At 47.6% G+C, this 66,518-nt stretch overlaps 11 protein-coding genes and 1 non-coding gene across 15 annotated transcripts; 7 read left to right on the top strand and 5 right to left on the bottom strand.

Annotated features, from left to right (window-relative positions):
• Nucleotides 1-10,209: 10,209 nt before the first annotated feature.
• Nucleotides 10,210-13,414, top strand: LOC131206480 (pre-mRNA-processing factor 6). Its single transcript, XM_058199047.1, has 5 exons — nt 10,210-10,307; nt 10,393-10,452; nt 10,545-12,846; nt 12,948-13,058; nt 13,137-13,414. Exons 1-5 carry the CDS (start codon nt 10,210-10,212, stop codon nt 13,359-13,361), a joined length of 2,796 nt encoding a protein of 931 aa, XP_058055030.1. The 3' UTR covers nt 13,362-13,414.
• An 84-nt stretch (nt 13,415-13,498) lies between these two features.
• On the bottom strand, nt 13,499-15,076 carry LOC131206489 (HMG box-containing protein 4). 2 transcript variants are annotated; one of them, XM_058199057.1, is made up of 5 exons: nt 14,993-15,076; nt 14,779-14,924; nt 14,496-14,714; nt 14,199-14,426; nt 13,499-14,131 (listed from the first exon to the last, which is right to left on the bottom strand). In XM_058199057.1, exons 1-5 carry the CDS (start codon nt 15,015-15,017, stop codon nt 13,955-13,957), a joined length of 795 nt encoding a protein of 264 aa, XP_058055040.1. In that variant the 5' UTR covers nt 15,018-15,076; the 3' UTR covers nt 13,499-13,954. The 2 variants fall into 2 exon arrangements, with proteins under 2 accessions (XP_058055040.1, XP_058055048.1); XM_058199065.1 differs by having other exon boundaries at nt 13,499-14,125.
• Nucleotides 15,077-15,497: 421 nt separating this feature from the next.
• On the top strand, nt 15,498-16,726 carry LOC131215691 (uncharacterized). The gene is made up of 2 exons (XM_058210083.1): nt 15,498-15,600; nt 15,668-16,726. The coding sequence occupies exon 2, from the start codon at nt 15,686-15,688 to the stop codon at nt 16,724-16,726; it is 1,041 nt and encodes a 346-aa protein (XP_058066066.1). The 5' UTR covers nt 15,498-15,600; nt 15,668-15,685.
• A 345-nt stretch (nt 16,727-17,071) lies between these two features.
• LOC131216438 (ADP-dependent glucokinase) lies at nt 17,072-18,857 on the bottom strand. Its single transcript, XM_058210931.1, has 3 exons — nt 18,514-18,857; nt 18,279-18,443; nt 17,072-18,214 (listed from the first exon to the last, which is right to left on the bottom strand). The coding sequence occupies exons 1-3, from the start codon at nt 18,855-18,857 to the stop codon at nt 17,236-17,238; spliced, it is 1,488 nt and encodes a 495-aa protein (XP_058066914.1). The 3' UTR covers nt 17,072-17,235.
• A 302-nt stretch (nt 18,858-19,159) lies between these two features.
• Nucleotides 19,160-20,835, bottom strand: LOC131216743 (phospholipase B1, membrane-associated-like). Its single transcript, XM_058211309.1, has 5 exons — nt 20,766-20,835; nt 20,465-20,670; nt 20,070-20,398; nt 19,740-20,014; nt 19,160-19,672 (listed from the first exon to the last, which is right to left on the bottom strand). The coding sequence occupies exons 2-5, from the start codon at nt 20,663-20,665 to the stop codon at nt 19,179-19,181; spliced, it is 1,299 nt and encodes a 432-aa protein (XP_058067292.1). The 5' UTR covers nt 20,666-20,670; nt 20,766-20,835; the 3' UTR covers nt 19,160-19,178.
• Nucleotides 20,836-21,437: 602 nt separating this feature from the next.
• LOC131216405 (phospholipase B1, membrane-associated-like) lies at nt 21,438-31,528 on the bottom strand. Of its 2 annotated transcripts, none has more exons than XM_058210888.1 (6): nt 31,194-31,528; nt 22,839-23,131; nt 22,433-22,761; nt 22,089-22,363; nt 21,563-22,010; nt 21,438-21,502 (listed from the first exon to the last, which is right to left on the bottom strand). In XM_058210888.1, the coding sequence occupies exons 2-6, from the start codon at nt 23,079-23,081 to the stop codon at nt 21,472-21,474; spliced, it is 1,326 nt and encodes a 441-aa protein (XP_058066871.1). In that variant the 5' UTR covers nt 23,082-23,131; nt 31,194-31,528; the 3' UTR covers nt 21,438-21,471. The 2 variants fall into 2 exon arrangements, with proteins under 2 accessions (XP_058066871.1, XP_058066872.1); XM_058210889.1 differs by having other exon boundaries at nt 22,089-22,368; nt 22,438-22,761.
• A 4,063-nt stretch (nt 31,529-35,591) lies between these two features.
• Nucleotides 35,592-36,419, top strand: LOC131215006 (uncharacterized). Its single transcript, XM_058209374.1, has 2 exons — nt 35,592-35,696; nt 35,759-36,419. The coding sequence occupies exons 1-2, from the start codon at nt 35,687-35,689 to the stop codon at nt 36,205-36,207; spliced, it is 459 nt and encodes a 152-aa protein (XP_058065357.1). The 5' UTR covers nt 35,592-35,686; the 3' UTR covers nt 36,208-36,419.
• Nucleotides 36,420-37,473: 1,054 nt separating this feature from the next.
• Nucleotides 37,474-38,050, top strand: LOC131215007 (natterin-3-like). Its single transcript, XM_058209375.1, has 2 exons — nt 37,474-37,552; nt 37,623-38,050. The coding sequence occupies exons 1-2, from the start codon at nt 37,531-37,533 to the stop codon at nt 38,048-38,050; spliced, it is 450 nt and encodes a 149-aa protein (XP_058065358.1). The 5' UTR covers nt 37,474-37,530.
• A 1,806-nt stretch (nt 38,051-39,856) lies between these two features.
• Nucleotides 39,857-41,459, top strand: LOC131216452 (uncharacterized). Of its 2 annotated transcripts, none has more exons than XM_058210948.1 (3): nt 39,857-39,983; nt 40,227-40,658; nt 40,727-41,459. In XM_058210948.1, the coding sequence occupies exons 1-3, from the start codon at nt 39,974-39,976 to the stop codon at nt 41,152-41,154; spliced, it is 870 nt and encodes a 289-aa protein (XP_058066931.1). In that variant the 5' UTR covers nt 39,857-39,973; the 3' UTR covers nt 41,155-41,459. The 2 variants fall into 2 exon arrangements, with proteins under 2 accessions (XP_058066931.1, XP_058066930.1); XM_058210947.1 differs by having other exon boundaries at nt 40,227-40,661.
• LOC131215690 (gustatory receptor for sugar taste 64a-like) lies at nt 41,357-43,251 on the bottom strand. Its single transcript, XM_058210082.1, has 4 exons — nt 42,909-43,251; nt 42,205-42,877; nt 41,864-42,116; nt 41,357-41,443 (listed from the first exon to the last, which is right to left on the bottom strand). The coding sequence occupies exons 1-4, from the start codon at nt 43,249-43,251 to the stop codon at nt 41,357-41,359; spliced, it is 1,356 nt and encodes a 451-aa protein (XP_058066065.1).
• A 4,525-nt stretch (nt 43,252-47,776) lies between these two features.
• Nucleotides 47,777-60,600, top strand: LOC131212355 (membrane-bound alkaline phosphatase-like). The gene is made up of 6 exons (XM_058206198.1): nt 47,777-47,990; nt 49,113-49,247; nt 50,332-50,518; nt 51,660-51,832; nt 51,936-52,088; nt 59,617-60,600. Exons 1-6 carry the CDS (start codon nt 47,832-47,834, stop codon nt 60,385-60,387), a joined length of 1,578 nt encoding a protein of 525 aa, XP_058062181.1. The 5' UTR covers nt 47,777-47,831; the 3' UTR covers nt 60,388-60,600.
• Trnae-cuc (transfer RNA glutamic acid (anticodon CUC)) lies at nt 51,022-51,106 on the top strand. Its single transcript has one exon. It is a non-coding gene; the product is annotated as a tRNA-Glu (tRNA).
• Nucleotides 60,601-66,518: the final 5,918 nt, after the last annotated feature.

The raw sequence follows: 66,518 nt of genomic DNA, 5'->3' as shown, positions 1-66,518 counted from the left end.
TTACGCGGGGTTGGCCAGTTGGCGGGAGGCAAGCCACTTACACGTCCAGAATATCCTTCGTGCTTTTATGGCTGACCATCGTGTCGGTGCTGGCACCATTCTTGAGATTCACCGTCTGCAGCGAACCATTCCCTTGAGGATACTCTTTGATCGTCATCGTGGCGCTTCTACTAGAGAGCTTCAACTACCGCTTCACAGCTTCACAGAATGGCCCTTCTGGGAATGACACAGAAATGGGAGGGATTTAAGATACACATCTCGGGCGTTTGTTGCCACCACCAACACCACGAGCTGGCCAAGCCCTGGCGGGCTGCGCGCGCTAAATATTAATTACAAATTATTGCACTGCCCGCCAATTGTGGCGGTTAAACGGTTAAAGTATCAAGTGCACTTGAACTTCGCGGTTCGCGCCGCTGTTGATCGCGCGAAAAGGCAGCAACTGTGCCTCCGAGAACGCACGCAACATCTCGCGGATTGTTTTGCTTCCTTTCGCGCGTTGGTTATCGCGTTACGAACGCCAACACCTCAGCCCACCCCAATAAATAGGTCGATACCGGGCGAGGAAGCAGGCACACGATCGGCCACGATTGGGCGGCGGGCTCCAATCGACGGGAAAGATCGCTCCGATCGCAATCTCCTGCGCTGCCTTCATTACCCGCCGGAGACGCTGCTCGCCACTGGCGTAAGGTTTTGTGAGCTTCGTAGTTGCATCTGACGATGATCCGAGCCCCAAGCTAACGAAATGACACGCCCGTGAATCGTTTGCGCCAAACTTTCATTAATAAATTAAAGGCTTGGCCATACAGTGTGCAGTGTGATCTTCAAAAAGTGGCACAAAGTGTCAGAAAGTCTGCTGCTAACGAGTGCCAAGAAGGAACATTCCAACCAAGAGCCCTGTGGGCTGCCGGGAATCAAATCAATTCAAAGCAATCGATTGAATCAACGATCCAATTGATCCGCACAGGCGTTGATTCAATTCCCGATGTGTCGCCAATATTCAATCTCAGGACCTGGCCAACGATCCGGAAGCCAACGACAGGTTCGCAGATCAGTTGCAATGGCTACCGTGTCCGCTTATGGCCCTACTGATAACGTTGGTCGTCTAGCGACTTCGATTTGAGGCAATCTGCTCCAATGGACTGATAAACGGAGACGGACAATGCTCAACGGGGCACGACGAGTGTTATTGGCCGAGTGGACACGGTACGTTTGGTACTATTTTTAATCCTCGAATACCATCTAATGAGTCACAGCTCTTGTCGGTAATTATACGGATTAGGTTTGGGGTTCGAGTGTGCTCAACCGGAAGGACCAACCGGATGGTAAGTTTTCTACCCCGGTGAGAATGTTACATCAGATTCTGGTTCAGAACCTTCGGTGTATCGGTTCGATGTTATTTAATCTCATCCACCGTGGCTCTTGGAGTCAAGAATAAATAATGGAGTCACTCAGTCATTCCGATCGGAACGCTTCACTGGTTCACAAGCCTTTACCGATTCGCGTGCGCACTTCTCTACATCACGCCCAGCAAATATTGACCATCACACATCTTGACCCCAGACCGCAGACCGCTGAGTCGAGCATGACCAGCTCGATTCCCAACTACCAGGCGTCCGTAGCAAAGTGGTTTAACTGCTCCCTGACGTCGGTGGCCACCAATTTAAAGTGCATAAATCAATCACTGACACCGAATGGTTCAAAACGGAATGAGATCGTCCATTCGGGAAGGATCAATAATCAATTTCACGCGATCCTCAACGCGTGGCGTTGGCAACTGTTTCGCAGGTCCGCGGATCTCGCGGAACACATTTGTCCTTAACGGGTCTGGAAGCACTCCTTCTCCGTGCGTTGCTTTCCCCCAGAGAGTTCACTGAGATGCGCGTAATTAAGAGATCGTTTTCCACCACTGTTTATGCCCCCCAGCAGGTCTCTCGTGGAGTGTGCGTAGATCGCACAGGTGTGGTTTGCGCACTTCAAGTCAAGAATGTTGCTAACGCCATCGAAATTCACGTGGCCAATGGTTGCGTTGTGCAGCAAATGCCAAAGCAATCAGTGCACGGGCTATTCACTTCACTCGACACCGAGAGACAGAGTCCAGGATTCTCTACGACCAACTCTTCAAGTCCATCACCACTAGGGCAATTTTGTTCCCGGCCACATCCACAGGAAACTAGCACTACACTTGTCCACTACCTTCGGGAGCCCCGTTCGAATCCGCTAGCAGCGCCTGGAAAGGTCCGCGATAGAAGTTGGTAGCTCTGCTTCCGCCCAGCGGGTGTACATCCGATCTAAGCCGCGATCTGCCAACGACTGAGCTGCTCGGCGTGACGACGGCCGACTAGTATCATGCTCCCCGCGCACCGTGAGGAGCGTTCTGTTTGCTATCATCTTAAATCATTGCGCGATTGTGTTTGTTTTGCGTGTCTCTCTCGCGTAGCCGCCCTCCGGCGGGCGTTGTCGGTGCGTTTCGTCGGATGGCGCACGCAACGGCACGTCTCCGCGGCACCGGAAACACGCGGAACAGCATCCGCCGAAGGCCCGGAAGTTTTGGGCCTCGCCCGACCCCCGGCAAGGCAACCCGGCCGTAGTTGGCTGTAATTCCTTCGACCGCGGCCCATCGAGGGGATTTTCAGGTGGCTGGAATGTTTGGATGCGCGACGGCCAGCCAGCCAGTCCGGGGAATCCTGACCGGTTTCGCCGAGTCTACCGCAACCGGTGGAGATCCCGCGTGCGTGCGACGAATGCAGCCTTTGTGAGGCGAGTGAACCATATCGTCCCCAAAACGACATGCAAATAAAGGGGGGTTTTTAGGACACCGTTGTTGTTCGGCGTTGCAACATTATGTGAAAAATTTCGTCACGAAGAACGTTAAAATAAAGAGAGAGTAAAACGAAACAGTTACGTGCAATTATTTATGTTCCTATCCACATTTCAAATTAATCCGTTAGGAGAGGATTTGGCGGCTTGTGTATTCAGGTGCGCCACAAGGAAATTCAAAATCTGAAGTGCTGATTTTGTTTGATCCATATTGGTTCTGTGTGCTAGAAGTAGAGGAAATCCATATGTTACAGCAACTTCTGTTGAAAGATTGAGTTCATTCTTAATGTCAACATTCCCGTATGGCAACATACCTTAAGTAATAAAAAACAAGAACTACTCATAGTAGATGCCTAATGTTGAATACAACATGAGATTCTAAGGTTCTAAAGGTTCTTAAAGAATGATCAGAAACGTTGAATGGAGGCTATAATAATAGCATTTGCTCTGGAAAAATCTTGTGAGATGGAATTAAATTCTCCCTTGATTCTACTCTCTTCTTTTCTACAATGTGCAGTAAAAACACTACACAAAACGGGACGATAAATCATGTTACAAGCATCATGCAGTACGTATTGAACGTTCGGGAACCGGCATTTAAATTGCATCTCCATAGTGAACCGCTTGATCCTTGCGCGGGAATCGCACGCAGCCCCTGACGCCGAAGGGTGCACACAACTGGGCACAATGGTGAGAACGTGTTACTTAACTTCTAACGCTCGCCCAGGGTTCGTGCCAGATTCACAGCCTCATTGGAGCAGCACTTAGTCACACACGTCTGTTGGTGGCGCGCGCTGGTAGCTAATCGTTGGCGAAGGGTCTCGATCGTGTCCGCGGATAGGAAGGTTTGAATGCACAAACCTCCACGGGCCTCTGCCTCTGGTCCGCGGCTACCGCAGGCTTTCGATTAGAAAAAGGCGATATTCTGACCAAATCGGAGTACTTTTCCTTAATTAGATTAGCGGGCGGGCTCCGTCGGGCGATCGGTGCGATCAAGAACCGCTCGATCGATCAAAGATGCGGCCAGTTCCCGTGCTGGCTTGCGTCTACAGCATGGCATTATCCTACCATATCTTTTTACCGTTATCACTTGAAGTTAAGTAATCTTACGTGCATCACCGGTAAGCTATGCACCAGACGAAGGACCTCCGAGGTTTGGACTCTTTGATGTAAATTGAGAGGTGATAGTAAATCTACAATGACCCCGAGTAAATGTTTGAATTTTCTGTACTAATAGAATTACTCTCGTACATTGCCTCGAACAGCATCGCCAATTTGTTTAACGACTTGCCCGGAGTTAGCCAGGAGTGAAATGGCTTCACCCCACAGCCATTTGGTTGCAAAATTAGATCTCAACCAACACGATCGCCGTGGTTGAGATTTTATCGAAAGTGCATTCAGTTATCAGCTAACCATGGGAGCCTCTTTCGACTTCCACAGCTTCCATATGACACTAATTGGCCATTACGGGTGCCACCGTTTTGTGGGTGGAAGTCGTGGTGCTGCTGCCATGAGTATTGGACAGTGTTAGAACCCCTTCAACGGCGGGAGGTCCGAAGGCGAAGGTCTGGCTTGGGAGAGCATCGACTCGATCGTGTAGACTAATCACTGCACGCACGTCCACCTGACGCAAACGCCTGTTTCTGGGAAGAACGCCTCGCCTCTGTGGCTGGCGCATTGCGTTTTTGGTGCCCACCGCGCCTCTGGCACACCCCTAGACTTCACACCGGTTAGTGGCAGCAGTGGCCGGAAGTGCCGGAGAGTGTGAAAGCCCGGAACAATAGCATCCGAGTGACCGACGGGGTCAGACGAGCGCCGACCAGAGAACAGAGGGCATCGGCGCCGGGCGATCATAAACGGCGATCATCATCGACACGATCTGTCAAGATCACTCGGCTGGCCAGCTTCAGCCAGTCGCAATGCTTTGTTTATGTTTCGTTCCGTTCCGTCTGGGTGTCGGTACTTCCGCTACAGAATTCCGCCACAGGGCTCGACTAGGAAGAACAAGCCCTTCGGACCTTCGTTCCGGAACATCTGTTCCCCGGAGTTCATTTGCTCGGCTTTCCGACCTTGTCTGGCTTCCACGCCGTCCCTCGGATAATCGATGTTCTGTTGATCGTGATAACGATTCAAAGTTATTAGTGGAACCTTTTGCCAGTCCGGAGAAAGATCATCCGGCGGTGTGGAATCTCCCAGGGCCAGTTTAAAGCAGAAACTTGTCGCTGTAATGAGACTCCTGAGCCGTAGCGTAAGTTGTCGCTGCGGTTACCATCGCTTACATCATCCGTCGACGGATTCCACGTGTGTTGTGCAGCGACGTGGCCAGTGAGTCAGTAGAATGCCAGCTCTAACTGGCGGACCGACTGCGGACTTCGACGGATAGCGCCAGGTGGTAATCCCCCGCGATGGTAAAAGAACTACTTTATGACTCCTTCTAAACTTTCCCAACGAGTGTAGCCGAAGGGATGGAATTGTTCCTATTGCACGTGTGTCTCGAATAACAACATTTACATTCCCCTTTCGAGTGTCATAACGCAAGCAAAGAATTTATTTCATATTTCTTTGGCGATTCCGTAGAACACATTGGTAAAGCTGATCAAAATCCTAGTTGTCTATCGGCACGGTTCTATTCAAAAGTCTCACTGCTCACTGGAACAGGACTCGGGAATCGAGCATATGATTTTCTAAAACCACAAAATTATCTACTTCGATTCATAATGTTGCAATTTCACCACTCAACTGCCGACAGGTGATAACTATTGGTGATCCGATTGTATCTTCCCACGGTTCAGCGGAAGATTCCGCTTTGTGGTGCCAATTTGACTAACAACAACCAGTCTACCCGTCGCTCCCCTGCCACCCTGCAACCCTTCAGTCTCATTATGAGTCTAATATTTACTTCCCATAGAACCATAGAAGCTTCGCGGTCTCTCAGAGTGATCTGCTTTTTTGCGTACGGGCTAATCGAAAGCGATTAATGGGCGAAAACAAATCATTGGCTGCGGACTCGAGTAGGCGACGGGTGGCAACAACAACTCCCGGTACCGCGCAGCATGGTTGCTTCGATGTGTGCGGCGGCGAGCAACCGCCAGTTCAATTATGCAAATCACATTCGCTTCGCACCTCGCATGAAAGTGAGGTTAGGGGAAATCGAAGCTGGTGGGAACTCAACGGGCAGGGAAAAATGATGATTCCCAACACATACCCCGGGAGGAGATGCTTCCTGAAAGCCTTAACCTCGAAACACACACTAGCGCCGGTCCAGAGGTGGCTGAACAATGGCGATTTGGCGCGTCGCCCTGTGGCTGTGTCTCACCAGGAACAGAGCAATAGAGGGAAACCAGGTGCCAGTTCCCTGGCTGGCGACTGGCTGGTGCTTTACATACGATAAGGTGAGTTGGCGTGACGCCGATCACTGATCAAGATCGAGAGTAGTGTAATTTATGGCCAATTTGTTGCTCGAGAAGCAGCTGGTGAACTCGTGAGACTTTCCTCAACTGTGCTACTTGGCGCTGGCTTGGCTTGGCCTTTTTCCTCTATCAATACTAACTGTATTAAACGGAGAAATATTTGAAGTATTAATTAGATTTAGAATCAGCGCTATCAACAAAATACTGACGAAATAAAACCAGACTCAGACTCATTGAGCTGCAAAAAGCGCAATGACACTTTACTTTTTGCCCCGGCCAGTAAACGGACTGGCTGACTCTGCCGGAGCATTACACTCGTCGTACAATGGCATAATTAAAGTTTGCAGAAAAAAGCATCCGGTTGTAGTGGCAAGTGGCGGTGGAAACATTAGTTCCTCCTGCACTGGAACAAATATTTTGCCTGGCCAAACACTTCCTCGTCGAGCCCGTTAGTAGCCCCGACACACCACTATACACAACTGCCATCATCTTGAAGCAACTCTTTTTATCTTATCAACCCGTACCCCGGCCGTAACGACACCGAGAGTTGCCGCGCCACCACAGGCAAGAAGATCGTTAATCACGGGCCAGCCTGCCAGCTGGAGAGGGCTGCTTTTTCGTTCTTATGTCGTTGCCACCGAACGGGCGACAGGTGAACCGGTGGGGGGTGGGCATGATGCAACGATGCACTCCGTATCGGACGTAAAAACAATGATAGTGGCCACTCGTTAGTGGGTCCCGACTAGTGCCAGACAAAGCTCGATCTAGCTACTAGTACTCGTGTGCCAATCGTGTGATCTTTAATCTCGTACGAACACTCCAGGCATCAGTCCCTCAGTGGTGGCCGTAAATCGCGCACGACATTCTGAACGGTTTGGCGCAATTAAACGAAATTTACGACCGCAGAGCAGCGGCACATTATTTGATTAATATCGAAAGATGCATCTCGCTGCAGATGCATCGATACGGTGGGCGGCCATTTTTTGTACTTTGTTCGACGTCGTGGTAGCCACACACGTGGGTTGTTGATTGGCGCGCGAAAGTGAATGTGCTGGCGAAGCGCATTCATTCATGCGCAGTTATTATTACTCTTTTCTAGCGGAATGGGAATGGATCCTGTAGGAACCGTGAAATGTTTAGCAGCATGTTCGCGGGAGAGCGTCGGATTTGAATGCTGCAATTCAGCTGCCCGCAGGCGTGTGGCACGCGCAGCGCAGTAATCTACCGTTTAATTGCAGTGAAGGGCGATTCGGTGGTCAATTTGCTTGAAATTGCTTGAGGTTTTGCATCCCATCAACGGGTGCTGGTGGCAAACTTCGCCAGTCGACCGGGGGGTAAATTAGATGCAACGATCTATACCGCCGAGAAGTGGGTAAATTTAACGCAATCGAATTCGAATCGAAACAATGCCTGACTCCGGCCTGGCGACTGGACACCGCGCACGTTGGATGAAACATTAGCAACGATATGGCGTTCGGAAAAGGTGACTACAAATCATCGGTCAATCGTGCCACTCGCCCATTGCATGCTTGGCTAGTTCCAGGTGCGAAGACCATACTTAGGTGGGAAAAATGATAGATAATATTGTACATCAGCGCACTAGTCTGTGACGAGTTGTGGTGAATAATTTTAGTACCGACCGATAATTGTAGTTGGCCGACCCCACACGCTTCAAAGGATATTTTGAGAAGCATTTCTTTGCGTTAATATGTTGAAAATATTTTTTTCAATAAATGCGTCCATTTGGTATTCGTCCACCTGTCGGGAATGGGCCGCCGAGATCTCTAGTTGCTATCAGCGATGCAAAACTTAGAAAACCGCACCGAGGTGTATCGAACCACGGGGTCCGTCGGAATGATGTGAAGGTATTAAAAATAGCTCAGCCCTGCACGCCAAAAACGCGAGTAGAATTTGTCGGCACACGACGGTCCCAAGCGTGGCCCGAGGTGGTCGTCCATAACTGCCTATGTTGCGAGAAGAAAACTCTTCTCCGTTTGGTGAAACAGAAAAAAAACGCTACGAGCTACTTACCTTGCTGTATTCAAACTATCCACGTCCTTTGTGTACGTTAAACGATTTCCGACTTTCTGTAGCCGCCGGATGTTTCGAGGCGTGTTGTGGAGTATGTTTCGAACAGGGGATTTCAGGCCGGATGTATCGTGTAGAACGCGCTTAGAGACTGCCTCCTAAATAACATGCATTGGAAATTGTTCCGTCCCAGTCTTGACTACCACTTGCGATGGGTTCTAGGGCAGGAGCACGGAGCACTGAGGCCGGTGTAGATTTGAACACGGAACACAGGGGTCAAGTTCATGGCCAAAACGTGACCTGTGTTGCGGTGATATAGAAACATAAGAGACCGACATAATTTTCTTTAAAATTTTCACCTCAATATTTGTACACTAAAACTCAGTACTGCATTTCACTCACAAGACACCGCGAAAAGGATAGTATAATAAAGCGAAATGCGAGTAAACAAATCCACTGAGGGAAGGCAACACAACTATCGCGCGGTATATGCAAATTCGTCGCCAGCAGCTGACCGTCAGTGGAAGAACGAATTGCCCAGGATTGGCAAGTTCCGTGAAATGCCGCATTAGACTAACTTCGCTTCGTTGTCTCGGCAACACCTTTATACACCATGACGATTGCATTTGCATCAGACACACTCACCCGAACTGCAGGAATCGGAAAACCGGCGCGCCGGGAAACACGGCGACCTGCAGACCTGCGGAAAATGAGTGCCTCGGCGGCACGAACACGAAGGCACTCGCGAGTGAGCCAACCGAAGATTTGGACCACGAGATTGGCCCAACCAAAACGAAAACAAACCCGAAAACGAAACAGCAACGCTTTTCGTGCTAAGCATCGCCTGCTAAAAAACATGGTCGAACGTCAAGCGCCCGATGCAGTTGCATTCGGTCGAAAACCGAGCGCTGCAGGTGGAAACTCTTTCTCTGCCTTCCGGCGGAAAATCATTCGCTCGGCGGTCCACCGCAGACGATGGGGCGGAGGGTTCAAAGCGAACCATTAGTAGCGCCAAGTGCAAGGTCAATGAATCAAGTGTAGCCCGCAAGGTGAAGGGAGTCCGTGTCGCACCGTTTGTTGGGGTTTTTTACTGGATTGGACTTGGCGTGTGCCTGTGGTCGCACCAGTCACTTTTCTGTCTAATTCATCGTCGTCTTTTCGTGTTTCACAGAGAGAGAGAGAGACAGAAAGGTGGAGTCATAAAAATTGATCAACCTTTAATTGGACGCGTTTGTGACCGAGTCACGATCGCAACGCGTCGACGATTTTTCGTTTGGCCATTACATTTGAATCGTAAGCGGCAAAAACCACCGAAAGCTAAAATTAAAAGGTTTGGCTCATGAACATTTATTGCAAAAATGCTACATTGAATATTCTTCAAGGTACGTCGAAGAAGAAAAAACAATAAGGCGATTACCCTAGTGAATAATTTTGCGATTGTTATCAAAATGATTGATTTAAAAAAAGTTAAGTTGCAATTTGGGCTAAATTCAGTAGCCCATTGTGAGGGTATAATCTGACCACTGCAGGAACTATGTAAAGACTATAGCTACACATAACGATTCACCATTCATATACATAATTAAAAAAATATTAATTATAGAAGATAAAACAACCGTGTAACTAAAATAAATTTATACAATTTATTGCAGGAAATTACCGTTGGAATGTAAACAAAAGAAAAAGAAATAACGTGCTTTTGTATTTTCTAAACTGAATCATTGTAAATCATGTTCTGAAACACGTGGGGCAACCGCAGTTCAATTTAAATATTATAACATCGAAATCATCGCAACATTTGTGCGATGTTTCAGTTCCCGCGTTGAACTGTCAAACGTTGACAGCTCTTCGGAAGCTGTGACAAACTAAATAAACAAACAAAAGTTCGTAAAAACTCAATACGAAACTTAGTAACTCAATATTTTCACAAGTAATTATTGATTAGTACACAATAATGGCGCATATACCGGCGACATCACTCGGAAATAAGAACAAAAAGCATTTTCTCGGCGTTCCGGCTCCGCTCGGCTACGTAGCAGGCGTTGGACGAGGGTAAGTATGCGACAACCGGTTACCCGGAAAAGCGACCAACAATCATGAAACAAAAAGATTAATCATCGGTTTCTCCCGTTTTCAGTGCCACCGGTTTCACCACACGATCTGATATTGGTCCTGCCCGTGATGCAAATGATGTTTCGTAAGTTCTCCACTTGTTCCTTGTCATTTGATTGTATTTCCAGATCATTCGGTGCTCACCTTGCGGTTTTGTTTTTGCCCTCTGCGTTTCAGGGATGACCGACATGCGCCACCAGCAGCCAAGCGCAAAAAGAAGGAAGAGGAAGAGGAGGATGATGAAGATTTGAACGATTCCAACTACGACGAGTTTAGCGGGTACAGTGGTTCACTGTTCTCGAAAGACCCGTACGATAAAGATGATGCTGAAGCGGACGCCATCTACGAGAGCATCGACAAGCGAATGGACGAGAAGCGAAAGGAGTACCGCGAGAAACGTTTGAAGGAAGATTTGGAACGCTACCGCCAGGAGCGCCCAAAGATCCAGCAGCAGTTTTCCGATTTGAAGCGAAATCTGATCGCTGTCTCGGAAGAGGAGTGGTCCAATCTCCCGGAGGTTGGCGACAGCCGCAACAAAAAGCAGCGTAATCCGCGGGCTGAAAAATTCACGCCACTTCCGGATAGCGTGTTGTCACGCAATCTTGGCGGTGAGTCGACGACGGCGATCGATGGGCGGTCCGGGTTAGCTTCCATGATACCGGGAGTGGCCACCCCGGGCATGCTGACTCCCAGCGGTGATCTTGATCTGCGTAAAATCGGTCAAGCGCGTAATACGTTGATGAACGTGAAGCTATCGCAGGTATCGGATTCTGTAACCGGTCAGACGGTGGTCGATCCAAAGGGCTATCTAACGGATCTACAAAGCATGATTCCCACGTACGGTGGTGACATCAACGACATCAAGAAGGCGCGTATGCTGCTGAAGAGTGTGCGCGAAACCAATCCGTACCATCCGCCGGCGTGGATCGCCTCGGCCCGCTTGGAGGAGGTAACCGGAAAGCTGCAAATGGCTCGCAATCTTATCATGCGCGGTTGTGAGCAAAATCCACAGAGCGAAGATCTGTGGCTGGAGGCGGCCCGACTACAGCCCCCGGACACGGCCAAGGGTGTGATCGCGCAGGCCGCCCGACGTATTCCGACTTCGGTGCGTATCTGGATTAAGGCGGCCGATCTTGAGACCGAACCTAAGGCCAAACGTCGTGTATTCCGCAAAGCCCTTGAGCACATTCCAAACTCGGTGCGTCTGTGGAAAGCAGCTGTCGAAATGGAAAATCCGGAAGATGCTAAAATTTTGCTGTCGCGTGCCGTTGAGTGTTGTGGCACGAGCGTCGAACTGTGGCTGGCTCTGGCTCGGCTGGAAACGTACGAAAATGCCCGTAAGGTATTGAACAAGGCGCGCGAAAAGATCCCCACTGATCGTCAGATTTGGACAACGGCTGCTAAGCTTGAGGAAGCAAACGGTAATATCCATATGGTGGAGAAGATCATCGATCGAGCACTGTCTTCGTTGGGTGCAAACGGTGTAGAGATTAATCGCGACCAGTGGCTGCAGGAAGCGATCGAGGCGGAGAAATCGGGAGCGATTCGGTGCTGCCAGGCAATCGTTCGTGCCGTCATTGCGATCGGCATCGATGATGAAGATCGCAAACAAACGTGGATTGACGATGCGGAGAATTGCGCCAAAGAGGGCGCATTCGAATGCGCTCGAGCGGTGTATGGTTTCGCATTGACCGAGTTCCCATCCAAGAAGAGCATCTGGCTGCGTGCGGCGTACTTTGAAAAGAATCACGGAACGCGTGAAAGTCTTGAGGCATTGCTGCAAAATGCCGTGGCCCACTGTCCGCAGTCGGAGGTCCTGTGGTTGATGGGAGCCAAATCGAAGTGGTTGGCCGGAGATGTACCGGCGGCTCGGGGTATTCTCTCGTTCGCTTTCCAGGCCAATCCCAACTCCGAGGACATTTGGTTGGCGGCGGTGAAGCTCGAGTCGGAGAACGCCGAATATGAGCGTGCTCGGCGACTGTTGGCAAAGGCACGGGCTTCCGCACCGACACCGCGGGTCATGATGAAATCGGCCAAGCTTGAGTGGGCTCTCAATGATCTCGAGGAGGCACTTGGGCTGCTAGAGGATGCCGTCAAGGTATTTCCTGACTTTGCCAAGTTGTGGATGATGAAAGGACAGATCGAGGAGCAAAAGCAGTTGCTGGAACGCGCAGCTGAATCGTACAATACTGGACTGAAGAAGTGTCCCAATTCTATACCACTCTGGTTGCTGCTGGCTGCGCTCGAAGAGAAGCGCCAACTGCTGACGAAGGCGCGTTCGGTCCTCGAACGCGGTCGATTGAAGAACCCAAAAAACCCACTACTCTGGTTGGCTGCCATACGCATCGAAATTCGCGCCGGCATGAAAGATATGGCCCACACACTGATGGCTCGTGCGCTCCAGGATTGCCCGAATGCTGGTGAACTGTGGGCAGAATCGATCTTTCTCGAAGCGCGCCCACAAAGGAAAACCAAATCGGTGAGTGAAGATGCCTTTCAGTCGACAATGGACATGACATGATCATAAGCTGACGGCTTATGATTTATTTTTACTTAATTTAAATTTTTCGGCTCGTACAGGTTGATGCGTTGAAGAAGTGTGAACACGATCCACATGTGCTGTTGGCCGTTTCGAAGCTCTTCTGGAGTGAACGTAAGCTTCAAAAATGTCGTGACTGGTTCAACCGAACGGTAAGTGTACAAAATACATCCCTTCGTCCGTTCGAAGTTTACTGAATATTTATATCAACCTGTTTCTCACATTTTCAGATAAAAATTGATCCTGATTTTGGTGATGCTTGGGCATACTTTTACAAGTTCGAACAACAGCACGGAACAGAACAGCAGCAGAACGAGCTGATCGAGCGATGTAACGTGGCGGAACCGAAGCATGGCGAAGAGTGGTGCAAGGTCAGCAAGGACATCGCTAACTGGTGTTTCAAGACCGATGATGTGCTGAAAGCGGTCGTCCGTGATCTACCCACACCGATTTAAACAGGGAATGATGATAGGAGAACTTTGCACTTTATAACTAGACGAGACTTAGTTTTCACGCGTTCATATTACGAATAAAAATTGCACGATTTCGCTTCTCATCGATATTTGTGAACCAAAGCTCAGTCCTGCTTGTTTCATTCTTTATTGAATTTTTTTATAACTATTCAAATTTCTTAAGAGTTATTTGTGAAGCTTGAAACTTAAATTTTCGCAAGATTCCATTTTCATTTGCAAATTCCTGTGAGCTTCACATTGTTACGATTACAGTAAATGTTTCCGGTATATATGTTATTCTTCCATTAACACTCCACGAACTTTGATAGGAATTAGTTTCCAAGAAAACTGTACAAGAACGCTCAAACTATTAGGAACACAAGCCATAAGACATTTAAAACAACAAATATTGGTGAACAATATTTCAAAGATAAAAATACTATAATAAAAATAAACAATCTAACAAGATTTTAATCTGAAACAAGAGCCTTAAGCTGTATGCTTCCAAAGCTCCCACTTACGTAAGTATGATTGCAAAACATTCTTCTCTTCGCGTAATATACAAACTCTTGCGAACTATTAGGAAAAATCGTAACCTAGAGGCCTGGCATTACGTAGGCAATGTTGTCCAGCGTGTTTTGAAACAGATGTCTCAGGTGGTCCGAGTTCCGGTCCATTCCTGGTATTTGCAGCGTGAGGCACATTAGCGGTCCCAGTGAGCAGATCAAACTGTCCAATAACACCGATAAACTGCCGGACACTGCAATCTGTCCCTAGAACACCAGAATGCATTAAATACGCCTGGAATACAATAAACTTTCCAGAAGTGTTTTTCCTTACTTCATGTTCTTTCAGGCGTTCTCCGATGAGCATCAAACTGTCGCCGAGCAGGGTTAGATGTGCCGCTACATCCGTTGGCTGATAATCGGGTGGCTTGAATACTCCTAACTTGTCCTTCTTACGGTACGAGTTACTCCTCGGTCGTTTTTTCCCTTTCCGACGCTTCGTTCGATTTCCGTCACTTCGAGAATGCTTTCGGCGAGTTTTGTCCTCTTTACTTTTTAACCCCTTAAAGTGTGATGCAAACAAAAGCAAAGTTAGCTTCACTACTCACCAGCTTTCGCGCAAAGCTGTTACCTTTTTCACCTTCTCCGCCGGATGGTGGTCTAGTTTGAACGGAGCATCAATCATCAGCTCGCCCTCGCTTCTATCCCCGTCTTCCTGCGTCCCGAATCCTTCTTCGTGTTCCATCGCTTCGTCTTCATCGCTACTGAAGGATTCGCTACCGCTCGGATCGGATTCACCATTTCCATCGGATTCTGTGTGTGCCTCGTCATGCACTCCGTGCGCGGCATCCTGGTCATGAAAGTGTTTTACGCAACATTTTTGGAAATTACCACTTTTCCATAAATATTCCTACCTGGGAGTTGAACAGCTTTATTGTGGTACGGGCCGGCTTTTTCTGCTTCGCCTCAATGTCGTCCGGAGATTGAAAGTCCATCAACTTGGACGGTTTTTTGCAAACTCGACCACTTCGCGACACACCAGACACATGAGGTGGTTCGTCTTTCCAAGAAAATAGAATTGGAAAGATAAATAACGGTGTAAAGAAAAGCTAGTAAAGGGATTCTTACGGTGGATTTTAGGAGTTTGATCCATGATTTTGGGTGTTTCGGAATGAGCAAGTGAATGGCTGAACTAAAGAAACAGAAATTATCAGAATTTTTGTTTGTTTACCAAATTTGACACTAGCCGTGAAATGTTTACATCGTTTAGTTGGTTGCTTGGATTTGGTATGACGATGATTTTTACGGCTCTTTCTACAAAGAAAAGAGTTCGAAACAATAGAAAATGTTGATTCTTTGATATCTGTTCATTTCTCGATAGCTGTTCATTGTTCATCTAGCAATAAAAAGAACAACATCATGAATTAAGCATGGTGAAATATTTCACTAGACCTTCTTATCTAGACAAACCCTTTGAGAGGTACGTAACGGAAAATTGTTGGTTAAGGCGGGAAAACGTGATTGTTGATTGTATGGAAACAGTTGCTGTGTCCTTGTTGTTGGAGTTGTTTCGCAGCGTAGATTGTTTGTGTTTCGTGCCTATCCTCTTACAAAAATCTTGCCGCTTTCGTTGTGAAATGTGAATCTTGCCTTGTTTACGTTTGTTAAGTTGTTGTTAGAACCAAATTAAGGTGTTTTCGACAGATAAAAGTTTGTAAAGTGCGCGTTTTCGTTCTGTGAGTGAAACTGATCGCGTCGATTTTTTCTGATGAAATACTGATTTGTGTTTGTTGCTTTGAACAGCCGCTAACAGCGAAAGCGATGGCTCAGCATGATACACCGCGAGTGCCTCTTGCCGAAATTACACCCCCCCACCGTGTAACGCCGGAACGAGGAATAGCACCCGTCACGACGCGCCGAACTGCTCTGATCCCGAGAATCATCGATAGCCCGACGGACAATATTCCGGATAGCATTCTCAGCCCGACACTATCGCCAGAGGAGGCTCTCATCCAACAGCGTGGCCGGCGCCGTAATGCCGTCATGTGGTCTCCCGACAATCGATCACTCTTTCCGTCACCAATGAGAACACCTACCAAAAGCATGACTTCGATGACTCTTCGAAGCTCGCCGCGCAAACGTTCTCTTATACAGGAATTATCTGATGTGTCTGGTCAATCGATTGGGTCACCCGCGAAGCGACTTTTGTCCCCTCGAACATCCGCCGGTTGCAGCACGACCGCCGCTAAGAAAATGAAGCTGGAAGAATCGGCCATGAATCGCCAGAACGATGGGATCCCATTGGAAACCATTCTCAATGGCTATAGCAAAGAGCAGCTGATCAAGATCATTAGCTCGTTGGTTGATGGTAACGAGCAGACGGAGAAATCCGTACGCAACGAGTTACCTCTCCCGGACATTGGGCCACTCGAGGCCGAACTGTCCAAGTTGAAGAAGAACATCTTTGCCAGCGTTCCCCAGCAGAAGCTTTACAGCCGTACCGATGGCCACGGCTTTCTCCGCGCGGCAACCCATCTTACCACCTTCAAGCAAACGATCCACAGTCAATCGCAAACGCTATACGCATCCCGTCACTGGGATGCCCTGCTCGATTACGTGCTGGTCGCTTGGCCTTACGTGCGCGACACGCCAGTTTACGAGAACGCCAAGCACAACGCTATCCGGCGATACTGCTTTAAATTGCTTTCGCACCATGCCACCAACGCACTGAAGCACGGATCGAGGGGACTGGGACAGGAGCGTATCGTTCGCTTGCAGCAGAAGCTCCCGGCCATGGTGACGGACTGGTCAGAGATTGGCGATTGCAATCGATGCCTTGATTATATTTTGAAAAACTTCTAAAGGGCGTACGCTCACGCTCAGTTCTACCGAGAAAGAGGTAGCCGCGTCTAGTTTAATCTGTCTTGCATGTTTTGTGCTTGTAATTTCCACCGCATGATAATCATTAATAAAGCCATTTTTTACCTATAAATTCGTTTTTCACAAATGCTTACCGCCAGCTCGTTTCTCTTATTCCCTGCGTTTACTGGTGTGCCTTTAGCAAGCAGGATTACGTTAAGCTTCAATGACAAAAGATCATGTGATAGGATTCGTTCCACCATTTGAACTATTGGCTTATGAGTGAGGTAAGCAAACCTTTATTTAAAACCTTACATATAGTGGCCCCTCCCCAAAATAGGAATGTAACGTTTCGCCGGAAATAATCCATTTTAAAATCTCACCAATATGACAATCTCGTGCTCGACCAAACTATTGCTCGTGTTAAAAAGCATTGCCGCACGGAACCTAAGCTCCATTACGCTGATGATGCTAACAGTCTTCTAGTGTAAAGGAAAGGGTTCGGCTTGCGATCAGATTTGCAGCACTAACCCGGCCCCGGAAATGTTATCGCCAGCACCGACCGTTTGTATCGCATTCTTGCAGATCAAAACAGGAGCGACACAAATTTCTACGTCAATCGACTGCCGCTGCTGCGATGCGGATTCATGTGCTAACGGAATGATCTCCTCCCAGCACGATACCGGATTGCGGTTCTCGAAATGAATCCGCCGAGCACTTGGTTTGGCTGATACAGCGAAGCTGCCATCCATTTGAAGATAGGCCGCATCCGGGTTGACGATGTTGGTTGCACACACGTGCCGATGTGCGGTAAGCGAAGCTTTGGCCGCTGCCTGTTTCGTATGACGCCAGCTACTTCCTTTTGCCACAATGAACGCCTGATAAGCTAGAGTGTGAAGATGCATTCGAGACAGTGGCCTTCGGCCAACAATATCGCTCGGTTGGTTCAATAGGGCGAACACTGATCGTGCTTGATCGAGCGAGTGAGCAACGCGTGGATTACAATCGGCCACGAGGCTGATGCGGCCCGTTTCCAACACCTGCTGCAGATTGTCCAGTTCCTGTTCGTTCATGCCGATCGAGTCGCTAAACGGCAAAACGTTGCGCATTAGTAGCTGCAACAATTGTAGCTCCACAAAGCTGGCCATTTCGAAGTGGATGCGCGTGTGGGGTGATTGCGCTTGCAACTGTTGCCGTACTTTGTCGAGACGCGCTTCACGCACTCCCTCCCGGTACACGTAGTTGTCCATCATTTGGAGACCACTGACGATGAACAAATCAGGGTCGAAGCCTTCGAGGGCTGCTTCAAACTCCTCCAGCGAACTGACTAGTGGATTGTGATGATCGTTGTGTAGAATGTAGCGGTTGGCCCGCGGGGAAACTAGACCTCCCCACGTGTCGCCGGTATTGTATTCCAGGATAAGATGTATATCATCGTCCTCGACGAGGCTCCCGGTGAGACGCACCTCTGGCAGCAGGTGCGTTTTTAATCTGGTTGTTGGAGAATGAATGAGAGGATTATGGATTCTTAAACAAAATTGGCCGGCCAACTCACTTGGAAGACATTTTTGCACCAAGCACTACGTTCGCACCTTCTATAGCCATTCGTGTGCCTATTACTGGTGCATTGCCACCCAGCGCCCAGTGGTGCTCGGCGGTGGAAGATTTTTTCGCCCTTTCTACCAAGTTGAGGAACATCTCCCGATTGGCAGTGAAACGTCTACGTGAAAAAGGAAACAAAACCTTAATTGTAAGAATCGTGCCTTCCGACCGCTGGATTTGACCCTTACTCGGCAGCAGCGCCACGTTGAAAGTAATACGCAAAGTTGAGCAGAAACTCCTGTTCGCTGGCAATGTCGCCGAACGTATACTCGCTGGTGTTCAGGGCTCTCCCAATGTTTTCGTCGTACCGTAGAAAATCTACTGCCCGCACGTGAAGATCACCGCACGAACCGTAACCGATGGCCACCCGTACCTGGTCCGTGACCGAGTACTCGACTTCGAGATCTCGTAAATGCTGTAGAATAACCGTCAGCCGGACCAGTTCGTTCGATGATAGATACGCTTGGAAGACGATGGCCAGAAGTGCGGTAAACGCACCCAGCAAACTCGCTGTGCTGAGCAAGGAGAACATCGTGGCGGGTTTGCCGCTTCACTGTAAAGGCACGAATCTTACATACAGGAACCCAATTATTACTTTTAGTGAGGAATTTTAAAACACCGCAGTGTAAGCAACGACCGAACCGGTCGAATCGATATTATTGTTTAGGCCGATTTGTTTACGTTGCAATTCCGGTTTGTTTGGTTGTAAACTTCATTTTGTATTTGACAGCTTGGCTGAAATATGTCATCGAGCGCTCGTGAAATATATCCACATTATTTGAATGCGCAGAACGTTAAGTTTATTTAAAAAAAAAATCTGCAACATAGCCCCAGATAAATTAAACTAGTGTTTTTACCCCTTAGTTACCCCATTTATCCACTCTTTACTGTTTCCATTGCTTGGTAAACTATTTCGAAGCGTCGCTAGATAAGGACGGTCTAACGTGGGACAACTGAAACGCTCAAATTCCCTCTGCACTAGTTCTGATTTATTGCCCAATGGTTCTAGCATGTTGTTCCAGTAGCTATTGGCCGCAATTGCGTGGCCCCGTTGACTAAAGTGGAAGCAATCAACCGAAGCAAAACTCGCATCCGTATCACCGTTTGGCAGCGAGGGCAAGCGAATCCGTTCCGGAAACGATTGATAGTTGACCGTAAAATCTGTGACATTTTGAAACTCGACAAGACTCGCCACGCGCTCCTCTACACGGTTCCATTCGTTCATGATACGGTTCAAGCCTGGCTGCAGGTCCTTAAACGTGGAACCGAAAATGCAGGAACACTCAGCCAGGTGTGTGGTAACGCATTGTGAAGGCCGAGGGCGGAAGGTCCTTAAAACGTTGACATCTGAGAGGGAACGGTAAATGAGTGTGAGCATTTGAGGCGGACCAATTATCCCGGTGTAAGCCCGTACTTATGGCGGCCACAATGTTGACCATCGTCCTCGGTAGATATTTCTTCAAGAGCCGCAATGCAGCGATCAGGTTCTGTTCGTGATAATGTAGGGCCTTTTCCGGACGCGGCAGATAGCACACTCTGCTGCAGAAATCGTTGTGCCCGATCAGGATGGTGATAAACTTCCAATGGTTTTTCATGTCCACGTTGCGGTCCCCGAGCATTCGTTTGATTAGGTTGCGTGCCTGATGCGGTAAATCAGCACTCATTCCGCCGATTTCGGCCACGTCGAACCTGGACGAGTATTAGAATTTGCGTACAACTCAAAAAGATAACGGTGAACTCCTACCTTGATGCCTTGTCGGTCGAAAGGCTGTCAGCCACAACGTATCCGTTCAGGTTTGGATTGAACATTTTCAGAATGTTGGGAACAGTGAGGTACTCACGCCACGTCCCTTGACCTCCGATACTCCACGAGAGTCCACGATTCTCTATTACCAATTCCAATATCCCGGTTGCTAGCACTCCTGTTCCTGCTGTCAAGGAATCGCCCATGGACGCTACCACATCGACGTCCCCGGGCCGCAACTCGTGTACCGACGTCGGTGGTTGCGGACTGCGCATTCCTCGTGTTGCACACGGAAAGCTTTGATCAGATGGTATCGGAGTTTGAATTTTCTGCAATCGGTAATCGGTCAATGTGGAATCCAAACCCGTGCTGTGTTCGGTGTACTTTTTCCATACCCCAAGAGACCGGGCACGATTCAGGCGAACTGGATTGGCGCTATTGGGGCCAACAAAGTTGAACAGGAGACTGTGAAGCTCACGATATACCCCGAGAAAGGGTGGTGAATCGAGGACCGTGATTTGGTCCTGGGTTCGCCCGCTTGTTGGACCACAGGACAAAATTCCTACCAGGATAGCTAGCAGCGCGATGATGGCCATGCTTCCTTCAAAGATCAATAATATGTGATGGTTATGGGAGGTGTGATTTTATAGAATTTACAAGTACCGTCGTTTACGATGACCTTCGTAGCGATCGTACCTCCTCAATGGAATTGTTCGGATTGTGAAGGCAGCTACAACGCTTTGTTTCAGAATAGTAAGAGATAAACTACGGACTAAGCTGCTCGGTTCTGGTACCGGGCGCTTTTATAGCTGAGTGCAAATCCTTCACGATGCCAAACAGAATATACACGTAACAGCTGTAACTCTAAACCCGATGCTCTTCGTAAAAACAACGTTCGTTCATAGTCATCGTGTCTCGCTCAATACCATCTACATTTCACGATCGGCTTGATGGTGTAAGAACTGTGCTGGGGGATTCGTCTCTGAGCGTAGCCAAGATCAAGCGTAGTTGGGATGTTACGAACGAATGAACGCATTGTCAACATCATTTGGTGTGAATTTTGTCACAGAATCACGTACATCGACTAACCTTGAGAAGCGATGCTTGCGAAGCGACGCTTCTAAAGACTAGGGAATCAACCTGAATGTCGGGGTTTGCCCATCCACTTTTCGGATGCACTGCCCAACCAAAGAGAACCAGCCCAATGTGTTTGACATGAGATGCAGGTGAGATTCCCTTTTTCTTTAATGAGATAACCTAAAGTAGCTTTGCTTTAAAAGTACTGGAGTGCGTTGGCGTAGTGCCCTTCCATTCCCGGCGATGAGCTGCGATGAGAAGCGATGCACCTTAACCAAAACCTTTGCTTAGTAGAAAAATTGCACATGAGAGAATGGCCAGCGCCTTACACCGTCGCGATGCCCATTCGCTTGAACCTAGTATAAATATCACAATCAGTTACAACGCCGGCAGTGTTTGTCCGCTACGCCTCCCACCCGTCCAAACTGTTTTCGGGGGTCCGCAGGAACGGCATCTCGGCGCTGGGACACTTGAACCGCGTAAACTCCCGTTCCCAGCTCATCGCTTTTCCACCGACCGGTTCGAGCATGTTGTTCCACAGTGCGTTCGAGGCCAGCGCGTAACCCTTCTGGCTCAGATGGAAGCAGTCGAGCGACATGTACGTAAAGTCCGTGTCGCCCGACGGTGTCTCCGGGAAGGTAAGGTTCATCGTAAACGGTTGATAAACGACGGTAAAGTCGGGCTTGCCGTGGAACTCTTCCCGCGCCACAATCTCCATCTGCAGCATGTTCCAGTCCTCGATCAGCTTGCTGAAGCGCCGCCGCTGCTTTCGGAAGCGGGACGCGATCAGACACGGACACTCGATCACGTGCATCGAAACGCACTCCTGCGGTTTGTTCTTGAACCGGGCCAGAATGTCGACCTCTGCGAAAGCGAAAGTGGGACGAGAGAAAACCATGTAGTGTCGCTTCGATTCGCGCCCTGCGTAACTCGGCGACTCACTGGGACTGGCGGCAAGATTGACGAACGTCCGTGGCAGATAGTCCCGGAAGGTGCGTAGAGCGCTGACTAGGTTCTTCTCGTGGTACTGCAGTATCTTCTCCGGGGTGGACATGTAGCAGATCTCGGCACAGAAGTCGTTGCCCCCGATCATGAGCGTGATCACTTTCCAGTGGTTCGCAATGTCTACGTGCCGATCAGACAGCATCCGCTTGACGAGGTTGCGCGCCTGATACGGAATGTCCTGCGACATGGCTCCTCCCTCGGCTGCGTTGAACCTAGACTCCCGGCGAGTGATTGGAACGGTTCAGGAGTCAGGAAAACTTAACCCCTCACAGCGTACTTACAGAGCGGCCTTTCTCGACGAGAGCCCGTCACTGGTCGGATACCCGTACAGTTGCGGGTTGAACTCTTTCAAAATGTTGGGCAGCGTAAGGTACTGGCGCCACGTGCCCTGACCTCCGATGCTCCACGACAGGCCCTTGTTCTCGATCAGCACCTCCATCATGTTGGTGGCCATCGCTCCGTTGCCGGCCGTCAGCGAGTCGCCGATGGCGCCGACAATGTCGATGTCTCCTGGCCGTAGTTGGTCCACCGAAGTGGGCACCGTTTCGCTGCGCATTCCCGCGGTGTCACAAAAAAACGGCTCGTCGGAACCGAACTGCCGTTGAACTTTCTGCAAGGAGCGTACAGATGGAACAGAAACGTAAGGCACTGGCCACCGTCTTGGTCTTTTGCTCTGTGGCTACTTACCCCTTTCTTGAGATTGGCCAAAAACTTGTTCTTGCTGGTGCCGGTCGGGCCGATGAAGTTGAACATAATTTCGCGCATTTTCCGGTACTGGGTGGTGAACAGTGGGGAATCGAGTGCTGTGATCTGCGCCTGACCTTCACACGGCTGCAAGGTGGCGAGGGAAACCAGTAGCACCACCAGCGCCAACAGACACCGATCCGCCCTGCCGTCGAGTGAAAGCGTGCGTGTTCTGAAGCTGGCCATGATGATCGTGCAGGGGGTAGATACTTTTACCAAGGTGCGTTCTGTGCGTGCTGTTGTGTGGAGTGCGAAATTGGGAGTGGAATGCCATCATAGAACCCGACTCAAACTGAGGCTTCGATCCACGCCCAACCTAACCGGCCGATTCGTGCCGGGCCCTTGATTTAATCTAATTGTCCCAGTGTAGCGTAAATCAAAAGTTGTTAATAAACCGGGAACCGTGTACGACGCGGAAGCCCAAAACCGGACTGGAGTATGGGTTGACCGTAACTTCGAGATGCTAACCGACCAGGGCCGGCCACGTGAGTGAACAAGAGCGCGATAGCGAGAAACGTAGTTTCGTGGAGGCCCGTTTTAAAATCCTAGTTCCGAAAGCTTCGACACCACCAGAATGCTCTATTTGAATTCAGGTCCAACTAGTTTAACCAGTACGCCATCGAGGGTATGTTGAACTTGGAAACGTGTAGCACTGAATGTCAGACCAATACTGTCCATTGAACCGTTTCGGGTCGATAGTTGTGTGATTCAACTAGTTTTCAACCGCCAACCGCCACAAACAGAACTATAAAACGCAAATAAATAAAGCACAATAAAAAGTGGCTTAAAACTGACCACTTTTAATCTTCACGTTCAGCCAGAACTATGATGCTGCTGGCAACATATCGTGGTATTCATTTATTTTTTTCAAAACTCAACAACCGAATGATATTTTTGGAACTTAAACAAAAACGCGTTTATCATACACAAAAATAGTGTATTTGTTTACTTCGAAGAAAAAAACGATATTTACTCACAGTTATGTTTGTTGAGTTCGTTAATGTGACAAAATCAGTTCTAAATATAGCAATGCAAGCATTAGCTTCGAAATAGAAGTGTCCTCTGGTCGCTGATGTGGACATTTCTGATAGTGCCGAGTTCTGCTTGACGCGTTTTGATCGCACTTAGAGCCGCCGTTCCGTTCGTCACGCAAACCTGATCCTCGATAGTAATGTGAAGGCCCATTAAGCTTCCCAGCTGATCGCTTCTGGTCACAAGGAATGTACTCACCGCGGGATGGTTCACCGGCGACCGTTACCGGTAGTGAGCTGCGTTCGCATATTAATTCGTATCATGCCGCTGCTCAAACAATCTACCCAAACGGAATGGTAAAATGTTGAGTAAATTGCAAACAAACCAACAGTGCCGCTGATTTCCTTGCGGCCGCAGCAAGGGTGTGGCCACGGTACGGTTCTAATCGAGTGCCGGTGCCTTAGCCTCGTCGGAAAGAGCTGCTCATTACCGTACGACTGAAAGCTTTTTCGCCAAAGCTTTCAAAACCCTATTCTAAATCGTACCGATCCGATCCTGAGGTTAACCAACCCAGGTTCAATGCCGGTCGCCGGTTCATCGAAGATGGGTACTCCCACCCGAAGATGGGACCCGTAGACCTCAACATTCCCATGTGACCCCATAAAGCATAACGAACCCTGCCTGCTGCACCCAGACAAAAAAAACGCAATGATAAATGCATCGATTGCATTCCGTCGCGTGCATCGGGAGGATACCCACAGACGAGTCACGAAATGCAACGAAGGCGAACGTGCCGACAACGGCGTATTGCCTCTGAGAGAAGCCACCGGAAACCGGATTCTCGCCCGATCCTAACTGTTGTTATTGCTGGCGGTTCAAGGACGAACTCTCCTGACCTGCCGTGATCGTCACGTAAGGCGGTCCCCGTTCAACAGGGCTCTTGTGGTGGGTTCGCAAGTTTGTTTACTGAAGAAAGCAAACGAACCTGAACTATGTTGTCTGGGCCAAAACAGGAATATCGATCGGCAATGGAACGGATGCGTACATTTACTTGCTTCCATCTACTGTTCCATACGAGACATTTTTGGACAAAGAATTTCACCGTCACTCAAGTACCGGAATACTTAGCATAGTTTGCTGCTTAAAAAGGAGTCTTTCACGTGCCGTATAAACCACGGGTTAACCTTCACCCGGAGGGCGATGAAAAGGTGAATCTTCATCCCGTTAATGTTGACACCGCGATCATGAATCATCGCTTTCCGTTTCTTTACCCTTTTCACTGCTTAATTTCGCACGCACGGCAGACTTCCAGAAAGAGATTCTTCCGGAAGTGAAAACGACGCACCGAAGGATGAACATGGCCCGCAATTGTTTCTCGTTGTGTGTTTCTGTTTAGCACAGCCACTAGCAAATTTATCATCATTACCGTGGCTTCCGTCGAGGTGAATTGGTTACAAAAGAAGAGGTCTGTTCGATGTTGGGCATTAAATATTGCTTTTATAGGACATTATTGTTGACACTGGACATCGCGCTAGTGGTCCACCCGCCTCGGTTGCAGTACTCTGCATCGCAATTACAACTTTAAACATGGTTCCCTGAGGTTATTACTTCGTAAGGCGTATGTAATCGTGGTGTACTCCATTTGTCACCAAGATAAATCGTGTGCCAGTTGCTGCATTATCGATAATCTTATTACTGTCTCATCACTTGGTTTCTGAACTCAGTTTGTGTGGAATTACTCACACTTCTAGCAATAAAAAAAACCAGTGCATCGAACACTATCAAAATCACAGCTTTTTTGATCTTCTTCTAATGCAAACTTCTAATGTTATTTACTTCACCGTGATCCGATGCCCGAGCCTCAGTGCCGAGTGTAGTGTGCGATGTAAGAGAGAACCCAGAGGAAAGCGAAACGTGTGTCAAGATCACGGTCCCACCACCACGATGCCACGGGCCTCCATCGACACTCAGAGGCTCCTATTAGCCTTCGGCTAATTCACTGATTGACGCACACTCAGCTCCTGAGTAGAGTTAATTCTAGTCTTGTTACACCCTGCTTTACATCATCGAGTGGGCCGATGTCGACGATGGGGCCGTTTGAGATGTTTACGGAACAACATTGTAGAAGCTCACAGTAGTGCATTTGTTGTTCAAATATTGTCTCTTGCACTGGACGTAACAAGTGTCTTGTTTCTAAAATATGCTTAATTCTTGTAAGGCTTTAATGGACGTACCTCGGACGAATGAAGTGACATTCTTTTTTAGAATCGTTAAGACAGCATTACATTGTTTTCGCCTAACCATTGCTACCGGTTCAACAACCCCAAGAAGATGCGGTTACAACCGGTTCTCGCCTGCTTCAAGGAACGTTTCAATCCGTGGCAACCCTCGAGAGTGACTTTGAACCACATTCTGAAACCGATCCACATCCCACCCGAAAACCGGAATCGGGCTGGTTGTCGTCAAGGTGCACGTGTCTTAGACGGACCGCACCAAAAGGTGCAATTCCGCAGGCCCTGGTGCAGTCCTAGTCTGCAACTGCATCGGATAGGGCAAGCGTTATTTCGTCAACCCTCAGCTCCGTGAGCCGTACTTTGTTCGGGATTGACCAATGCCAATGGAACTAAATCCGCTTTCTCCCCACCGAGACCGATTGTTTTGGTGCTCCACCGGCCCACCGGGATTCCCTTTCCGGAAACCGGTATCAGACTTCTGACGTCGGTCACGGTGTCGGTCGAAAGTGACACGGGCCCGGGGCTAGAATTGTTAAGCATCACTCGTGTGGCGATGCGGCATAAAGACCGCCGTCGTCGTCGTCATCAGCAAGGCACGGCACTGCGATAAATCATCATGCCTCTGGCGATGCTGGCCACCGTATGCTGTACACGACAGCGCGGCCTGTCCATGCAAAATTCATCGCCCTCGTGGATATGCTGAACACGCACGGCACTTGCTACGCCCTTTGCGCCCCTTCTTCCCGGCCATGCTGTGATCGCACGGAATTAGACAAACAGCTTCATTCCTGCCGGCGACCGGGCCCGTGTGTTGCTAATCCGACCTAAGCTACACCGTCCAGGAAACCCGCTGGTGATGCTGGCTGGCTCTGGCCGCCGGAAGGATGTTTGTTTGCGCTGGACAAACAGCACCCGTTGCTGCGACCGTCGTCAAAAAGCCCAACTGAAGGGAGTTGCTTACTCGGTCGGCAAATAAGCGTTGTTTAAATTTTTGACAACTCGTCCATCCGGACTACATGAACCTCGGAATCACTTCCGGGAATCCGGAGGTGTTCGGCCGTTCCGGCAAAGCCAGTGGCGATTCCAATCACTCCAATCGGCGTGACGCACAAAGAGTGTGACGCCAACAAAACACATCTTCAGAAACCGGTGCGCCGGCGGGAAGAATTCGAATTTTACGATTTAAATTTTTGGCGGGCTCTGAACGGGGATGTGCGGATAAACGGGCGATAAAGCAAACAATGGAGCCCTGGAACGATTAATTATGGTACTAAATTTAAAAAAATAAACGGCATTCGGCTTCATGGATTGACGTCACGATATGTCTCTCAAGAATGTCTCGAGCTTTTCTGAAGTGCCCACCCGGTTAGCATTCCGGCCCCGAACGGCTACTCCAATGTCAGAAGTTCAGTAAAGTAAATCTTTATCTGATGGCCAGAACCCGTTCAGGTGGCTCTAGATGCCTCAGATAAGTAGTTCTACGGGTTGTTTTCATCCTGTCTTAATCATGGGCTGCGATTATCTCATCTCGCGCTCCCTGGGAATAGTGAGCCAATCCCGGTCCGCGTAATGAGATGCAATCACCGGATCGTTGCGTCGCTGGTAATCAATTTCACTTTTACGCAGATCCTCACAGACAATCCTGGGCCTCCTGGACTAGACAAGTTCGCCTTGGGGTAGGGCAAATCAAAGATGATACGAGGATAATTGTGGCACCCTCATTCGGTCAGACCTGTCCCCCATCAGCCAAATGGAACCGTTACAGACTAGACAACGCCGTGTGATGAACAGTACATCATCATGAAGGCGCCAGCTAACTGCTCATCAACTGCCGTTCACGGGCCGAGCGCCGAGGTCGCTAAACGGTCGCCCGCCTGCCGTTCGATCGACTGATTAACCCATCTTTGGCCACCGGGTTGCACCGAGCATTTCCGCCATCCTTGGACGGACGATGAGACGAGCTTCCGAGAGATGCGCGCTCGTATTTGAAAGCGGTTTGTTCGCGAGCGACCCTCTAATCAGCGATCAATTCGACATTTGGTGCAACCCCCCCGGGTACGGTGACATTGAAACGGGGCGACAGGCTGCCATTACCTGTTGCGCTGTATTCAAATTGCCCGGTCAGTGCAAGCGCTACCGATCTATTTCCGGGCTCTCCGGTGTGATGGTCACGGTTGCATTTATCTCCACGTGGTGCCCGCGTCGGTGAATTGTTTGGCGGGAAAACGGCCACAATCCTGCGTCGGTCAAGGACTGTGGGTACCGGTTCGGGTGTAACAGTTCGGTCACGGTTCGAAGATTTTCGTTGGCTTGTCCGAGATTGAGTAATTGTAGCTCACGCTGGGTCACCTATGCATATTGTGGAGCTTGCCACAAGCTCCGTTTTCTAGAATTAAAAACAAAATTACCCATTTGAGGCATCCGTCTGTCCGGTCATGCGGAAGTCGCGGTCGCTCCTCGGAGTGGCCGACTACATTAACACACACGTGCTAATTGGGCGTCGACACGACTGGGGGTTGGGTTGATGGTTGAACATCAAACACGCGGTCCACGACGTGACAAGTCAACGTCCGATCCGATCGGCGATTGCACGATGATGGAGCGATGTTCTCGTTTGTAAATGAATTTCGTTAATCTAATCTGTAAATCATCATTATTGAAAGCGTTTTTTGCTTCTTTGGATGGCACCCGGGTTTGGTGTACTTTATTCTTTCTTCATTCAATATTTACTATCGAGTGGCACCAATGCTTCGTGAGAAATAGGCTTCTGAATGATTATTTCATTTCTTGTGGCCTGTAAAATCTGATACGATGTGCTGTAATCGGCAATTTCGGCCCGGTTGGCTGTATACCGTCGGCTGAACACCGCGATAAAAATGAGGACTTGATACACTGATAACTGATTCTCATTCGCTTTATGAATTCCATGAACATTAGTCATGATTTCGTCGCTTTGTCGCTTTCATACGTTCATATGTTGTCTCATTAAAATTAAAATTAAAAAAGCCCATCTACTGGCCAAACGTTAGGAAAGTGGAACAAAGTAAAAAGATATAAAAGAGTAAGGAAATACACTTGGAGCAGGATCCATCGCTAAATAAACCCGATCGCCCTCGAAAGTCCTCCTGATCGCCGTGCAATGACCACCTTCTAACCGTGACCCGCCCGGTGGTCCCGGTAGAGATAATTTGTATCAAAACTGTATCACCATGATTGACCTTCATCAGCGCCTTCGATAAGCCTCGGAGCCGCCGGAACCCTCGTAATGATCCGGTCGCTGGCCGGGCGCGGTCACAACCTTTAGGGCCCCGCCCGACAACCCGCGCCCATTAATCACAGCGCCGGCAGAGTGTAATCAAAGTGTGACTCCGGCCCGTACTACTATGCAGATTTTGACGGTCTCTCTTAATTGCTGGCCAGCGAAAGACGCCACCGACTTCCGTCGCCGCCGCCGCCGCCCGTCCCAGTGACCTAGACCTAGGACTTGGGCTAAGGGCCACAGGCCGCACGCCGAGGGAAGCCAGCACCGTATGGCGGTGCTAATTTTAGTGTGTCTCCAAAAACCTGTTGCTGGTTGTTGTCGTTGAGCGCTCGACCATTTTACGATCATTGACCGGGCCAACTACTTCTAGGCCTGCTCCGGGAGGTAAACACAATTCTCGGTCGACCGCGAGGTACGCGTCACGGAGGGTACATAAACGCCTCGGCGAGGGGCTGCCAGCCCTTGAACTTGTTTGCTTTATCGGTCGCGAACATAAGACCGAGAGGGGGTCGAGATTTCGGTCGCCAAAAAGGCGGAAGTGCGCGCGGAGAGGACCACACAGTGAGGGGGGTAGTTTAAGTACCATTAGATCGGTGTGATCTCCAGCCCAAGTGTCCGGGTTTTTTTTCTCACGAAAATCGCACTAAAATGCCAACGGCGGCCCGATGTCTCAACGATTGCATCAGCTCGCCGCGCCGAGTGCGGAATACCGGGGCGAAGTTACTACTTGAGGACCCCGCTCTTGGAGGATGCTGAAACATTGCCGAAATGTTGCGGGGCCATTGACAGAATTTTGCATATCATTGGAGCGATTGGGAACCTACGTTGAAGATCATTCCCATTCCCGACGTATTCTGCTCGAGGTTCCAAAGTTCTACCAGCACACTCTGGAGTTGTTCACATAGTTTCGGGTGAGTGAGCATTCCAAGCCCATCGGAAACCCGAAAGCCTGTTCCTTTTTTTCTTCATTCTCTCTCTTGACAGGTTGAAATGATAATCATCCCCATCTGAGCCGTTCGTGACGCCGTCTTCGGAAGGTTCTGAGCAGCATCGCTGGAAGGCCTCGTCTATCTGGCAAGGAAAACGGAAGGCAGCTCTTGTTGCCTGTCCAGGTCCCCCTGCCCGTGTACACAAAGGTTATGTCATTACTTTCAAGTTTAAGCTTCTTCGGCGCCCAAGCCGATGGGCATGTAATCGTTTCTTACGTGGAAAGGCTGGGCCTGACGGATGTTCTTTGTGTCGCAGCCCAAGACCAACGGGTGACGGTTGTGACAATTGTTTCTCACTCGCTTTGCGGGCGCAAACATCGCCATATTCTGTGCCAATGAACCAGAACAATGTGCTCATGCGCTCGGCGGCACACCAATTTGGCACATCGCTTGGCATTCAAACGTCTCCCTGTCGGCGTCGGATGCGATATGCGACATGATTTATGAGAGCGAAACATGGGCTCAAACATGATGATGTTTTTTTTCTCTCTTTGACCGAGCCAAATGAGCGGCAATTGTGGCGGCGAACTGAGAACGACCACGCGGGACCTGGGCATCCTGCTGTGAGCTTTCGTGAATCCTATCGCTTCTCAGAGCACAGTTTTGAAGAAGAAAACATGTAGTATCCCTAAAGAAAGAATAGAGTGCTTACGGTCGATAAGATCCGTCCGTCATTTCAAAGTATTCGAAGTCCATTTTGAGGACAATTGTTTGGCCTTGTTTTTCCATAACACAACACCCGCCAAAACGTTAGCCTAATAACTAGCGCGTTAGTGAGTTTTTAATTATAACACAGTCCATGATGAACACTCAGCACATCCATTCCACTCACTAAACCTACCTTTAAAATTTTTAAACCACTACGGGATTTGGCACTACGGGAAAGAAACTGCGACCACCTCGATGGGGGGGCCGTGTCAAAGGTGGAACTACTTTCCACAAACACTAAACTCTTAGTTCATATGATAATACCAAGTTTTCAGCATTGAATTCACAGCACGTTCATCTCGTTTCGCAATTAAATTACTCGTTGCACTACACCGTTCGATAATCGTGCCTAATTACACACGTTCACACCCACGCGGAATGTACGGGATGCCGTTTTCTAGCAACACAAACGAAGCACCGATGTTCGTTCGCCAAACATTATCACGCAGATCGGAGAATACGGAGACAGCATTGTAAAGTGGCGAACCGGGGGCGCTTCGCAATCACCGCCGCCGAGCAGCACGGTCGAGAACAGAATGCTGATGACCGATCGCCGTCGGGTGCCTCATATACGATCCCGCGGACGCGGAACGCCGGATCCGTTGCGAAGTAAAAGGATCGTCGCAGCGCCGCGGTTCTAGCACTCCGTTCTACGCCAGAACGGGTCGGCAATCGCAGTCGCTCTCTCTCTTCGCACACGCTCTCTCTCTCTCGCTCAGTCTCTTTCGTTTCACATCAGCCACAGCTGGGGGGCCGCGGGAGGTTGCTGATCGAAGCCCGGTGAACCCGTTAGGAACCGTAACCTTATGTTAACGCTATCAATTAAATGTCCCTGCGCACTGCACATGGCTGAAAGTGGACGGCGCACACATGCGCGCACCTCGCACGCAAATTAAAGTGTTTACACACCAGAAACACATGCGCACGGTAATGACGGGCCAATGAGATCGCGATGATGATGATGATGATCGGTTGATCGAGCCGTCTGTCGATCAGATGAGCGTTGTTTTCACTCTCTTCCGTTTCGCCTCTGTCGTGCATCGCTGAGATGCTGTTTTTTTAATGAAGGGAAAAGCTAACCCCCATCTCAGCTCTCCGGCTCATTTGATTATGTCAGCCCAATTGGCCGAATCGATTGTTGTGCCTGACCGTCGCCGTAGCCTTGACCATGGCAAGTAGTTTCGGTGCAACCGGTTCTAGATTCTTCTCCGGAACCGAGTGCATAGAAGTTTTCCCTTTTTTCTGCAATTGGCAGCTGCTGAAAGCCGTAACCTTTGAGCGTAATGTGGTGTACGCGGTGAAAGATCATATGATCATTAAATCCTCGAAGTGTAAGTTTTTATGAAACTTTGTTGTGAGTTTTTTGAAAATATACCCTCAAGAACTTATTCCTAAAACCAATGTTCTATAAGTTATAACATCACAGTTATATATTTATTGTATTTTGAAGGCTGTTTTCGTTTATCACAATTTAGTTGTAGAAGAAGTTGTAGTTGTTTTGTCTGGCTTAGCCATTAGCTATGTTTATTCCTTGAACACATCTGGAGACCTACCTTCGCACTCTTCATTCTTCAACTTCCATTTTTGTAAAATATGTGGTCAAAGTTCGAATTGACTTTTTACGTACGAACACCGATTAATCGATGAAATTGAGTTAAGTTATGCATTAGCCGTTGGCAGTAACTATTTACTAACAGCAACTTTTACTGTCCGTTGTTGTCTAGTATAATAATTTTCAAGTTTCACGAACCAGCATTGGAAAATTATTTGAGACAGTATCGCAACGTTTCGAGGTAGTAAACAGCCGGTTCGAGAAAGTAACAAATGATTGCCAAAGTCTCTTATCCAGACGCATTGATAGAATTTGATAACACAGCTAAAGCACAGCTCATTGATCTTTCCTAGAAAAGCAATAAAACAAAGAATGACAAATCATAAAATAAGCTAGTATAGGTTTTATAATGCCAGACATAGCAGCGACCAGACCAGCGGACCCAAAACGATTGATGTAACAGCACAAATTTGTGGCTATCGGTATCGGTTTGGGCAGGGCAAAACCATAACCATACTGTACGATGACAACATCCATATCAAAAATCGTAATAATGAACACGTAATGCCCTCGTCCGCACAAGGTCGGCAGTTCCATTTGGACCGCCCGGGAAGAAGGACCAAAAGCAGCGAGTTGTGACAAACCTAAGTTCATCGTCCAACTGCATATAATCATCAGCAAAAAATGCACAGACAGCGCGGTAATGGTTTTTAGAACGATTTTTGTTGTAACCATACTTAATCTTCGATCTTCTGCGTAGCATCCTGGCAACATTGCCAGCCCAACGTCCCGCTCCCTCGGAATGCCGTTTCAGCTGGCCATGATACGGATGGCTCACCGCTTTTCGTTGGCCGGGCGATCCACGAGGGTGGTCAGCTGCCAGGAAAAATTGTAGCAAACCGACATATCGCCTATGTTTGCTACGGTGGCAAAGAGCATGAGAAATCGTTGTTCGAGGTGCTATGCGGTGGCAACGTTTCCTGGCAGCCGTCGGGATTTGGCCAAGTACCACCGAATGCTGTCCTCGGGGGACGTACCGCTACTGGAGAACCGCTATACATAGGTCGGGCCCATCACAACGGTAGCCTAACACCGGGAAAAGTTCACCCAAGTCATCAGGCGCTCTATATTCCGTACGGCGGTTCGGAACTCAATATGAAAAATTACGAAATTCTCGTAGAAAAGTGAGAAAAGTGGTGCGTTTTACACTGTTCGAAGGCTAAATTATAACAATAATAAACGATACATTTAGCGCAGAAAGTTAGGCGATGGAAACTATTGAATGGTTAACAAATTTCGTCTTTCCCCGTACGGCCTAAACTTTTAAGGGGTTTCGATTTCCTAATGATATGCTCATGATGACAAAATGGAATATGATGTAACTTTATTTCAACTGTTCATGGAATAGTGCAGTAAATTGTCGCAATCGTTCATTGTTGTGAATCTATACGATAAGATAAGATTATCAAATTGATGTTTTATCAGCGAGCAGTCTGCTAACGATGATCCAATTACTTCCCACACTGTCGGTGCTATTAAAAAACTGGCCAGCACGAGCAGCTTGTTAGGTTTCTTTTGCCAAAAGTTATCGACATGAAACGTGAATTGCAATGACTTTCAATCGCGCCTGTGAGGTGTAAATGTTCCGAAACAGTTCGATGATTTTGATTTGGAACACAGTAGGATATCGTTAAAACTTGTGACTCGCGACTCGCATTACAACAACGTGTTGAAATTGAATGAATTATTCCATTTTCTTTTGGGAGTTAGTTGGATCTTATGATTGTCTGGGTTCCCCGTTGGTTTTTTTCAGTCATGAATTAACTTTAACAACTCCACGCAATCAACTAACAGCTTGATTGATGTGCTGATTATGATTGATAATTGATGCTATGCAATTGATTATGTTAACAAAAAAGCAGAATTGATAGAGTTAGATACTCTAAAGCATTTCTAACAAATTGCCGCAACTATTACTATCAATTCTTTAAATAAAATATTTGAAAAAAAAAATTAAAAAATGTATTGGAAAGCGAATGATCACAACAAAACAATCAATCATATTTGGAATTTTTTTAAATCATATTTTTGCTATAACAAATTACAATTTAATTGTAAATCAATCTTCCTTTTCTGTCGCGGTCGCGACGGTGTTGGCTTGCGTGAAATGTTGCGTGCGATCCGCGCGTTAATCTCCGCGAGAGAAACGTTGAACGTTGAACTTGAACTCAGCGAAGATCACCCTCTCCCTGCCAAAGCCGAGTAACCACGTGGAGCCGAACGACCGCGTGCTCGCTTCGGACGCGATCGTGGCGATCGTGACGCAATGATCTCGTGACATATTACATTATAAAAAATCAAAGGGAGAAATTTGCTAAAAGAACCTTATTAAATTAGCATATTAAATTCAAGCTAATTTTGCATCTCGCGGAGTCTGCACTTTAACAAAACAAACTGTAACTGCGGGGCTACATCAAGCGTAACGGAATGATTTTGACATTAATGATTAATGCCAAACTGCTGCGGCGCTGTCAAAACGTATATGTTTTGGCCGAGGCGTAAACACTTTGGCATTAATCGTTAATGTCAAAATCATTACGGAACACCTCATGTAGCCCCACAGTAAAAGCAAACAGTGTCCTTCTTTCCACGTTGCCTTCAAGTTGCCAACACTCGACGTTCAGAATATTTCAGCCACTGCTTCGTCTAAATTTGCTGCAGATCATATTGATCATATAGAGAAACCAAAAGTGAGGTTTTTCATGCTTGGTTCGTCACTGCGGAGTGTCGCTTCTTTGAGTGTGGGTATGGGAATCATACAAGTTTTACGCCTGTAATGATGCACCATCTTATCATTTCCCCTTTTTATACCAGAATATATATTGGTGCAAATTTCCCTTTTTTATCACTTGCTTCGAGGTGACCCGGCACTCAGTGCTCTATATAAGCTTACAGCATCTGCTGCGAGGGAACAGTTCTGCCTGGATCGCTTGGACAGAAAGGCTCTTGTATTCTGATTTAAAAGTTGTGATTATTTACTATCATCGCGCATCACAACCATATGATAAGTCTGAATGGATAAAGGTAAGCAACACTGTGTAACCTTCCAACGGCATTTTACACTAAACTACCCTAAATCCTTTTAGCGCTCTGTTTGCTCCTGCTGACCACATGGGAGTTCTGCCCGCCCAACGCTCCAATCCCTCAAAAGGCCATCATAGCTGGCCACGATTCGGATGGCTCTCCGCTTTACGTAGGACGGGCGATCCACGAAGGTGATCAACTACCAGGGAAGGTGGCAGCGAACAGGCATATGGCCTACGTAAGCTATGGCGGCCGGGAGTATAGGAAATCGGCATTCGATGTGCTGGTCAACGGCAACGTGTCCTGGGTACGGTCTGGGTTTGGCGAAGTACCACGAAACGCCATTTTGGGTGGCCGTACCTGGAACGGAGAGCCACTGTACATAGGTCGTGCAAATTATAGGGGAAGCCTAGCACCAGGCAAAATTTTCCAGAGACACAGGACGCTTTACATTTCGTACGGGGGCAGGGAAATCTCGATCAGGGACTATGAAGTCCTGGTAGAGAATTAACAGTGCTGTCGTCGTCGGTAGTTTTTAGAAGAAACTGCCCTGCCAAGGAGTTCTACGGAGTTGTGGCATTGAAATCTCCATTCATCTGGCTAGCTAGTCAGATGAGAAAACGGGCATCCGTGCCTTGCATTTACAGAGATTTCATTTCCCAGATACGTATTCAAACACTTAACAAAAACGTAAATAGCTTTTCCAATAAAAATATCGTACCGAGTTCAATATAATAATATTCTGAATTTTAATTCAATTCGAAGTTGAACGTCTCAAAAGTAGTGCCCTTGACTTGCTATATCTTTGCTGCGCTGTTCTCAAAAAATAGCAAAAAGTAGCAAGTGGCAAATCTTATCTTTCTTTCAATGTCAACATCCGATTTCAAACAGGAATTATTGCGCAAGGTTTAGAACTCTTCCTTTCCTAGAAGTTCTGAGAGCTTGCAAACAATAAGACGCATGGCTCTTAATTTGCTCTTCACTATCTGTCTCGCACTATTTTGTGTTTCTAGAAAATCATCATAAATAACGAGCTTTGTACACCTTCTCGAGAAGAGCTTTGTGGTTCACAAAACGTTCCTGCGTACTACGGGTGATTATGAAGACCTAAAGAAAGTGTTTGACCACAGCGAAAGATAACATGGAGAGTGTTTGATAACGCCTTTGAACAGTTCTTCGCAAGCATCTCGCAATTTCACTGTGTAGTCAACTATTAAACAACACTCTACCGTAAATAAACGCAATTGAAGGTTCTAACGGAACTAAGAGTAATTTAAATCGTTGGTTATGCATTACGAACAAACAATTCAAAATCGGTCAAACTTGAAATTGTTCCTCAACAGATTCTTTTAATTGTTAATTGTTAATTTTATTCTATTGGAATTATTCAGAAACATTTTTAAAAAATCTCCGTTTCATTCATTCCCACATCAAACGTCGCACCGACAAGATTGTTAGGAGTTTGAATATCGGAAACGTTTTGTCAATTCACTATCATAAACACTATTTTCACTATGATAAACACGGGACGTTGCCAATTGTGTTCGACTGTGGGATTCAAAGCTCTCTTACGCCTGGAATGATGCACCATCTTATCATTTCCCCTATTTATACCAGAATGTGGCATCGTTGCAAATGTGAGCTCCGTGCTACCCCTTCTTTATCACCTTATCGGCCATACCCCTTCTTTATCATAGGTTCTATATTAACATTTAACATCTGCTACAAAGTTAACATTCGTGTCTAGATCGCTCCGAAAGAAGAGCTTTGGAAGGTTGGAGTAAAGCTGCGGTCATTCATCAGCGTCGTCCACTGCAATTTATTTACTTAAAAGATGGAAACAAAAAAGCCACACTGTAAGTTAAGCCTCGCGATACTTTATTGCAATCACGCTGAATCCGATCACGGTATTCTTTCTCCCGTTAGCTTCCTGGCAGTTCTGCTCAAACCACACTCCGATTCCTCCGAGTGCCATCTTAGCCGGTCACGATTCCGATGGCTCTCCGATTTACGTCGGGCGGGCAAACCACAACAGTGACCAACTGCCAGGGAAGGTCCTGGGGAACAAACACATGGCGTACGTTGGATACCACGGTAAAGAGATAGCGAAACAGTCGTTCGACGTATTGTGCGACGGCAACGTGTCCTGGGTTTCGTCCGGGTTTGGCGTCGTACCGCCAAACGCCGTGTTGGGCGGTCGTACATCATCCGGAGAGGGTCTGTATGTAGGCCGGGCTCATTACAAGGGCAGCCTAGCCTCAGGCAAGATCCACCCGAGCCACCAGACTCTTTATATTACGTTCGGGGGCAAGGAAATCTCGGTCAAGAACTACGAAGTTCTGATAGAGAACTGAGAATGCCAACAGCAACACGGTAGTGGAAATTCGGACTAAACAAATCTGCGGGGACTACCAACATTTGAGAAAAATAAATCGTAACTGTATTGTCTAAAATTGTCACAATTTCGGATGGATTGGAAGATAATTTCCCAAGCAATCAATCTCCCAAGTCAATCGACTCATTTACTAAAACAACAATTTTTTTTCTGAAAGATTTGAATAAAATTATTTAAAAAAATGCTACATAAATTAATTCTTTGCCCTGAAATGAAATATGTTGAAACAGTTGACGGTCATGTTATCATGGAGAAAATAACTTGACTGCAGTGAGCTTATCTAAGAAAATATTCCCTTTCTTGTCTGCTTTCTTAGCATGTGCCCAATGCTTTGTCTCTTCCGTTCCAAATACAAGTCTAGCCAATTGTTTCTTGCTCACCTTTTAGCGGTCAAGGATGAACTTATCTGTAAAGCCATTTCCATTTTTATATCTGGTATCTTAAACTGTGACGGAATGGATTGATAACTTTGAAAAGTAAAGTTGAAGGTCGTATTGGCCGGTATTTGCATATCTTGCAGGACATAACTCGCCGTTAGAAGTGGCACTACACTGAAGCAAATAAAGTCAAAAATGAGCTTCATCCACCATCTATTCCGTCATCTAAACAGCCTTCGTTCTTGAGATTTACAAAATCTTTCTTCAGCATTGCTTTCTTATTCATAATTTTCCAATTTTCCCAGTTCGTGGCATCTCGCCTAAGCACCGACCAACCACGTGGAGCCGAACGACCGCGTGCTCGCTTCGGAAGCTATCGTGTCGATCGTGATTCCTTACCCCCGTTCCTTGGCCTGTCTATGTTTAAACCTTGTACCATACTTGCCCTGAGCCATGTGAGATTAGTGAAACAGTTTCATGATTACACGCAAATTACTTCAATAAACTGATTCATTGGTTACTGTCGAGTAATGGATTGTAAAACAATTAGTGCTATTGTAGTATTTGGATGCTTGTGGTTTGCAGTTGGCAACACCACACTCACACTGTGGCACACTTTTTACGTGCAAAAGAACAACTCATAGCGGGGTTTAGTGCAAAATAAATATTTACAGCATATGGTTTGTTAAAAGTCCCCATCGTTTTTGCTTCTTCCAGCGAAGCTTTCTGCGAAACACCAACACAGAGCGCCAGGGAGACAGAGATAAAATATGGGTCGAACACTGGGAAGTTATCATCTTATCTGTCGAGTGTCTAACATAGGCCCCTACAGTGATGGGTCCAATAATAAGTGACATATTGGAATACACAATTTAGAGCTTATTGTTGATTGCCTTACATTTCCTTTAATTATACTTTGCTGTTAGTGTTATGTAGCAAAATAAATAAAAATTAGCGAATCATCATCGAATCATCATAGTAAATCACTTATCAATCCGTGAAGGCTGAAACTGTCTATTTAATTTAAATGTTTCAATTCAAATTCTAAGGTCGCGCTTTAACGGCCAATATTGGTCCAAACGGAAACTGGGACCTATCATCACTATCGGCCATGATTCACGTTCTGGTTGCGTTAGCGCTGTGGCTTATTTGCTGTTTCGAATGAATCACCCATTTTGCTCTATCACTATTCAATCATTTTCCGCTGGTGTTGGATCCACACTAAACCTGAGGGTGTGCTAGATAAACATTCCGGCTCACAACACCACTTTAAATCATCTCCGTAGGTGTGCGTGTTTGGTATCACCTTATCAGCTGCTCCACGACCATCTCATTACATGCCGGGCACTCGTACCTTTTACGTACTTCCAGCGGCTACAAAGTCACCAGTCGTGTCGAGACCGTCCCGAAAGAAGGACTGCCCGAAGTGTGAATTGAAGCGAATCCGTTCCCATCTTCATTACCGATTTGTGAGTTGCAACTAGTCTGATTATTACTAGCCCACAATGAACACCGGTAAGTTCCAGTCCACCGGGAGTTGGATTTCCAATCGCACCAGGTCTCTTATCAGTTTACGCCAACGCCCTGTCGGAATCGATTCGTAACGGGGCGTAACCGGAAAACAGTGTTTTATCGTTATCACCAGCCGTAAGACCACCGGCATGGTCTGATTTCCGCTGCGAATTTCCGTTGCGTCATTCACTGGTCGTGGAGTGGTTTAGTGGCGCAACTCTCATATTGCGGACCTTGTTGTTGTAGGTTTCAACTGGATTCCGTGGACCTCGCACCAGGGCATTCCGCCGGTTGCCGTCCACGCCGGCAACGATCAGGATGGGTCACCGATCTACGTTGGTCGAGCTTACCACGAGGGTGACCAGCTGCCAGCGAAGGTCCTCCCGACCAAACAGGCAGCCTACGTGTCCCACAACGGGTTGGAGATATTCAAATCCAACTTTGAGGTGCTGACGGGCACCGGATTCACGTGGGTTCACAGTGGCAACGGTCACGTGCCGGCTGGGGCAGTGCTGGCTGGCAGCACAACTACCGGGGAGCAGCTGTACGTAGGGCGGGCACATCACGAGGGAAGTTTGACTCCTGGAAAGGTTCATCGTTCGCACGGCTGTCTGTACATTCCGTTTGGCGGCGCCGAACAGAGCATCCTGAGCTACGAGGTCCTCGTAGGACAGCAGCGTTGTAAGTGAAGCAGTTCTGAGTTACCAATCGAATGTTGTCACCTAATCCACATCTCTTCCGTGCAGCTTCCTGGCAACACTGCTCGGCCCACGCTCCGGTCCCTCCGGGTGCCATCTTGGCCGGTCACGACTCCGACAGCTCGCCGATCTACGTCGGTCGGGCGTTCCACGAGGGTGATCAGCTGCCAGCGAAGGTCCTGCCGAGCAAGCAGATCGCCTACGTGTGCCACAACGGCCAGGAGATACCGAAGCACTCGTTCGAGATCCTGTGCAACGGCAACGTGTCCTGGGTTCCGTCCGGATTTGGTAGCGTACCCCCGAACGCCGTGTTTGGCGGGCGTACCTCGACTGGGGAGGCCCTGTACATTGGCCGGACCCACTATATGGGCAGCTTGACACCGGGCAAGATCCACCCGAGCCACCAGACGCTCTACATCCCGTACGGTGGCAGCGAAGTCCCGATCAAGAACTACGAAGTTCTGATCGAGCACTAGAAGGGGCTATCGGCTAGTCACGCAATATTGTCGAAGAAAGGTACAGTTTGAAATAGGGCCCAGTTCGGATCGGGGTTCGGCAAGAGTCTGAAACATTTCGGCAAGCCCTCTATTACGAGTCAGAAGCTACACAAAATACAAAATACAAATCGACAACCAAAACTGCGGTGCTGTTTCTGTGGCGTTGAAGGCTGTAGCTAGCTTAGAAGGTACAGTCCCGCGTGTTGTCCGGAATGTTCTTGACCTGATCCAGCAACACCAGCTCGTAGGTGATGATCGTACCGGCCATCTGTGGAGACAAACGTTAAGCTTTAACGATGATTGTAGATGAATCATTGAATAAATTGGAATTCTTTCCAGAAAACAATCGCTTCGGCTTGGGACAGAAAATCGGAATATGGACCGCCGTTATCTAATCACCGGTTTCTGTTCCTATCTCGTGCCTTAGTCTGGTGTGCCGAATCGATAGGTAACTGATACGGAAGATCGATTTTATTTGCTTACTTCAAGCACCAGCGCTCCGCTCCGACCGATAAGGAACGACCCGAGTGACCGGAGATGTTTGGTGCAGTTGCCCGTCTTTGGTTCAGACCGGAGATAAGATACGGTTGACCACCGTTTTGCGGTGGTTTTTCTGCAGACATTCCGTGAATTGCGCCAAGGCTTATTTATAGCTGGAGGTTCAAATCCCTTCCAGGAAGCCACTTACCGCCAGTATGAGGGGCCGCCGGATGTAGAAGAACCGCATGCCCGAGAGGGCATTGTCGGCGGTGGCCACCGAGTCGCAGAGTCGCCGCAGGTCCAGGTTCCAGTTGGAGCTCGGAAACCGGCGCAGCGTTTCCAGCGGCCGATCGGCGGCGCTGCTAACCGAGGACACCACGAACAGCATCAGAAAGCAGCGGCCCATCAGAAAGGCGAGCGAGTACCAGAAGTAGATGGACGTCATGGTGGTAGGCTTCAAGCTAGACCAGAACCCCCCCCGCCGCGGCCAGGGACGATAAGGAAGCGGTTATGGTCCGAAACGGTGACAGGAAGGCCCACGAAACCTACTCGAAGCTGTTGAAAAGCTGCATCGTGATGAAGAACATGTCGTTGGCGCAGGACACGAGAATGAGCCGCGAGAAGCGCCCGTCCAGGAACCGGAGCAACTCGGTCAGGCGCACAAAATGGAGTCGCAGTTCGCGCCAAACGCCCACCGACTGCGGTTGTCCGACCATCCGCTCGAGCCGCTCGTTGTACTGCAAGAACCGGCGCTGGAGACACAGGCTGAGGCAGATGATGAAAACGTCCACAAAGTGCCAGGTGAACTTGGCCACGCGCATCGTCAACTCGATGGCCCAACCGATGGCCGGATTGTAGGACACGGCCCGCAGGACGTACGGATGCTCGCGGTGAAAGAAGTTCTTCCAGAACCCGCTCCGATGCGGACAGTAGCGGATGTGGAGCCCATTCAGTTGGTACGCCGAGATGAAGTTGAGGATGTCCTCAAGGAACGCGCACAGAATCACGCCGCACGCGATGAGCCGGACCTTGCGCCGGAGCGAGAGGGCCCCGACCGGCGGCCGGTATGGGGCACTCCGGAACGGCAGCTCGTCCTCGTACCAGCGCGTCATGATGGTGGACCAGTTCCGGGCCAACCCTATCAGCTCCACCATGAACAGCAGGATAACGGCGTAATAGGCCAGCGATGCTGAAACGGAGCGCATTTCCGGTTGAATGGTGCCTCAACGATACAGTTCCCGGGTCGGACTTACACGCTACGGACACGTTGAAACCGGGCAGGTGGGCCGTGTGATTCACAAGCATCACGACGAGCGTCAGCATCAGCGATAGGGTGACCATGGCGTAGACGAAGCGCACCGAACGGACACGCACCGTCACGTGGCGCGGATCACTTCCGGTGTAGCCCACGACCGGCATCAGCGAGAACAGTTGGCCCATGAAGATGACTACCGAGAGGGCTTCGTGTGCGCTGCACTCTCTGACCGCCTTCAACCCGTGTCCAGTCGGGGTATCCGTCACCATCACGGTCGAGGTGGCCGAAATGATGGCAAGCCGCTTGACGGGAGTCTCTTCCGACCGTCCCGACGTTTTCATCGTGGACGGTTCTGCAAACCACACAAAAGAAGACACTCCAACCGGCTAGGATCGCAACCTGGACGGTCCTCGTCGAGACTGGAACTGTCACCCGGCTGAGCAGGAACGTATCCTGTGGGCCGACAATTGAATATGCCGTGCCGTGTCGGGAGGGAAACAAGTTGTAAACAAAACAATTATCCTGACCCACTGGTTCCACTTTCACTTCGTGTCCTGGGAATCTGGCCACATGACACCACCAACCGGACACGGACGGATCGGGTCGTGCCCAGCGCTCGTGACGTCACAGATGTCTGGCTGATTGAAAGTCAACAATGGAGGTGGGTTGCTCGGGGGGGAGTGCAGCACGTTGGCTTCTGGTGTGATTACAGGGAGCTTTGCCCGCGCTGAGCTGATGAGCTTACGCTGGAAGCCAATTATGCTGGGTTGCCCGTGACTCTTCGGTCCGCCATCAGCCGAGTCCGGAGGCTGCCGGACGGCCACCGTTTACCGAGCGTTTGACCGATAATTAAAAGGTAAACACCCAATGTTGATGGATCGGTTGTGGGCTTAGGCGCGCCCTGACGCTAAATGGGCCTGAAAATAGTTCATCATCCGGCGGTCCGCCGTTCGCAACATGTTGGGCAAATGGGCAAATAAATTATATCTCCCGCAGCGGATTATTACACTGCGATGCGGACGGCAGACAGTGCGATTGATACATCGAATGAGTGGACTTCGCATCCGAACAGTAACACTAAAATTGCTGATGCCAAAGTAAATAGCACCGTCAATTCGACACATTCGTTACCAAAATTTCCGTCAAGCGTACTCCTTACTATTATTAAAACTTTCTTTCAATACTTTTCCTTCTTCAGCAATGCGGTCACAGAATTTCCGTTCACAGAAGTAACTACATCCAAACCGATTTGGTGGTTTGTTAAAATTTTTAGATTTATAATCATAAACTACAATTCGAACAACAAATTGATTGAATTTGATTGATTGATCAAAATCACAAACGAATCATCATCAAACGAAAAGAATTCAGATTTCTTCCTTGCAAGTTCGCTTGCATCGTACGGCACGTTGCACGCAATTACGGCAAAAGTATTACTTGCGGTACCTGACGCTAGGTGTCGCTAGGAGCGTGCACGACTTCGAACAAACCCGGTTATGGCTTTCTCAGTGTTTGGTGATTAATTACAATTTATTATTGTTTTCTGGAGTATCATAACTTTAGTTTAAATCATCTGCTCTATTTCTGCTAGTAGCATATGCTGTTGAACCAAACATACCGCCCAAAGGGAAATAGGGCATTGCCCATGCGGATTGAAACACAATCGCAAACACACAAAATCACGGCAAGCAGAAACCCATTTCATAAAGCACGCTTGCCGTGGTACAGCCTAAAGTTCATCGACATTTTGTTTTTTTTTCACTCCCTCTCTCTCTCTCGCTTTCTCCTTAGCACCCTTCTTTAACCCCCGTTTACCGTTCCGCTTCACTTCCGTGTTCCGTTGCGGCTGTACCACACAAGATTTCCTCGCCATCGTCATCGGCATCATCACCGTCAGTGTCAGCAGCGGCCCCACTCCGCTGCCCTCCCTCCTCCGAGAAGCGACACAATCACTTCACAAGCGCCGCGTTTCTCACGTCAGCCCGTGGCCGCGTTCGGCGTCGTCGTCGGTCGAAAAATAGGAGCAAGAAAAGCAGAACAGAGCGCGAAAGCAAATCAGGTCGAGCAGCGGAACCGAAAACGATGCCACGCGGGAGAGGCGCGCGGTTGAGGGGCCACTTTTCCACGGAGCCACGGGCCTTCGTCGTCGAGAGAGCCCCTGAATCCGTTCCGAACGGCCCAACGACGTCACCAAGTAATCCAGTTGACGGGTTCGGGGTGAAAGGACGGCAAGCTACGGCGAGAGAGAGAGAGAGGGAGAGAGGGGAACGGTGGGGGAACGGGGCACAGTGAGCAGTGACTTGCGCAATAAAGCCAACAACAAAAAGACAACGACGAGCAGCAACGCGAGCATCGAGGAGTCGTCAAAGTAGCCCAGCCACGAGACCTGCTGCGTGAAATTCCGTCGCCGTACCAGAAAGCCCATAGGCCCAAGGGGCTCAAAGGGAAAATGCGTCTCAGCGAAGGGAAAACATCGGGAGGGTAAAGGTCCTGGAGGCCGGGAAATACTGTGGCTAGGGTGACCTCGGAGACCTGTAATCCTGGGGCGCAGAAAGGGTCGGCTTGGTATTGTTCTGTTCTGTAGACGACGTATGCTAATGATATACCTTTTCGAGGGGCTGAAGGACATTCCAGTGTTGCGAAATTCACAACATCCCAGTATTGGCACAGTTTGCGGAAATTGTGTTGCAAATTTTAACAGATGAATAGTTTCTCGTTGTTTGATTAACAATAAACCCAATAATCAATTGTCTCCGTCAAGGACTGATATAATATATTGAACCAATGGTGTTCAGTATACAAAGAACTTGTTGTTTTGAAACAATTTCATAGTTAAAGCATCGGTGAAGAATTTCATAGAATTTTATTCGGAAAGCCATTTGCAGCAGTTTTCTTAAAGAACGTCCCGTCCTTCTGTCACCAAGGCGAACGTGGCTCTATTAGTAACATTCCCTACATTTCACGACCGAAATGAGGCTGGGCTCTTTATTCAAACTCTGGTTTCTACACTGCCATGACTGTTATTTTCTGTGCAGAGTGCTTTAAAAACGCAAACTCCAATAATTCGTTTCCAGTTCTATACTCTAGATCGCCTGCAAACTGCCAGAAACCTTGTCATTAACAACATTTAAAAATGTAAAGAAAATCATTTGGCATCGATTAAAGCATCGATTTTTTTCCGTACACGTTGGAGCCACACAGGATAAAACCCGATTGGGTAGGCATATTTATTCAATTCACAGGCATCAAAGAGAACGGCTAAGTGGTCTCGGAATGCACGTAATCAGAACTTGCTACCGACTCGTGTAACTGTCACAGTGACTGCACTAGAGAATGGCACGAAACATCTGGATAGGTGGCGCAAAAATATCCCCACTCTGAGACGACGTTCCTACAAACAGAAAGCGTTGCGCAACCACAATATTGGTATGCCAATTAATGTGCCACGTGTCACGAAGTTAAAACAATATCAATCACAGCCTTCGTTCGTCACATTCCTCGCATTCCTCACAGTAGACATAACATTCCGATTCAGAAAGCTGCGCAGATTCTGCTTAGAGTGATGCTAACATTCGTCGACTGCAAAGGCCAGGGGCAAATGTTATCGAGCCCTGTTCGTCGATTGCCACTAATTATTCCCATCGTTCAGGTAATCCCCGAATTCCTCATCTTCAGAAGCGAACCAATCAGAGATCAATTTTTCAATACCTTCATAAGAAGTCCGAAGAAGTCTAACTTCATTAGATTTTAAAAGCTCATAGTAAGCCAAACTCCAATAGGACATTTTTCTAATCATTCCCACAGTACTCAGGCGTCTAAGCAAAAACGATTTACCAAGAACAAAACTCGACATATTCGGATGCTTAAAAAAGGTGATGCTCGCAGTTTAACCAAAAACCTAAACTGCGTTCGATCCGCAATGATAGTAGCTGTTAAACACATATTTCATAATAATGTTGTTGTTACATTTTGTGAGTGAGAGCATCTATTGCAAAACCGCATGAATTAATTCAAAGTCCTGATAAGATATTAATATTTTGTGATTGGAATTGGGAAACAAACATGACAAAGACATACCGACATCGTGTATCAAAGGTCCGCTAGGTTTGAGTTCAACAATCAATTGTATGAGTGTGTAGCCGTTCGATTACTGCCAATTAATGAATGGCTAACGTTCTGACCAAATAGCTCCACCGAGCACCATTGGCAACAGCAAGCCCAACGACAACGGCATTTAGGCGTCGCGTCTTCGATCTCCATAACCGAGCCCTGCCGGCCTGCGATAATCAATCGAAAGAACAATTGTAAACTGCCCCATCATTACCATCGTTGATCCACCGTTATCTACCACCCCTCTGGGGCTAAGGGCACCCTCTTGGCCTCCGATAACGCGACGCGACAAAAAAGGAACAATTCGCACAATCGTTGGCCGTCTAGTACGTTCGGTGGAAGGTGTTCGAGTGATCGAAGCGACCCACAATCAGCGGTATCGCCGCAGCCTGAGGCCTGAGTGGCGTGCCGTGCGCAAAACTCTTAGCATTGCACACGGCACCACGGCCAGTTTAAACTGCTCGAAACGATACGCGTTCGAGCACCGGCAATTTCTTCGTAGATCGTAGGAATTTGGTTTTCTTAAATCGGAAAGCATCGGAAAGTATCGCTGGCCACGGTTACTTTTGAAAGCCAAACTTCCCCACATCCCAGGCTCTAGCATTCCAGCACCAGAGACACCCCGTTGACACTGGATTCAAATCGGTGTGGCAACCATTCAACAACCTACACCAACGACCTTATCAGATGCCTATAAAATGGGCTGGCACACGCTACGGGAACGGTCAGTAGGTCTCGCGCTGTGATTGACGACTGCCATCTGTGTAGTGCTTGTGGTAAAAAACGGTTAGTGACTCTGGATGCTGTGAAGATGTGCGGCTCAACACGAGTAACGATAGCGGTTTTGGTCCTCGCCGGGTGCTTCTCCTTCGATGCGATTTTCGCCCACGAGGAGCACGATGCACACTACTGGCAGCACATGGCACACGACCTGCTGTTCGAGAAGAAGGATTACACCATGCAGAAGATTGTAATTATTGTCCACTCGCGGTGTAGATAATTTTAAGATAGTCTCAGACACATTTACACTAAACTAGCTGGTGACCGGTAATTAAAAGACTTCAGTGAAGTACTTTCTATCGCTAATCGTTATGCTGTGACTCGTATCAATGAAGTGTGCCGCGTTACGTTTGAAAAGTTTGGAACTAAACATCCGATTATCAATCCGACACCGAACAAGACACCGATAAGGAGTGTTGCGCAAGATAAACGCCAGATTGCCTATTATCGCGATCAGTGAACGAAGATATGAAACCATTCATAGAAGTGCAAAAAAAAGAGGTAGAAAAATCGATCAATCAATCAACTAGCGACCACTTGATCCAATCTTAAGTCCAAGCCGACCCAGCTGGTTGATAACAGTGTTCCCACAACGGTTTCCCTTTCTGTTCGGCGAAGTTCTTTGATGGAACTGATACTGCAACGGAGCGATATCAAGTGGCCATGTTCGGTAGCTTACTGCGTATTTGCGTAATGCACTTTGTAATCAGTTGTTAAGCGTAGCTCGAAAGCATGTGTTTATTCGAAGCTGAAAGAAATAGAAAAAAAGGATACAAAATATTGAAGCGACTTTTCGTAAGGCAACGGTCGTTTGCAAACTGCCACTTGCTGTAGCTAGCGACACTTTGTATCATTTCGGTTATATAGTCCCAGTGGAAAGCCTTGGCACCATTCGCCATTATTAAAAGCTTATATGACCAAATCGATACACGGTGCCATTGGCTAACTGTTCGTCTAATATCTCTGAGCCACAAGTAAAACCTTGTAAATTTAATCAATATGTTTACTTCTTAAGGGGTTCATCTTTTTCCCCAATGGTATTAGTCAATACACTAATTAGACATACCCTTTAGAGAAAATTGTTCTATATTTTAAAAATCATTTTTTTCATTTAATTCTAGTCATTTTTCACTATATTTTCTTTAGTTTCGTCTTTCAATCGATAGCCCGCAGTTGTGCTTTAAATCTGATGTGATTTGTTTCCCTTATTTACTCTTTTTCCACATGGCTCTGTATCGGGCCCATACATCACTTTGACTGCTTCTTCTATTATTTACGCCGTCCGACCGGCCACCTAACACCACATGAACAGAACATCGCCAAGAACATCATGGTGTTTGTCGGAGCCGGCATGTCCCAGACAACGGTCACAGCAGCCCGCTCCTACAACGGTGGAGACAACGCCACGCTGGCCTTCGAGGAGCTCAAGTGGAGCGGCAATGCACGGGTAAGGATAGTTTCTCGGGAGGGCTTCGCATTTTGGGGAGGGCATTTTGGTGGGCTTTAATTCAGAGTGAGGCTGCTGCTGCCATTGGCATAAGAAAACCGTAAGAGGTTCGCAAACTCTTCTCTAGCAGGATGGATCTCTTATGGACCTTCCAAGACAAGGCAAGGCTGTAATGGATGGTTTGTTCAAAAGTACGTAGTTGTAAAATGGATTATATCTTTTTCTACGATTCGATCCATGCTTTTGACCCGCAACTTTACCACCACTATGCCGAGGCACTGCTCGGCTTCAGCACTTTGCCCTGTGCTTACCGTACTTGTTAGCAACAATCAAGCGAAATTAATAATGATGATTTTTGGAGCCTGTCCGCCTGTCTGGTTGAAGCGAAAAAACAAATGTTCGCCCGAAGGTCACAAAGCAAAACCGGACCACCTCGCCACGGCGGTGACCTCGCCACGGAGCATATTTTTCCCTTCTTTAATTTCGTCAGCCGCTCCGTTGCCAGCCCGAGCTCGGTCATGCTCGGTGGACCGCAAAAAGAAGAAACACGGCGGCGTGCAACATGATTACCGGTTCTGGGCCGAGGACCGTCGTAAGATATCCGGGCGGTCCGCGGCGGAGGGTAAAGCTGCGTTTGCGTGGCCAACCCCTAGCCTGACGCTTGGCGGCCGAAGCCCCGAGGCGGCCGAAAACGGTGATGACACCTTTTTGGGGAACCGGACCGATACCAGAACCCCGGATATTGATTGAGAGCGTATGGTACCGAGTCCACGATTCGCCTGTGAGGCAAGAGTGGATCCATTTTCCCGGCCCAGAACCGACGCCACTGCGCGAACTAAGGAGTTGGAGGGTAATAAATTGGCCACTTAGTCCGGCACTTCGCACGGAACTACCCTTCGGTGTTCGAAGGGTTCCAGGCTGGCCACGCCGAAGAGACAAAACATCCACCCAGATTCTTCGGGGTTTGAAAGTGGCAGGCGGGGCGGGCCCGGCGGGGCATCGATTGGTTTTTCTTGCCACTTTTCCGATTGTTTATTTACCGATTTACGAGTTTTTCCGCTTCTTTCTCTTCCGCCAACGTTAGACATACTGTGTCGATAGCCGCGTCCCTGACAGCGCCTGTGCCGGGACAGCCTTTCTGACCGGCGTCAAGTCGAACCGGGGCACGGTGGCCGTCGATCCGACGGTCAACCGTGGCGACTGTACGCTCGATCCGGCCAAAAAACTCGCATCGATCGCCAAATGGGCCCTCGAGGCGGGCAAAGCTGTCGGTAAGTCCCGGGGATGGCCGGAAGCTCCCGGTTGAGGCGTGATTTATCGTGATTCAATCGTTTTCGCTTTGGTTCAATTAAATTTTTTATCGTTACGCCTCAGACAAACGTGGCACGTTTCGGTCGGATTCCTGTTCCCGAAGCGATATCTGTGTCGCGCGATTGAAAATGGGCCGTCGTATCGAGCTGCTGCCGCGCTGTAAGGTTAAGCTCGGATTCTAAATCCGGAACGGCGAAAACCGTAGCGACTTGCGCATTTCGCGCTGCGTTTTATTTTTGAAATGAAAATCTCTCTCTTGGAATCTCTTGCAGGAAGGTTTTCCGCGCTCCCATATTGTTTACTTACCTTTCCGACAGGGGTAAGGCAATACTTATTCTAAAAATTGCTCCAAAGAACACCTGAGTTCCATAAAAAACCACTTATGCGCTTGGACCACACGAACCCCTGACGAACCCCTGACGATCATCCTCTTTTTTGGTTCATTCGTACCTGTTTAAACGCATCCCATATTGTCTAGTTAGGATATAGTCAGGTTAGGATATCCGGCTCTCACCCGGAAGGCCCGGGTTCGATTCCCGGTATGGGAAATGATAACCCTTTTTTATGTTTGTTTAATTTAACTTGTGTAATAACTCAACGGCTACCCATTACAATGATAACAAATTTAGATATCAAAACAATTTGGATTTTTTACATTTATACATTTTTCAATCAAGAATGTTTAATTTTTGTCGACATTGAATAATTTACAGATTGACGGTTTTCTGATTTTTCTTCCATAATGTTTTTGTGACAAAAATCGGAGAATAAAAGTAAGTCAATTGGCAATAAATTAGCAACCTTAAAAATGTGTGGGAACTTTGTTGTCTGTGACTTTAACAAACGTATTATCTACGACGACAAAAGTGATTAAAGTAACTGAAATAGTAACAGTAATTAAAATAGTAGACTACTTGAAACATCACAAACACCAAGAGCCTCTTCTACAGAACTCTTTTGGGGCTCTTTAAAAACTCTAACGTTTCATACGAAGAACATCAAGATAAGGATAGAAAACTTTGCCTCCCGGTTGATCCTTATGTGGCCTTAACAAATTGCTGTAGCATTCGGTGGCTTCACTAAACTCGCTCCAACTTGCAGGATTCGCGACAACTTCCCGGGTCACTTCCGGCTCGAACGCGGCCCTCTACGCCAACAGCCCGGACAGCCGGTGGGAGAACGATGCGGATGTGACCGGGGCAGGCTGCAGCCCCACCAACGTCCCCGACATTGCCCGTCAACTGATTCACGGAGACATTGGCAAGCATTTCAAGGTGCGACGGTGCCGACCGACCGTAGAACGGAAGAGAGAGACTAAACTTCCTACCCTTTCCGTCTTCGTCGCGTCACGTCGCGAACTTCGTTTCCGGTTTCCAGGTCATACTCGGTGGCGGACGAAAACAGTTTCTTCCCACAACCGAAGTGGACACTTCCGGTAACCGTGGGCTGCGAACCGACGGCAGCAACCTCATCAGCGAGTGGCAACAGTCGAAGGGCGCCGGAGCGAACGCCACCTACATCACGAGCGTGGTGCGTAATTTGAATTTTCCCATTTTTATTTCATTTCCCGATTCGACACTTCCAGCCATTCCATTAATTTCCCTTTCGCCACAGTTGAAGTGCCACCACCGTGCCCAATCCACCGTGGTGATGGGTGGCTTTTTCCCGGAAAACCCTCGCTTCTAAGTAAAGCCCCGAATGAAACACTCCTTTAACAGCTGCCGTCCCGTGGACCGGGTTAGAGCTGTGATGTCCTATTTTGGGAAGCGTGAGAATTTATGCCACTGATGTGATTCCAGTGAGCGCCTATAAATTACCGATTCACGGCTTGAAGAATGTGTTTGTGGAGCGAATTCCTCCACACACAGGCGTTTTGGGCTGTGTTTTGTTATTCCACAAGTGCTCTGATGTTTGATGGTATTGTAACGAACGTGTTCACAACAATGATTAACTGTTTTATGTTGTTGTTGGCACTGCATAGTTTCAACAACTCATGGTTGATGTTGCTTCCAAATGTACCGGGTAGATTAGCTGCTCACTATTTTGGTGTCTTAACCCGGCCTTGGAAATATTGTTGGCTTACAGCTAGAGACGTAAGTGCGTAAATGCGGACCAACATTTGCTTTAAAGTTTTTCTCGTTCTATTCTTTGCCTTCATGCACAGCCGTCAACTTCTTGATGACTCCTACGAAAAGCTGTGACAATGAAGATCCTTAATTTGGTCAAGTAAAACACTTGTTTTGTTCCGATAAACAAAATCGAATGTAATTATGCCTGTCAATTAACAACGCTTTTAGTAGTTTGTGATTTGTTCATTCTACATCGAATTTATACAACCTCTCACCCAATATGTGATTTTGATTGCATTTCAATTGATGGAAAAATACAATTAATTTTCCATGATGTTGGCATTATTTACATTCATTCGTTCATCATTGGAATAATTGTAATGAGCTACTAAAAAGTTGGTCTTTCCCTATTGGAAATTCTGACTTACTGAAGATCTAACCGTAGCTTATGTAACACCATATTACTTAGAAACATTTTTTTAGAACAGAAACTTTTACATTTAGAAATAGTAAAAGTGACGTGAATGTCACATTTTATTGACAATCAGAGTTGAAGATGTAATGGGGCCAAAGTTAACTGACTCGATACAAATCGAAGGACACTTTCAGGTCTTGCGTTACTTCTGTGCGCTGTAAAAGATAGTAGAATAGTAGGTAGAACTGTCGGATGCGTGAGGACGCATTTCTGGAGACTCATAAAAATTATCACTCATTATATGAACTGGCTTGCGAATGGGAAATCCTGACCAATTACTTTTAATAGCGACTGGTGCTAAGTTGCGACCATAAAATCAAAGTACATCAAATGCGCACAACTTGCAAAACCCGAGCCCGTCACCATAAATCAGCCCCATAAACGGTGATTTCGCAGATGCTTAATCCATGCCGCCCGAACTCGGTGCGATAGGAGCGAGTTGGCGCTTGGCGCGGACACCAACCAAGCCAGTAATTGGTAAAGCAAAACTATTTAAACCCAAGCGACGGGAGGTGCATGATTTATTGGCCGATAAAATGCAGCATGCACCGACTGGGCCGTGTGACATGCCTCTTGCATCTCAATTTGTGCGACCTTCGGACCCTGTCCACCGGCGCTGCGCTGATGGATAGACAGAGTGAGCTGCAGTAATCAAGGTGGAAGCGATACACAACGTTGAGCTGACTCACGGTTGGCAAATATTGCACCACAAGTGTGCATCCGTGCACCGGATTCCACCATCCGTGGTGACGGAAAAGAACGGGAAAAATGAAACGAAACGAAAAGTTTGAAAATCGGATTCGGAGGAACATTCCGCCGGCCGGACCGGACCGGATGCAACGGATGCGGTGGATAGTTGTGATTTGATTTATCGCCCCGTATGTGCGGCCGGCAGTGTAAAATGGCTGATATAAATCATTCGGCAAAACGTCAATTGCGATCCATGAATTGGCCCCAGCGCCAAGCCAATCCTTGTTTTCGCCGTGCGTGCTGTAGGCGCGGGTGAGCGGGTTGGTCGGTGGGGACGGTGGCACGGGGTTGCCTTGGGCGCGTAACACGTCTCGGGAGGAGCAAGGCGACGAGCCAAGCGCGCGAAACCCGGGCCAAAGATTTTGCATCGCCAGGTTCTCGTTCGCCCGAAGCACAGTGGACACGTTGCGTTTTTATTAATAAGCACAAATGGATAATAAAAAAAATTAAATTAAAGCAATAGAGAAGTTTTTCGAACAATGATAGGCTTTTGCAATTTTACCGCGACAATGGCATTTTTCTGCAGGTCGCATTTCTTATTATACTTTTCTTTTAAACTGTAATAAGATAAATTATTCAAGACGTTCAGTAGTTCTTAAATAGGTTCACAATTATTGCTTATGTGTAAAATTTTGCTCCATAAAGTCTGTAGAGTAGTGAAAGTACTAACAATTTGAGATTTGTCATTTGTAATTTGACATTTGAAATCAATTCGAAATCAATTTGAAATTATTTCAATTACTTAACGAGCTAATGGTATTTAGTGAAGCCTCAACAATTCATACCTTTTGCTAAACAAATATTTAATCCTTTTCATTCGCGTGAAACTAATTGAACAATATGAAAGCCAATAGACTAATTCCTCATACACAATAGGTTACGGCTGTGATTCGAATAAGAACAGACCGCTAGGTACAATTAGACCAGAAACCAAGAAAAAAACAAAAGGAAACGGAAACAAGAGCCAATCTAATCTAGCTTAAGGAGCTGAACAAACTAAGTAACTACAGCAAATCTACGCATTAATCAGGATGAGGGAAAGGCTGAGAGAAGATCAATACGAAGATCAGATTTATGTTTAACGTCAAACAACCTTCATATTATATATTAAAAACCTATAAATTTTGACCAGCTCTCTAGTGGCGCGGGCCCACTGTGATTCTCCACCCGGCATAGGGACCGGCACCGGGACACGTATTGCGGCACAGAAAAAAAGCGGCCGCCTTTGCTTTGCCGGCGCAATCGGTGCATCGGCCAACATTGCCAACCGGCCCCGTGTTCGATTTTGCGTGCACTGCAACCGGATTGCAGTTCCACCAACACACTCGCTCTGGACGCTCTTCTTCTGCTGCAGCCGTTCAAACGCCGTCGATGCATTTGAACTCCACTCCGTGTCGATCGTCCCGCCCGGGCCCGCCGGGGAAACTCCGGTGAAGCCCGCAGAAGCCCAACCGGAGCTTGGAACCGGATCGTGTCGGGTGCGAAACGCGTTTTCTTGGTCGCCGAGACCACAGAGAGAGAGAGAGAGAGAGAGAGGTCGATAAAAAGGCTCGATTCTCGATCGTCGTCGCTGATTATGCTGCGAGTTTGAGGTTTTTATTTCCACTTGGTCCTCGGTCCGGGTTGCCTGGCATTCGCCAAAAATTTCGCAATCACAAACGCGGTCACGTCCCAATGTTGGGGCCTCCGTCTTTACTGTCAATCATTCGGCCCCGGACGAGAGATTCTGATCAAACTCACCTCGCAGCGGGATCTGGCGGTGTATTTGGCATTTTATTTTAACGGCCTTACGATGCCTGGCACGGCCGAAAAACGTTTATTTCTTTATCTCTGAAGAGGTTCAGCAATTAACTGAAATTTTAATTTATTGTTATCTTCTTTCATTTCTTTGGTGCTGGTGCCTCTTTATGAGATGGTCACAGTCCTTAAGGATGGCTTTCGGGAATTAGCATTACACTAATTCGCATTCCGCACACTCACCCAAAAGCGAAATGAAGTGTGATAAAAACTGGCAACTTATGGAAACTCTTCCGGATTATCTTTCTCCGATTATTCTCTTTATTAGCCAGCGACCCGGGATAATCCGCTGGTTTTGGGCACGGTTAATCCGCATTCGGCGCGGCAAACGGCAAAACACGGTCCCAATTTTTCCACCAACCCAACCCATTTTAGCATTGCGCCGGGTTTGCGCTGCGCAAACGACGGCGAATTCATTAAAATTGATCATCGTCATTAATTAACGGTATAAACGTCGGTGCTCGGTTGACCGCCTAGTCTGGCCGTTCGCGCCCCAAACCGCAACTTTTATTGAGACCTAAAAATCTCGTCGTCGTCGCCGTGCGTGGGGTTCGTAATTTGGCCACATGTGGCCCGCGATGAGCATTGGCCCGTGGCTTTTTTGTGCAACGCTCCGAGCACCTGGTGCATCCCGGGCGTGTTGTCCGGGAGTTCACCTGCGGAGGTTGCCACAACGGGGCCATGTGGCAAGGGATTAGGACACGGCAAACCGATTAAAGAGCCGATGCACAAACACACAAATGTCCTCGCACACATGGGAAGGTGTGAACCCGAACGCTGCCAGACTAGTGGACACTAATCGTACTTTGGTCGCCCGAGAAAATTGCGACAACGGATCGATTCCGATTTCACCAACAACCGCCGGTCAGCAAACGCGTGCACAGGGAAAACCGAAAAAACACAATCTCAATGGCACAACCAAACCGAATGGCGAATTGCAGCACGGCTCGTGGTAGGACGGCAGAAGGGACAGACAATTCTTTTAAAGGGCTTTCGCAAATCCTTTCGCCAGAAGCAATCTGCACACGGGGCCAATTAAAGTTGAGCGCCCGGGTGGTGGTTGCAAACTGTGTGTTTTGTGTGTGTTGTCGCGGAATGTGGGACAGTTTGTGGCGAAAAAGGACGAGCCCAGCCACGGTGGGTGCTATGCTTTAATCACAATAAAGGGCTTTATGGTGAATGAAATCTTGATTGCATATCAGAAGCGGTTGGCGCGAATAATTAGAAATTCGTATCGTATCTTTAATATCGCCTCGCACTGGGTCGCGCTCATATTTCTCACCCTCGCCCCTGGGTCTTGATTTGCCTACAGCGAAACCGGACGATTAAAGCGGAACACTCGGCCACACCGTTGCTCGTGCTGCTCATCAATTTAAATTAAAAAATTAAAGGTTTCGCAAGAACGTCCCCGGGTCTCGTCCGCCATTGTGCCGTTATGAATTGCGTGCCCCTTGACGAAGCATGGATCGAAACATCCAAACAGTATTTTAGTCAGCTGTCTAAATGGGCTAACCCTGAAGCTTTTTTTGAATTTGAAAAGATTGCCTAAAGTCACCAAGTATAAACATACCATTAGTACGGTTCGAGTGTCCAACTATTATTGTTTCATTTATTGCTGCTCATTGGACCATAACCTACCGCTATAGAAAGAAGATTGAAGGAGAAAATTGCAGTTTCCAGTGGAAGGATGGGAAACTCGAGGAGTGATGTTGGACACTATAGTCTGAGAAAGCCGCTAGGATGTTCAAGCTGCAGGTCCACCGTTGAGTGTAATGATGGAAAGAAGAAGTTAGTCAGTAAAGTTAAAGTTACCTTATAGATGGTGCATTTGGTTTGATTTTGGCAATGAGTAGAGCAACGCTAATGTTTGATATCCGCAGATTCTCGTTAAATACTGACCTGCCCCATATTCTTTTGCATTCTAGAGAACAGCTGCCACGTACCAGATGAGTTTTTACATCATCGTGCGAAAACTAATTGCTAATGCTAACTAATTTGTACTGATCTACTGGCCTAGTGACCATCCTGAATTCTAGTACTTGCGTTATCGTTAGTACAACTAATGATAGCCTATGATGGTTGATATTTTCCGAAGATTCAATAGTTTTAAAATAGTAATACTATCTTAATCTTCGTTCAGCAATTTTAATGTACAGTGCCAAATCACCTAGCAAATTGATAAGTTGCAGGCATCATCTTGGAATGATAACCGTCTTAAACATGATCTACAACGTTGGTACTGTTCGTTGGAGAAATGTTTCAGTCTCTCAAATACGTCAAACTGGTATAAAAATGGCCAAAATATGACGGCATAACTTGATGAAAGCAGTAATCTTTCGTAAAGAAAAACATCTTATTGGTCAAGGTTTCGGCTTTCAACACGATAATGCTGCAAATCACATGGCTCGAGTTCTCAAGTAGTACCTCAAAAATGATGATTTTGAAGCATAAAACTCTTTTCTAACTTGGCCTCCCTCAGGGATTAAAACTTTTGGACAATATGGCCCTGCATCATGTTGTTTGCGTTGAATCGCTGTGCATATCATAAGCCCTGTAAAATCAACGTATTAGCCTTCTATTTAATGTTTTGGTTGAACTTTGATGTTATAGGTTTGACTAATTGACTAATAGACATGTTATATTGATGATTATAACATGTTTTGCTAATACAATCAAAGTGACTTTCTTGTTCGTTTTATCGATTACCTCATTACTTTTATAAATTTTTTATCAATTCCCTGTTATTTCTACCATCACGGTACTGTAAATGACTTGTCTGCCAGCATTTTTACTCTCATAACATAATTATTGTTTCGATTATGAGATTGCCGTCGTGAATCGGAGCAAACAATATTGATAATGCTATTGTTTTATTGCAACTCCCGGCCACGCTGTCAATCAAGTTGTAGGTCGATCGTAGCGAGGACCTTTTCCGGTTGTTACTGAATCTCCGAGATCGCGCTCACGAGCCGTTCTCAAATCCACTTCAAATTCGTCCATCCACTTACGCGACTTAGCACGACTTGTCTCCGACCGTGGCGGGGTCTGAATTTTAATCACAATTTTAAATATTTATTAAATTCTCTACGCTGCCGGGCGGGCCACCCTCGGTGTGCGCTGGAACAATTGTTGCAATTTTCATACAACAACCCTCGTCCGGCACTGAAGAAGGGACGCTATCTGCTTCGGTCGGCCGGCGGCTGCAAGTGCTCGAAAGAGACACTGCTGCTCGCTGCGGAGGACACGTCCCTTCGGAAGCGGAAAATCCTGCCAGTAACACCCAGCAGGGAATAGGCTGCCTTAGGGAGCGGACGCTTCTCCCCCACCGACAACCGGTTGGTTGTTTAATTTGATTTTCAATCCCATTTAGAGGCAATATCGCCTCGCTTGTTATCGTCCTGTCCCATGCTATTTACTGGGACGCCGGAGAGTTTACACAAGGATTGCTAACTTTTGTAGCGGCGAAGCGGCATGTTGTCGGCGTCGATGTGTGCGAGTGTTTGTTAATGGCACCGACGCTGCAGATAGCTCCTTCCGGTGAAGCTGTCGTTCTTTGTGTACCGAACAAAGAGCGAACAAAACTTTCGACGGTTCCGGAAGAGCGGAAAAGCCCTTTAATACGCCGGGCTGATATTTTTGATAAAGGTTTCTGATAGTATCGTGTGGTTTGTTATATTTTCATGCTTTTCATCCTGCAACCCTAAATATTCTCATTCTCACGTTTTAATCAAAATATGACCACCGTACCCGGAAATACGGTGACGCAGTATTAATCATTTCTATTGTTTGCTTTGTAAGTTGTAGACCACTTTTACATTTTACATCATTTGATTCATGTTGCTACAAACTTAGCACTTTTAAGATAAGCTCAAGTTGTTAATGAAACTATAACTAATTGCCCGATCAATCAAATAAAAAAATTAAAACAGAGATAAAACGCTTTCACTGTTCTTTTCTACGCCAACAGGACGAGCTGGGAAGGCTGGACACATCGAAGATCGACTATCTGCTCGGTCTGTTCGACTACGACCATCTGCCGTTCAGTACGGACTTTACCGGCCAGGAGGGTGCGGTGACTCCTCCCCTGGTGCGCATGGTCCACTACTCGCTCGAGATGCTCCAGAAGTCGGAACACACCGAGGGGTTCCTGCTGTTCGTCGAGGATGGCAACATCCAGCGGGCGCACCAACAGAACAAGGCCCGCAAAGCGCTGGAGCAGGTTCGCCACTATGCCGGGGCCTTCAACATGGCCAAGATGATGGCCAGCGAGCAAAATACCCTGTTCATCTCGATGAACGACGTCGGCAGCACGCTGACCCTTCCGGGCTACCCGGCCCGTAACTCCGACATCGTGTCCTCTCCGGCCGGAACCAGCGATGCCGACGCGTTGCCCTACCTCGGGCTGAGCTACGCCAGCGGGCCCGCTCACTCCACGTTCTACCGCGCGGCCACCGGTCGCCTCAATCCGGTCACGGTGCTGGAAGGGATGGCCGACCCGCACGAACGAACCTGCCCCGCATCCGTCCCACTGTCCGCGGGGGTTGACGGGGGTGAAGATGCGACCGTCTTTGCCTCCGGCCCTTGGGCTTTCATGCTGTCCGGGGGCTACGAGCAGCACTTTATCGCGCACACGATCGCGTTCGCCTCGTGCATGGATGGAGCATGCGACGGGGCCACCACGATGACCCTTTCTGTGGCCGCCCTGGCGACGGTTGTCCTGGCCAAACTGGTCTCTTAAATGGCCAAACGAAAACACTACTTTTTGGTTGCGAACTTCATGAGGCCAAACTCCACTTTAACCAGTAAATTCGGCAACCCAGTTCGGCGGCGATGAAAGTGTTCAAATAGGCTAGCTTCATCCGCCACAATGGCCAATAACTAACGGGAAGGATAATAGAATAAAGGACAATTGTCAAAGTACCATCGTTCTGCTAACTACAATAGTTGATAATATTAGTGACAATCTGAAATACGCAGATTTGCTATGGAAAAGTTGTTTTGGTTTTTTCATGAAATGATCATTTAAATGAAATAATAAACAATAATTGAAATTCAAAAATTATATAAGAAAAGCGTTCGTAGGTTGAGTTTTTTATTTCTACGTCCAAATTATACTGCAATAGCAATTATTGTAATTGATGGATAACAACAGAGGTGCCAACGAAGAACAAGAACATATCCGTTTAAATATCCCTTAAAATAATGCAAATATAGTCGGAATACACATTATTATATATGGCCCAATGTTTTTATCTCTGCTGTAATCATCGTTTGAAAAACCTTTTGAAACATTCGACAAACTGTCGGTACTGTACATAGAGAAGCTGGAATAAGAACGAAAAGTACTTTACGAAATCACCGACCTCGTTGAAAGCGCTTGTGGGATTAAAAAGCTTCGCGACGAGGTTTTCGAAAATGAAAACGCCTGGCACTGACATTTCACATGAAAACTTAGTAGTATTTTAGGCGAAAACGGACATGGCCAAGAGAAGTTTGTCAGATTCGGACACAGTCCATGTCTCAGAGACTTATGTGAGATTTTAAAGATTCTGTATGATGTGAGCGAAATAGTTTCTTCAGACTGTAGAACGACCTGTTGGCGAAGCTCAAGACGACTTCGAACTTTTGGTCATTTATTAACACGTCAACCTCACCTTCTTGTCAGTCCCTACGTTTGGAGCTACATCTGAAAGCTTTCCACCTCCAATGTGCAGCATGAATCACTTTTGATGCTGTCTTGACCATATCTGACTAACTCAGAGCCACGGTGTGGCTTCAATTCTATTTTGACCTCCCATTAATACTGGTAGTTCATGTTTTATGTGATGTGTTTGGCGCCAGGACAATCAATTTAAATTCATTTGATTCAACCGACACCAGGCTCGGTCCCACGATGCATTCGAATGCAGCTCCGCCTGAACTCCGAAAACCTGTTCTTTTCCACCCCGTTTTCCTTCGTCACAAACTTGTTCTGCCACCCGTCATTACCATCATCATCATCATCGCCATCATCATCATCATCATCGCCATCATTCCTTCTTCTCTCGCTTCCTTCTTCTGCCCGGCCACCAATCCGATTTGCCTTTGTCTTTGCCAGTAATCGGATTGGTCGCGCAGTAAACACGAAGCTCCGCCTTCGGCAGGCACGATCGGGCCCGAAGTAATCGGCATCCGAACGCGGCCCGAAGCGGACCTCGGCCGCTTCGGGCCGGATGTTCGGCGATGTTCGGATGTTCGATAATTGATTGGATTTTGATTTCCCGTTTTGTACGCTGTTTACCATTTTCAGCCTTCAACACATTAAAATGCTAATTTCCTTGTGCCCCCCCCTCATCGTCATGGCGGGTGTTTCCCTTAGTCATTACTGTCGAAATTTCCATTCCAACTAGGTAATCCATTCCAACTAGGTAATTTAGCAAATCAATTACATCACCAGAATTATCGTTTGCAAATTCTGTAAAGTTACTTCGAAAAAGTGTTGCGTTTGCCAATAGAACGATGTCCTTGGAGCGGCCCTTGGATTTCAGTTTTCTTCACCGCACATGCGCACTAGGTTCCTCCTGAGTTGCTTTTACAGAACTGTACTTTTCGACATTTTACTGCCGTATCAGAAGTAGTTGTCGTGCCGTGAGCGAACTGAAAGTTTATTCACTAGTTCTGACATCTTAGCTAGGCCTTGTATTTGATGGCGAATGCCGTCAGTAACATCTTCAGCCTATTGGGCATCTCGGTGGTGCGTCCCAACGTCGCTCAAAGTACCGATGAATTCATACGAAACAATCGATGGGTTATAGCACAGCCTCAATACTTATTTAAAGTGTTGTGGTTGAAAAATGAGTTACATTCTTCGGCATTGGGGATACGACATACACTCATTTTGGCCATTACGTATGTATATAAAATCAGTTATATAAGCAAAGAATAATATAATAACAAGTATATCCGATACGTGTGAATCATCACGACGTTTTTTTGTAGTCTTAAGAATAATATTAAAATCAACACTACTGTTTGATCATTTATATAACAGAAGAGATGTTTGTAGACAGTGCGTGATGGAAAAAAGGCCTACGTGTCCAATAACCCCAACTACACTGCCTTGAATTATCGCTAGTAAAAAAAAGAATTTTTGAATCAATAAGAAATATAATACAAAAATTATTCAAAAAAGTGTATCTTGTCTCTTGTACATAAAAATGACTATTGAACTTGTTTCAAGACTTTCTCCGGTCGTCGTGAAAAACCTGAGACGCACTTCCCGCGGTTCAATTCGAAAGATTGATAGCAAATATTTTTTTACGTGCTTTAAATATATGCCAACACTTCATTTCACTCAACAAAATACTGTATCTGCTGATGGTAGTTTAATTGAAAATTTTGTTGAATAAAATAGTTAATAAAATGCCCTTTTTCTGTACAGCAACGCCCCGGTGAGTTCTGCAAGGTTCATACGCACCCAGCGTCGTTGGCTGCCCAAACTATGATGGATGAGGGAAAACATGCTCACGAACGTTTTAATGCCAAAGTTTGAACTTGCAGTAACGAAGACTAACTTCACATGCTATTACTTAAAAAATTGAAATAATGCTTAAAATACTTTAATTAACTTAATATGCGTTTCGTAACATTGGTCCGTACCATCGCGAGAGCAGACGAGTTCGGCAGCTGTCGAAGATGAAACTATAGATTCAAAAAGACCAGTAATAAACACTATTCGAGAGAAATGTTACTGAAACACGATTCATTAGGTTTAGTCAACAAAAGCTTATAACATCGCGGCTTGTGAAACTGTTCCTTTGCTTTGATTAAAACTTTTCAATCATTCTTAGTACCTCATATTACCCAATAAATTATATTTGGTCCTAAGAAAAAATCCATAATGTGGCAACAAGCCAATCGAATTGTATGCATATGCTTAGCTAGTTCAGCATTATCTATTACTTTTGAACGTAAAATACCGCACAAAATATGATATTCTTCCCGAAATCCAAAATGGCAGCCTGGAGCGCGTTCATGTTTACCAGAATTTGTGGAAACATTACAGGGAGTCGTATTTCCCCTTATTCGTTTATTCTCTGATGTCAGAGAAGAACGTTGGTTGAAAATCTTTTCCGTGTGGTTTCCTAGAAAACGTACCGTCAGGTGTTTTTGTTGGCACTATCCCACCGTTCAGTAACCTTTCCAGAACATTCGTCAGTAATTTTAGTAGCACAGAAGAAACGCGTTCTTTCCGCCGAAGAAAACATCGATTTGAACGAAGCTAAACGACGATCATGCGCAGTAGGCACTGCACACATTCGGTGAAGACAGCACAGGCACAGAGTTGGCGTCGTGAAAATTGTGAAACTATTTTAGAAATCAGCGTCATTATTTCGTACGCTCAAAACTGTGCGGTTGCTTCATATCGTAGCGAAAGAATGCCTTTCAATTGATGCTTTTGAAGAAACTACTAACACTGTAAGCGAAAGTAGATTGGCTTGAGGCGTATTCTTCAATATAAATATTCGAGCGCAAAATGTTCCATTCAACATTGTTCCATTCATTTGCAGGTGATCTCCTTTCGAGGTTCGGAAAGCTTAGGCCATTCGTATAACGAAGTAACTCCTTGAGGGTTCTTGGGCTGTCCCTCAACTAACAGGTAAGAAGAGTTGGCAAACTAGGGCTTCTCCTAACGCACCTGGAACAGTTTACCTCCCGCAGCTGGCACTCGGCTCTCCGTTCATTCTCTTGCTGCACTTTGGCGCTGCATTTGCCCAGGAAGTAGGTGTGACTTGGCGACGGCCGATGGTCAGAAATTATACACACTTTACTGCAACCTTTCTAATAATAAGCACTTTCGCGTCGCCGGGTCGACATAACGAATTCGATTATCGTTCGGTCGTTTTGTTCCAATTGTCCGGCCAAGCTCCTGCTGCGTTTGAGGTGTTAGACAGATGGTCTCGGGCTTCTAACCCGGGAAGAATGATTTTGTCAGCATGCCCGTTTAAACCTTTGCCTTCCAAGCTGAGCATTGAACCGTCCATTTTATCATCCCTTCTTCGTGCCATCTTCACATCATGTTTTTGTGACTGTTGGCTGGAAGCTTCTACTCACTCGAAGAATTAGACAAATACAGTTTGCTGCTTTTCGTTTTTTAGCGACGTTCATAGAAGCAATGTAAAATGCGACCACAATTGCCTGGAAATTGAAAACACCCTTTTGGAGGAAGATGCCGCTGCAACTCTGGTTCTAGGTATTTATAATTGTTTTTTTTTTTATGGCAACAGCGTCTCTCCAGTGCCTTGCCGTGACCAATTTCTGCCACCTTGTGTCACCTATTTTGGCGGCCCGGAGCCCCATCTATGGGAGAGCCGCACCGCGTATCATATTCGTAGTTCCTTCGCTTGTGATGCCCTCTGTTCCGTCGGTTGCGTCCTCGTGCTCCGCTTGTGGCTTAATTTATGTCCAGACGGGGGCACCAGAGTGCGAGACCAAGGGCGCGATAAAGCAAGGAACGAGAGACGGAGGCACATTCGAACCTCGACCGGGCCCGGGACGAGTTGCACGGGATACCCGACAGCGATTGGGAGTTGGGACCGTGTGCAATGTGCAATTAAAAACCGAACCAATGCAGCAGATCCCGACGACGGCGGCGAGTGACGTGCGGTGCATGTGCAATCGCTCGGCGGTTGTGGGTCTGCGTTGGAGCGAGGGGACCCCCCCGTTGCACCTACGGAACGGTGTCATTGCGGACTGATGCTCTTGGCAGTGTGCGTGCGTGCGTGCTTGCGGCGCAGCTCGCTTCGCTTGCTCCGCCGACTCCGACTCTGACGTAAATGTGGGCCTTGGACCTTTTTTGGAAAATTAATTAACGAGTGCGTCCAGTCTAGTCCGATCGGAGGTCCGATTTGGGATGTCAGATGGACGCGAGTTTCCAAATTCGGAATCGACCCCTACGAGTAGTTGCGGTGGTGGAACTCTAGGTTGAACTTTAAAAACTCTTCAACAGAAACTTTAGTTAACAGGGTCCTAGTTCGGGGTACTGAAGTCACTAGGCCACTTTATCCAATGCAAGATGGTGCCCCCTATTGGAATAAGGAAAAGGAAAGATGGAGATTCGGGATTGGAGATTGGATTGGGTCGCTGGTGCATTTTCCAGAGCTACCCGACGGAGAGTTTTCTTCTGGCCCGAAAGTACGTCGTCGTTGTCGTCTGGCAGATCGGTTCGGTCGCCTGGTCGTCGGTCTGTCGCGCAAAACGTTGGAGCAAATAAATCGATTTTCATCCCTCGGTGACCCACACACTTACACAGACGGGCGCACGCACGCACCCAGCGTTGTTTTAAAGTGCGTTGCTCCCACGAACGCGGTCAGTCCGGTCCGAGATCCGCCCGAAGACCCCGCAACGCGAAACGGAATCTCCGTTGCTATGGGCCACCGACTCACTCACACAACCACGCTCGATGGAGCTGCCACGACGCAGTTGGGAGCGAAATGTGAAAATGATTTAACCCTCTCCGCGGCCACTTCTCGCCCGCGCCAACCTTCGGCGCGAGGCCAGCAAATCGAGCTCGAAAAGTCTGGCTCCAACAGCACTGGGAGCGAGAGAGAGAGAGCCCCCTTGTGGGAGCAAATAGAGAGAGAGCGAGCGCGAGCCGCTCTCTCCATCTCTCTGTGGAACGCTACCGTTCTCGCGCATTTCCGCGCGCTCGACGCGACGCGCGCGAGTGCGAGCAGGACCGCGAACGGGTGGACGATGGGCCGGGAGCGAGCGAGAGAGCGACAGTATGCTGCGCAGTTGCAGTGGAGGATTATTGATCGGTAGCGTGTGCAGAGAGCGAGAGGCATCATTATTAAATGAAATTGCCGTAATAAAAGTTTTATGTCCGAA

Source organism: Anopheles bellator, chromosome 1, assembly GCF_943735745.2.
Source record: "Anopheles bellator chromosome 1, idAnoBellAS_SP24_06.2, whole genome shotgun sequence".
In the NCBI taxonomy this organism is placed as follows: domain Eukaryota; kingdom Metazoa; phylum Arthropoda; class Insecta; order Diptera; family Culicidae; genus Anopheles; species Anopheles bellator.
This window is presented reverse-complemented; position numbering and strand designations above follow the sequence as displayed.

Coding starts and splice junctions, on each gene's coding strand:
- LOC131206480 (XM_058199047.1), top strand. CDS start 10,210: ATGGCGCATATACCGGCGACATCACTCGGAAATAAGAACAAAAAGCAT. Junction 10,308..10,392: donor GTAGCAGGCGTTGGACGAGG/GTAAGTATGCGA, acceptor TCCCGTTTTCAG/TGCCACCGGTTTCACCACAC. Junction 10,453..10,544: donor CGTGATGCAAATGATGTTTC/GTAAGTTCTCCA, acceptor TCTGCGTTTCAG/GGATGACCGACATGCGCCAC.
- LOC131206489 (XM_058199057.1), bottom strand. CDS start 15,017: ATGGATCAAACTCCTAAAATCCACC. Junction 14,925..14,992: donor TCAAACTCCTAAAATCCACC/GTAAGAATCCCT, acceptor TTTCTTGGAAAG/ACGAACCACCTCATGTGTCT. Junction 14,427..14,495: donor CGGCGGAGAAGGTGAAAAAG/GTAACAGCTTTG, acceptor TCACACTTTAAG/GGGTTAAAAAGTAAAGAGGA.
- LOC131215691 (XM_058210083.1), top strand. CDS start 15,686: ATGGCTCAGCATGATACACCGCGAGTGCCTCTTGCCGAAATTACACCC.
- LOC131216438 (XM_058210931.1), bottom strand. CDS start 18,857: ATGTTCTCCTTGCTCAGCACAGCGAGTTTGCTGGGTGCGTTTACCGCA. Junction 18,444..18,513: donor CAACGTGGCGCTGCTGCCGA/GTAAGGGTCAAA, acceptor TTTTTCACGTAG/ACGTTTCACTGCCAATCGGG. Junction 18,215..18,278: donor GGTGCAAAAATGTCTTCCAA/GTGAGTTGGCCG, acceptor TCCAACAACCAG/ATTAAAAACGCACCTGCTGC.
- LOC131216743 (XM_058211309.1), bottom strand. CDS start 20,665: ATGGCCATCATCGCGCTGCTAGCTATCCTGGTAGGAATTTTGTCCTGT. Junction 20,399..20,464: donor ATCGTGCCCGGTCTCTTGGG/GTATGGAAAAAG, acceptor TACCGATTGCAG/AAAATTCAAACTCCGATACC. Junction 20,015..20,069: donor TCGACCGACAAGGCATCAAG/GTAGGAGTTCAC, acceptor ATACTCGTCCAG/GTTCGACGTGGCCGAAATCG.
- LOC131216405 (XM_058210888.1), bottom strand. CDS start 23,081: ATGGCCAGCTTCAGAACACGCACGCTTTCACTCGACGGCAGGGCGGAT. Junction 22,364..22,432: donor TCGTCGAGAAAGGCCGCTCT/GTAAGTACGCTG, acceptor CCGGGAGTCTAG/GTTCAACGCAGCCGAGGGAG. Junction 21,503..21,562: donor CCCGAAAACAGTTTGGACGG/GTGGGAGGCGTA, acceptor TATTTATACTAG/GTTCAAGCGAATGGGCATCG.
- LOC131215007 (XM_058209375.1), top strand. CDS start 37,531: ATGGAAACAAAAAAGCCACACT. Junction 37,553..37,622: donor GGAAACAAAAAAGCCACACT/GTAAGTTAAGCC, acceptor TTCTCCCGTTAG/CTTCCTGGCAGTTCTGCTCA.
- LOC131216452 (XM_058210947.1), top strand. Junction 40,662..40,726: donor CCTCGTAGGACAGCAGCGTT/GTAAGTGAAGCA, acceptor TCTTCCGTGCAG/CTTCCTGGCAACACTGCTCG.
- LOC131215690 (XM_058210082.1), bottom strand. CDS start 43,251: ATGAAAACGTCGGGACGGTCGGAAGAGACTCCCGTCAAGCGGCTTGCC. Junction 42,878..42,908: donor TTTCAACGTGTCCGTAGCGT/GTAAGTCCGACC, acceptor TGTATCGTTGAG/GCACCATTCAACCGGAAATG. Junction 41,444..41,863: donor GGCGGCCCCTCATACTGGCG/GTAAGTGGCTTC, acceptor TTGTCTCCACAG/ATGGCCGGTACGATCATCAC.
- LOC131212355 (XM_058206198.1), top strand. CDS start 47,832: ATGTGCGGCTCAACACGAGTAACGATAGCGGTTTTGGTCCTCGCCGGG. Junction 47,991..49,112: donor ATTACACCATGCAGAAGATT/GTAATTATTGTC, acceptor CCACATGAACAG/AACATCGCCAAGAACATCAT. Junction 52,089..59,616: donor CCACCTACATCACGAGCGTG/GTGCGTAATTTG, acceptor CTACGCCAACAG/GACGAGCTGGGAAGGCTGGA.